Source organism: Eschrichtius robustus, chromosome 14, assembly GCF_028021215.1.
Source record: "Eschrichtius robustus isolate mEscRob2 chromosome 14, mEscRob2.pri, whole genome shotgun sequence".
In the NCBI taxonomy this organism is placed as follows: domain Eukaryota; kingdom Metazoa; phylum Chordata; class Mammalia; order Artiodactyla; family Eschrichtiidae; genus Eschrichtius; species Eschrichtius robustus.
Genome location: NC_090837.1, coordinates 90,235,920 through 90,308,008, shown reverse-complemented (window position 1 = coordinate 90,308,008; position 72,089 = coordinate 90,235,920).

Sequence of the window (72,089 nt, the reverse complement as noted above, 5' to 3'; positions counted from 1 at the left end):
AGAAGATGTTATATATATATATATAAATGAAGATGTTTATATATATATACATAAACAATGAAAAATAAATATATACTTAGCCTTAAAAAAAGAAGGAAATTCTGCCATTTTCGATAATGCGGCTAGACTTTGAGGGCATTATGCTAAGTGAAATAAGTCAGACAGAGAAAGACAAATACTAATCTCACTTAGTGGAATCTAAAGAAAACCAAAACCCAGAGAAACATAGAGTAGCTTGGTGGTTACCAGAGGCTAGGGTCGGGGAAATGAGGAAATGTCAGTCAAAGGGTATAAACTTCCAGTTATAAAATGAATAAATTCTTGGGATCTAATATTCAGCATGGTGATGATAGTAAACAATACTGTATCATATACTTGAAAGTTCCTAAGAGATGAATCTTAAATGTTCTCACCACAAAAAGAATTATAATTATGTGATTATGTAACTATGCACGTGTTAACTAATCTTATTGTGATAGTCATTTCACAATATATACATGTATCAAATCATCATGTTGTATACCTTAGACTTACAAAGTGTTATACATCAGTTATATCCTCAATAAAGCTGGAAAAAAAAACAATGAATATATTTCTGCTTGTAGTTAATCCATAGTGCCTCCAAGCAGATGAAATGACTGCAACACAAATCTGTGGCCACTTTGTTCGTACTTTGTTGTTTTACTTCTCACAGCGTGTTGCTTTGTCGGCTTGCATACTTGTCCCCTCTAGGAGTTTGTCTCTTTTCTGAGGCTGCGTGTTCTCAGCTTCACATCTTTGATTCTTGCGTGCCTAGCATGGTATCTAGCTCATAACAAGGATTCAGTTAAGTATTTGCAGATAGCACTGAATGATTCTGTAGCTAAACTCCCAGATTGCATTGAATGATTCTGTAACTAAGCTCCCAGCATAAGAGACAGAGTCTGTTGTGATTAAATGATTGATAAGCCGAGCAGATGTAGGGAAAGAAAAGGGGATTCCAGAATCACCACCATGTGTACTACGCTATGTGTACTATGCCACATTATTTCCTCTCACTGGGTTGCCTGGAAGGTTGTTTTAGTTAGTGATAGAGTTTGATTCTTTATCCAACTTAGATCTTCTAAATATACACGTTGTGATTATCTTTGAGGTATTAAAAAAACAAAATAATCCAAAATAAATAAAGCTTAACTTGGGAGTGCTAAGTTAATTCAAATTAGTATTGCATCTGCAGACAGGGAGTGATGAAGTAAATTCTGAGTACTAACAGAATGTTCTCTATTTTGTGTCTTTCAACTTTATGTATCCTCTGTTCATCCACTGTGATTTCAAGTGTCCTGTCTCTTCAAACAAATCTCCAGTTTTTCCACTCTGATGTTAAATTCAGTTCTGGATTTTTGCGTATGTGCTCCATGTTTGAATTTAGCTAAAAAGGGAACTATTATTTTTGCTTTTTTTTTCTATTTTGATATGTAAAACTCACCTGACAGGGCTATACCCATTAATTGCAAAACCAAAGCATCCACTCCACCCCATAAATATTTGGGCGGATTTCTTAAATATGTTATCTTATCTTTACATTTGGAGGCTTTATTTAATCTCTTAATTGGAAAAGTAAATGAAAATGTCATTTTGTAATGCTGATCAGTATAACACTGATTTTTTAAAGCTAATTTTACAAGTTGTATTTTCTTTTATCCTCTGCTCCTTGGTGACTGAGAATTGAGATATATTGAAGTGTACGAGACAGGAAAACAAAGGTGTAAATCTAAGTGCAGTTTTGAAGCAGCAATAGAGATAATTCTGCAAGTGTGATATGCATAGAAATAGTAAAGGCCTCAATATGTTCAGAGCTACTTCATCAAGCAAATACATTTACAAAGCATTGGAGCCAGCGGGTTGGCTCCTTCTATATGAGATGTCTGAATTATGTTGACAATCTAATAATGCGGCTGAGTAGCTAAAGGCTGATGCAGGCCTTCAGAAGTTAGTAATGTCGCTGCAACATTTTACAACATTAATGGCATCATGGAGATAAATGAGACTAATATAGTTTGAAAATCATCATCTCTCTTGTTTTGAAGAAAGATTTAAAATGTATAAATATTATATAGTTATACGTCTATGACTCATCATTCACATTATGTGTCCTAGCAAACTGAGCATTGCATATAAAGTAGAAGGAACCAACTGTGGTAGAAAGTCTTTGTGAAATTCAAACCAACTGTGGTAGAAAGTCTTTGTGAAATTCAACTCTTGAAAAGGCTAATTAATGTATAATAAATAATAAAGATTGATTTCGAATTTGAAGATGGTTTTTAAGAGAGAAGAGCATGCACATTTCTTCATTTTCCCCAAACATTGGCTATATCCTTATAAAAAACCCATAAAATGATACATGAAAAAGTAATGAAGTGTGGGTGAACACATCAACAGAGACGATGTACACGATAAGATGTTTATAACTATATGTGATGGCGATTTAAATACAGTCAAAATACTGCTCACACAGTACTTCAAACAAATGGCTGGTGATTTTATTTCATTCAATTTTAAACACTAACATATTAAACCAAAGGAGACTTGGTATAACAGAAGTTAAAGACTATTTATTCTGAAGTGCTTTGTATTCAATATTATTTTCTTAACATAATGTTAATACCTATTAGGAAAAAATTCAGTTAGAAAGTAATATGATAAATATTATATTTGTCACTTAATCCATTTTAACTAATTACTTATATATTCATTTGCAGAAATAGGCATTTGTTCTGAATAATTACTTTAACAATGCATTGGCTGCAAGTGAAAGATTCTAAGAAAACAAATACAGAAAAACATTGTCCAGGCATGAGATAAAGTGACATTTTTGCCTTTCAGCTGATACTAAAGAAAGGGTTAATGTGACCATTCATTTTCAGGATCTCATGTTTCTTTGTTTCAGAGGCTGGAAAAAATATATGTCCAAGGGAAAATAAAAAAGTGAAAGTAATAAGCCCCAATAGACATCATCAAGGAGATTTGATACCAGGGAAGGAAGTCTGCAGAGAAAGGGAGGGATTCATAGGATAGCTTGAGCTCTGAAAACCTGCACACGGCAAGAGTCGGGAAGCAGTTTGTAGCACCTAGAACGCCTTGGGCATTTTGTGAAAACTTGCCAAAACGGCAAGAGCATTAGGATTTATTCTGGGACAAACAGAAGGCCACTCACAGTTACCTGGTTCAGAGAGCTCTGTCTTATGATCCACGTGTTCATCCATTCAACAACAGTTATTGTGCACCTTTTATTTGGAAAGCATTTTGATCAGATACAGTGACGAATACAGAGGTGAATAATACAAAGTCTACGTTTGAGAGGACCAGATGAACACCAGTCAGTTCTTTAAGTCCAGCCAAACCACCAAGTCTTTGTCATTTCATGAAAACAAACTAAAATCAAATTAGTGATTTTTATTTTTTTCACACCAATCCCTCCACCCTTTGCTTCTGATTCACATCTTCTTGTCCTCATTTCCTTGGCATAGGACTTCTAATTTCCATGCTCTTTTTAAATCTACCGACAATGTGGTTTACCCACCTTCCTTTGGAAGACTCGGCCTACTTGCATGCTTTCTGACTTCGTGTGAACCTTTGTTTTTGGTGTCCTCTGCTATTTCAGTTGACAATATCAACAATACTCTGTTTGGACTCTTTTCAGCACCTGTAACTAGCCTGTCCCCAGCAAGTTAAAATATACCCTATCAACTACTCGTATCTTAATAGAGGGAATTTGGATATTTTATTTCAGATAGAAGGAAAGTGGATTAAAATACAATATAATTTGAGGACACAGATGAAAGAAAAACACAAATGCATACGCACTAAAAGAAAATAAAATGAAGCCACCAAAGCATAAACTATGTTTATTTATTTAAATTGGAATTACATGTATTTGCTATGCCATGAATTTTTTATTCTTTACATTTTCTTAACACTGGTTCCTCTACATTAATTTGGTCATATGGGGAAACTTAATATTTCATATGGAATATAAAAGCAACATGAGGAGTAACTGCTGATTAAAACAGAGTTGAATGTGTTTTGGGGAAACATATTTGAGGATTGACATTAAATATTCCAGAAATTTTGGGCAGTTTCCAATAATCATAGACAAAATATTTGGTTTTAGCATGCAAAACTGGAAGACCAAATCCAGCAAAATACATATTTGGATCTTCCTAATTCTTTGGGGGATGAAGTTGTTTTTGAAATCTATAAAACCTTAAATAAACCCATGGTTACAGAATTTCCACATTTATTTTTAATTTCTAGCTCTTAATTTTTTCCCCCTGAATGTTAACCATTTCCTGGGTACCTTGATTCCTGGTATTATTGTTAACGTGCCTTTGTGTTAGTGACAGATTTTTATGGTGATAACTTGACGCCATCGAAAAAGCCCATCTCTATTTCCTGTGAAATTTTAATCAGCATTTTAAATTTTACGCTGATATAGAGAAAAGCGGGCACAGTATATGAGTCATATAATAATCAACATTTAATTAGTTATTGTATAAATGACTCATCTGGAGAAATATGATATTAATGTTTATATATATGCTTTTTATTTATGAGAGCATCTTGGCTGGTCTTATTTTTTCTTGGTAGAAAAATATGACTTGGAACAGTCATTTAACTCAGTAACAAGACCCACACTTTCTATCTGTACCCGATCTTTCTGTTACGGGTAATGAAAACTGGCCTTAAGCAAAATAGGTAAAGAAGAGTAAGTGAAAGCAACAAAGGAAGCAAACTGTCCATTTCCCTCTTAGTCCCAGGCCCCAAGTGGCCTCCAGAGGCACAGTAGCTGTCCCACGGTGGTACCTCTCTCAAAGTTGACAGACTGTCCTCCTCCCACATGAATGTACATTAAAGTATTTTAGTGTTGCACCCACAAGTAAAAGTGTAGTTGCCTCAATTTTTACTTCCCATGTATTGATGTCATGGCTTTAGGTACAAAGAAACAGAAGGAGAAGGAGAAGAAAATACAATTAATACAGGAAGGATTTAATCTCTCTGGAGTCCAGGAATGTCTACGTTTCATTTCTTCCTTTTACTTCCCGATTCACATTTGAATTTTTTTGTTATCAGTAAGTCTGCTGATACAGTAAATATAAAGTCTATTAAGAAATATCTATGTACAAAATCTAGGAAGAATTTCTTCCCCGGTTTTTCTTGTTGGATGTAAAGAATGTTCTAAGATATGAAAGTTATGCTTTTATGATGCCATTGTGCTAAACTTCAGCCTGGGCATCAAGTTTCTTACGGTGTGAAATGTATCAATCCCATCTATTTTCAACAGGAGAATAAGAAGTATCTAGCATTTGTAGAGATGTGGATGGACTTAGAGACTGTCATACAGAGTGAAGTAAGTCAGAAAGAGAAAAACAAATATTGTATATTAATGCATATATGTAGGGTCTAGAAAAATGGTATAGAGGATCTTATTTGCAAAGCAGATGTAGAGACAGACATAGAGAACAAATGTATAGATACCAAGGGGGAAAGGGTGGGGTGGGAGGAATTGGGAGATTGGGATTGACATATATACACTACTGATACTATGTATAAAATAGATAACTAATGAGAACCTACTGTATAGCACAGGGAACTCTACTCAATACACTGTAATGGCCTATATGGGAAAAGAATCTAAAAAAAGAGTGGATATATGTATAGGTATAACTGGTTCACTTTGCTGTACAGTAGAAACTAACACAACGTTGTAAAGCAACTATACTCCAATAAAAATTAATTAAAACAATGATATATTGTTATATATTGCTGTAGGAAAATGTTTACAGAGGTTTTGCAGTATTAAAATTTCATCAAATTTCTTTGAACTTAACTGTAAGGAGAATGTAGCGAATGACGATCAATGACTGACTAATGTCAGAAGGTTCTATATTTGTAAACATATGACACACTGATAAGCCTGTGATGTCATTAATCTACTTGATTCATGTGTAAGTATTAACTTTCTATGTTTCTGATGATACATAAAGGAAATTATTATAATAGTAGGGAAGGTTTGTTGACATCAATCCTAATGCTCAAACAATAGTGAGCTCCCTGGGACGGGGAAAACTGTTACTGAAACATCATAGATCAATATTAAATATGAAAACAATAAAGAAACATTACCTTGCTTTTTCTTTGTAATCAAAAAAAAGAAATATCTAGCAATTTTAGGAAGATGAGCAAAAAATCATTTACTATTTGCTATACATGCAAAGGGTACAAGTATAAATTTGAATAGTTACATAAGCTAGTTTTTAACTTTGATTACTTTAATGATCAGTGATGCTCAGTTTGGAAATTTGAATTTCATAAAAACACATCCTAGACATACTATATATTCTATTTGCTACCTATTCTTTTAAATTTTAATAAAAACGGAAGGAAGGAAGGAAGGGAGGGAGGCAGGGAAGGAAAAGATAGTTTTGGCACTTCTTTTTTAAAAATCCTAACTCTATTTCTACTTATAACTCAATAGGATTTACAACATCCAAAAAGACTTTTGCCTTTTTCTGCAATAATGCTATACAGAAAGCAACAATAAATCTCATTGTCTTTTAATAACAAATATTGTATTGATTGACTGATTGATCTTCATGGGGGCAAATGGAGTGGCTAGGCTTTATGAGCCATGGCTGGTTAGGTTCAGGTCTACTCCATAATTCTTTGTGATCTGGGATCACAGGCCCCCACTCATCTACAGGATGCCAGAGAGTGAGCAAAAACATGTGCTGTCTCCTAAGACCTATGCTGAGAACGGATATAGTTCTGCCCTTATTGTCTGGGCAAAACACAGTCATCAGGCAGCCCAACATCAAAGGGATGAGAGATAACATTCCATCTATTGTGGGAGGAAATAAAAAGCCAAATGTCAAAGAGCACAGATGGATAATTCCAAAACAGTGAAGGTATGAAAATTTGAGAACAAGCATCCAATTCACCGCTGATTTCTAGGGATATCAGAAAGGCCATCATCACAGTGAGGTAAATCCAAGCTGAAGTTATTCAACAAATATCAATCAACAAACTTTTCTTAAACACCTGTCTGAGTTAAGTGTTTTGTAATGTGTAGATGTTAGAGTTAGGAAGAGGTATACACCTAAGTTTATATTTGAAAGGCTTATTTTTGGTTGTTTTTGAAAGTTAATATTTAGCTCCTTCCTAGGATTATCTGAAAGGCTTATGGGCTCATCATTCAAACCAAATTCTTGGATTGAGCAGACAAGAACTAAGTTGTTTTCTGTATGTTGAAAGGAGTTTGTTGTCATTAATCAATATGCTTAAATGTTCCAGATAGATGAACACTTAATCTTTCAATCAAAAGAATTATCTTTTAGTTCTTTTTGTATGTGTAACATTTATAATGAAATGCCCTATACATAGCGGTTGCTTAATAAGTGTTTATTAAATCCATAACTATCTTCTTGCAGCAGATCAATACATATTAGTTTATACTGCAATGTATACTATAGTATATTTGAATTTAAATAGATGACATTTTATCGTGCAAAAAAGCTTATGTATATTTTCTTTTCAAATTATTTTAAAGCACAAAATTATATTTGTGGGTCATTACATTACATACTATATAACTAAATATTATATATGTATATATATTTGCTGTGAAGAAATAATATATATCGTATGTACAATATGTATAAGTACTTGTGCTTTTTATATATACATATATAGTTTTTATGTGAAGGAAAGAAAAAACTTGACTTGATTTCTAACACTAATTATTTCAATTGCAAAGTAATATAGAATGGTAATTAAAAGAGAAAAATATTTGTCTTTGTGTTTCCATTTTTGAATATCATGACTAAAACTACTAAAGTTTATTAAATCATGTATTTTACTATTATCATCAGTGTTTTACAATTATGTGTAATTTTATATATTTAAACCTTATATTATTAGCATATTTTTGGTTTGATGTCTAACTTAACAGGCTAAGAAAATTTAGTCATATTACTGTATTGTAATTGAAATACTCTCTTATGCATCAATAAAACTATTATTTAGCTTTTACCTACACTATGCTCCACGACTGCAAAAGATTTCAGAGTAAATAAAACAGTGAAAATTGTCTCTTTTTTTTTGTACACAATGTTAATTTATTTACCACTAGGCAAACATGAATATTCCACAAAGAGCTTTATACGGCAAAACATTTAGCTACTTGTTAGGGTAATATACTATAATCAAATTTAGAATGAAATATTTGTATATATCTTTTATGAAATGGTAATGTTCTACTAGCCAAGAAAACACACATGGTCAACCTAGATTTAAGAGTTAAATAATAGATCCACTTTTGATGAAAAGAGAAGAATTTAAAATTAATTTGAAATCTACCCTAGTCTTTGTTGCATTCCTCATGTGTAAAATATCACTTCCATCCAAAGACTTCCAAAATTATCATCCAATTATGATATCAAAATCCCAGATTATGATTTACATTACACCCATTATATATATGAAGTTCAGGTGGAAAGGAGATGCTCCCAGTGCAGTTTTTCAAGTGTGGTACCTCTTAATCTCCAGTCCTATAAACTAAGAAACAAATGATCTTTTCACACTTGTAAATATCATGGTGAGACAGTTGGTGGATAACTGTAATAAACCCTCATGTTTTAAGACATGAAGAATGAGATGTACATGGAGTCACTGGTCCACAAAAAACATGAAATTCCAGTGGGCACCTGGTGCCAGGCCCACCTGCTGAAGCAGCAGTGTATGTCACTTCGCCTAGTTCTAATCTGTGGGAATCCATCCCTAGTTCATTGTTCTACATGTCTTTTGACTCCATCATGTTGGATCTTTACTCTGCCTCCTGAGACATCCCACTTTTTCCTTAAGAAATTGCCAACATTTGTAGTTTAATAGCTTTCTCAACAAACTTCCTGCTCGTAGAAAGTTGGCAATCCCGAGGGCCTTTTGAGATTTTATCAATTTCAATTCCTTTTGGTCACAGCCACCACGTTTCCCTTAAAAACTTTTGTGAGGATATTATCTTTAAGTTTATAATCCATTTATGGCAAAAAAGAAAACAAAAAAACTACAGTTCTTTTTGAGACCTCTCTCTACTTTGCATGTTTCAACTTTGTGTAATGCCTCTTATTGTAGCTGAGAGAGTGTATTAGGTATTGCATTAAATCTTTTGAAGATATGAATACAGATAGCCATATCTTTGATATTAACTATGCTGTTAGTCCTTCTTTTACTTTAAGAATCTTTTACTGACTTGGAGACTAGAGGTGAGTGAGAGTTTATTTTCCAGCCCAAAAATGTATGCCTCTTCTGTAACCGTTTTAAATTTTTCTTGCAATCTTAACAGTTTCTTCCCTCTCTCCTAAAGCTCTTTATCATACGTAGTTAGGAACATCCAGCTGACACTTTCAGTATTCTGTCTGGAGGTTTCTTTGGAAAAATTCATGTTTATGAGGTAGATTTTCTATCTGCCAAGTTATTGCAGGGTACAGTTCTGCCAATTGTCTCATGATGACATAAATAAGTTGTCAATTTTTTCCACCCTTCAGTAATAATCTCTGCACCATTTCTCCAGCCTTCTTCAACAGTGTGCTTGGCGATTTTTCATTTTCTGACTATCACCCAGCTCCAAAGCCAATGCCATATGCTTTAGGATTTACAAAGACAACACCCATTTCTAGATAACAATTTCTGTTCCATGTAGGTTTTCTCTTTGTAAAAAAACTCTCAAAGTTTAGTTACAACAGCAATGTTATATCACAATTTATTTATGTAAAACAACCTGTGACTGCTCTGGCTCATCTGCTTTGTTGCTCTGTGCTGGGATTGCTCATGCCTCCAAGGTGAGAGAGTGAGCTGGAAGCTGCTGTCTGGTGTTCGACAGACTTTGGTTTAACTGGGACAGCTCGTTATCTGTTCCACGTGGTCTCTCAGTATCTAAAAGTCTAGTCTGGACTTATTAATGTGTTTGTCTTAGGGTTTGACAGAGCAGCAACTGAGTGAGCTGTCATGTCCAAACACTTGTCAAGCCTCTGTGTGATCGCAGTTGGAAAAGTTCTAACTGGCCTTTGAAAGTCATTGCATGCAAGTCATTCCATCACCAACCTAGACTCAAAGAGTGGAGACGTAGGTTACATATTTTGATGGGAGGGGAAGAATTCATGATAATTTTTAACACTGCCAGTGCATACTTCTGCTACTCTTTTGTTCTTCTGCCCTCAGGAGGAGAAAAGCTTCTCCCAGATACTGGCTGGCCTAACGGGGCAGTGGCAGTGTGCCATTTCCCCAGCTCACCTTAAAAGGGATTGTGTGCTTCCATTTGACTTCCTGCACTTCTTCTATCATGAAGAAAAGCTTTCTTCAGGTAGTGTCTGCCCCCTTAGCTTGGATTCCACAATTTAAAATACGGGAGTGCCAACTACAATGGGCACCTGCCATCAGCCTCTATAAGGATTAACTCATGGCCAGCTGCAGCTGCTGACCTTCAACACCCAATGCAAGGAGTTCAGGGTGGAGACCAGGAACGAGGCACTCTGTGCTCTGGGACAAACTGGAAGAACAGGTCTTTAGATAGATAATTTCAGAAGAAGATTTTTATGAGCCCAACTCTTGCATTTCCTCATATCTATAAAAGCACTAAAATCATTAATGGTGACATCTGCTCCTCATGACTGGCAGCAAGCCTCTGCCAAAATGTGTGCTTGAGTGTATGTCCCCCCTTCACTAACATCATATATAACACTGACCTTCACCCCTACCTCTTTGGAGCAGTTCCTCAGAGCCATATGAAATGCTGTCTCCCAGGCTATAGTTCTCATCTTGCCCCAAATAAATCTTAACTCACGACTCTCATGTTGTGCTCTTTTTTTTAGCCGACAAGAGTTACGATTTATCCAACATGCAGTGGGAATTGGTCCAGCTAGTTCTGCAACTATCTGAAGTAGATATACCCATTGTACCTCAGCCAACCACAGCACATATGTTGGCTGAGGTACAATGGGTATATCTCACATATGTGTGAGTGAAAATAAATGTAATGTTGTTCTATGCCACTGAGTTTGGGGTGTTTTCTAATGAATCAATAGATGACTAATACATGCACTTTCACTTTGATGACCAGGAAGATACACTGAAGATTTGACCTGTACTAGTGGGTTATTTCTTCAGATAAGCTGAGAATGTTCATGATGTTTACCTAATTATTTATCTACATGAAACAATACATTTTCTTTTTCATGTTTCATTGATAAGAACTATGTGTTATGTTATTGACAAATGCAGTCAATCTGTTTTCATTGCCATAACTCCTCATAATCATCATGGAACCTGTGGCCAAATCAGTGTTTTTTTGTTTTTTTTTTTTTCTTTTACTGATGAGAAGAATATCTCCAATGAATTCTAAAAATATTAGCTTAATATGTCTACACTCAGACACCTGTTAATGAAGGCAAGGTCACTTCTAAATAACAAAAGGGCATATTTGGGCCCAATTTTAAAAAGCTTTTATTTCTTATGCAATGTGTGCTTGACGCTTTCGCCTAAATAGTTGCTTCAGTCTTCCAGTTTGGGTATCTGTTAACACTAGTTTATAGCAATCTTTGAAATCAGGACTTTTTTGATACAATGAAAGTTTTGTTGAGAAAAATTTAATGGAGACTATAGAATGAATAATGATGGCTTCAAGAATTACCTTCAGCACATGCTAAACAATCCCCCACCCCCACCCACACACCCCATGCACTCACACACCAAGACATTCTCACTGGGGCAATGTTTAACCCCCAGGAATTAGAAAAGGGATAAGCGTCTGCATCAGTTCTTATATTATTAGCTTTACAATCTGCTGATTCGTGTCTACAGTACATGATTTTTCAATTAAATTTTCCTATATCAAGACACACAAAAAAACTGATTACTTCCTTGATTCAGTTGTTATACTTATTCAGAGCTCTCTATCTTTATATCTATATTTTCTCCAGATATGATCATTAAAACTTAGGGAATCTATTATTTGAAATAATTACCTCCCTATTTTGTAAGGGCTAGTATGACATGAAGGCCCTGGGGTGAAACCATTTTCCAGTTTAAATGAACTCCACTAACAAATTCTACAAAAGTTGTTATACAAATTATACTAGACCACATTTTTTGTTTTTGGAGTGATGAGACAGAGTTTATAGAAGTTGATGGTGTCGGAACAGAAATGATTCTTTTGGGGTTTGAATATTGCTTGAGGAATTCCCCACTCTCTCAGAATCAGGCTCTTCAGCTGTTATTTACAGCAAAGATTATGGATTATCTGGCTACCTCAGCCAAATGGATGGTGACCTTTTAAATATTTCATGGACATATCACGGTTATGAGAATCCTGAAAAATTATCCTAGGTTCTGTCATTTGCTTTGGTAGGAAATCCAGAGATTGATAGGGCACTGGGTAAATTTTATTTTCTTTGGGTGTTTTATTTCTATTTCTTATTTTATTCTGTAGGTCTTACTCAAGCATTTATTTATGAAACAAGGGAGTCAAATTTTAAAAAGGTAGGAGGCAAGGCTAGAAGGTCAAGTCTCTGAAGTTTTCTAGGCAGTCCAGCATCCCTGCTGCATCTTGTTATTCTTGCCTTTGTGTAACTGCAGGTGCAAGTTGCCTTTGATAAAGTAATTGGATTCAGGAAACTCTCAGGCATGAACATATAATTATTGCTCCTGTTTTCTTTTTTCTCCTCGGACCCACAAAAAGACATCTGGCTCAACTGTACCATTAGGAATAAAGGAAAAAATGATAGAACAATTGATTCAAATTGTAGTTTTTAAATTCCTTATGAATCTTCTTTTCAACCAAGAAGAAACATAGGAATCTGCTCTTGACAGCCCTTAAGAAACATAACAGGAAACCTAAAATGGAGAATGTAACAATTCAAAACAACAATTTTAATTTTCGAAGTAAAACCATTACACACTTTCATAAGAAATAAAATGGCACTTCAGTTTTTGTGATCAACATGGAATAGAGGGAAATATCTAAAAATGAAATGAAATACTGAAGAATAATCATAGAGCTGTCAATGCTTTTTTTCTTTCTTCTCCAAAATTGTTGTTAGAACTGTTATATCAGCAATTTTCAATTTTAAAAAGAAAAATGCATTCTTAAAATGACACTACTGGGCTTCCCTGGTGGTGCAGCGGTTGAGAATCTGCCTGCCAATGCAGGGGACACGGGTTCAAGCCCTGGTCTGGGAGGATCCCACATGCCGCGGAGCAACTAAGCCCGTGAGCCACAACTACTGAGCCTGCGCGTCTGGAGCCTGTGCTCCGCAACAAGAGAGGCCGCGATAGTGAGAGGCCCGCGCACCGCGATGAAGAGTGGCCCCCGCTTGCCGCAACTAGAGAAAGCCCTCACACAGAAACGAAGACCCAACACAGCCATAAATAAATAAATATTTAAAAAAATTAAAAAAAAAAAAAAAAAAAAATGACACTACTTTGAGGTTTGTTGAGTTGTTCATTCTGTCTTCATGCCAGTGGTAAAACATAGCTAACTGAGGAGGCAGGTGATATTTTCTGATGTTTTCACATGTTCCATTTTTATTATTAAAATGGCACTTTTTAATGTGATAACTAACAGTTAATATAAGCAGATGGAAAATCATGTTTATTTTTCAACTGGTTACTAGGAAGGATTTTAATCACAGATCTAGCATCCAGCAATTCAGATATTGAATATCATTTCCATGCTTTAAAAATGTGCATCAATATATGTTTACATGACTGGATGTCATGTGGCAGGTTACACACACAGCTTATTGCTTGCTACTGACATGACTTCAATGATCTATTTGTTTTGAAGTTTTTTAAACATTGCAATGCCTTCCCCACTTTACTCCACTCTTATTATATAACATATCCATTTAAACAATGTTATTTTGGACTTTTAGAGACTATTTTAGAATATTAGGACAAAAGTAATAAGATAATGAAGGAATGAGAAGCAGTAATTTGATATCCTACACTCTGTAACTCATTTTTCCATCTAACCTCAGGTAGAATATAATGGTTATTTCTGGAGGACTGTCAAGGGTTAAGAAGCAAATTACAAATGATAACTTGATTACAAAGTTTTTTAGAGCAAGAACGTTATTGCTATGAAGTCTTAGTGAAAAATTTAGTTTTACTTATAATTTTGTAAAGAAAAAAATACACACACACAAACCCAAATGACTTTATTTCTACATGTGAATGGAACTATTTATCAAGGCAAGAATTCAGTAGGCTTCTGCCATTGTGGTAAGATGAATGATGAATCAGATGCAAGGCAGGATTCCTTAATAATTTATCGGGTCATGAGTTATGGTTTTGTTCAATTGAAAATTATTAGATGGGTTTGCCTCAGGCGAAGAGCATAGTGTATGGAAAAGGAAAATTGATTAAGCAAACATTCCATGAGTTTAAGCATTTCAAACAGTGTACTGGATAAAGGCCCTGATGCATTTGTCATTAATTCAGGGGACACTTTTACCTCCACACAACATAATCACAAGATGGGAATTGTCAGCACAGTTCTGTAAATGAGATGTTCATAATGAATAGTCAGTATAAGTCATTACTTTCATCCAATGTTCTTCCTCGTGAATGAGGATAAGGAACAGTGCAGAAGTCAAAGCTTGACTTTTTAATTGAAAGGGTTTTTTTAAAAAATCTCTAATCACTCATTAAACATTGACTCTCTCATACATCTAACATATATTTACTGAGCACCAACTTTGTGCAAGAGACACTGTTCAGAGCTCATTACAAGAACCACTTTTAAATAAAAGCTTGGTGTCCAGCCCTTCTGAAGTGTAAATACCTTTGCCTGGGCTTTCTTAGACTAGGACATTTGTAAAGTTGCCCAGATTTGGCCAAAATAATGAAACTAATGTAAAGGTAAAGTTACAACCTCAATCTTTATTTAACTAATACCTTTTTACATTTTTTGAGGAGTTAGGATATGTCTGCTCTTATATACAATAAAGCAATGCTCTGCTAAACAACTTAGTATAAATAATATTTAGTTAAATGGTAAAAGTTAATGTTAAATCAACCTCTAACCAATAGGTATTTGGTTTCAGGATTTTGGGTTTCATTTTGGGAGGTTTTTCATGATGCCCTGAATTGTTGTTCTTTATTGGTAACTCCTCATACAATGTATTAGTTCTGGCAAAAAACAAACAGCAATAATAAAATCATAGTAGTCACTTTAGTTTTATGTCTCTCCTTGATAACTCTCCATCCTAGGCCCCCATATACTGGGATGTAGGAATCTCAAAGGAGGAACAGTTTGGTCATATATTTTTATTGTAATGTTTCTCTGGCAGTGAGTTGTCCAAGAAATGTATCTCTTGAGGAATGAAAGTCAAGTTACTACTGGCTTAGAGAGAGACACAACAAATATTTCAGCCACCTGTCACCATTAGGCTTTAAGATAAACTAGTGAGTGACTATCCCATATTGGTCATATGCAGGTGCCTCTTGTCTGAGGCTGTGAGTGGAATCTGGGTTCATTTATTGTCCCAGCCAGAGGGTATAGGTTCCTTTCTGCAGAGCTCTGCAGAGGAAACCTACAAAAGTTCTTACATAGTTACATACATTTAAAAAAATTAATTTGATTACTTTAAATATTTTGAAAGATCATATGATCCCTCTTCTTCTTTCAGGTATTTATTACATATTTTGTGCAAGAGATTATGAGTTGCTGGTGTATCATAACTGAACATACACCCATCAGGACACTTGTATAGCCTCCTACTATAAACATCCCCCACTAGAGTGGTACCTTTGCTACAATTGATGATCCTAGATTGACACAGCATAATCACCCAAAGACCATACAGTTCACTGTTGGTGTTGTACATTCTGTGGGTTTGGACAAATGTATAAAGACATGTATCCATCATTGTGGTATCATACAGAGTATTTTCAAGGTGTGTGTGCACACATACACGCGTCTATTACCTGAAGAAGGTGCAGTGCATTTATCCTCATCATTAGTTGTTATTAAACTCCAGTGTACACAGGAATGTCCTGAGAAGCTTGCCAATACATGCTCAGCCCCATCCCAGAGTCATTGATCCACTAGTTCTGTGAGGTACAGGAATCTGTATCATGTATAAGTACCCCATTTGATAACAATTCAGGTGATCTGATGACATATACTAAGCTACACTTCTCTAGATGCTATAAACTTTAACTTTAAAATAAGATGCTTTTCTTTGCCTGGATTTCTAGAAAACCTAGAGTCAGATTTATAGTTTAGTCAGGTCTTATAAAATGACGATAATACATATACTTACTCATATACATACATGTAATGGATAAATATAAATTGATATATAATTCATGTCCTTTTTTTCTGGAGAAGGCAATGCATAGAAAATAATTGGATATATATGTATATATAGGTATATATATAAATATTATATATATATTTATATAGTAAAAGGACAGCTGATTGGACTATATCATATGGCTGTAATGTTCAAGAATTGCATTTTTAATTATATTTATCAGGGGAAATTTGCAAGGGGATTTACATTTGAAAATTTTAGACACATTTGGTAAATTGTTTGTTAACATTGCACTAAGTTAATTTAGAAAGGTTTCCACAGATATCTTCCCCAAAATAAGTTCATAGGAGGAGAATAGAAAAGTAAAGGTGTTTAGCTCCTCCAAGTTCCTGAACCCTGTATATGTTTAACAAATAACCTAGCCAGAGAACAGCTCCATGTGTGTCATAATGCATTATGACAGATTTTAGGGATTGCTACATTAACATTCCATTTTTGGGTCCCTCAGTAACTGTGCTGAAAAATTAGAAGGAAAAGTGGAAAAAACACCTCTTCAGGTTAAAAACCAAAACCCAAAACGGATTTTTAGCATCACATTAACAACATATTCTTCTTGATTTCAATAAAGTTTAAGAAAGGAATATTTCTCTAAGGATTCAGAAACTTCTCATTCATATATATTTTTAGTTACTTTTAATAATATGCCTGATAATAATTTTGCAACATATACATATATAAAATCATGATCTTGTACACCTTAAACTTACACAATGTTATATGTCAATTATATCTCAGTAAAACTGAAAAAAAATATTACGCTTGAATCCAATCTAAACGCCTTCTGAAGGTACGGGCGTGTGCTTGCCCATTACAAAGAATATAATGGAGTACAGAAAATGACTGTGAATCTCAAGAAGATTTGGTGTAAAGATGGGGATGTAATTTATTTGAGTAGATGTTATCTCTATTTTATATTTAAAACTTAAGCATGGAAATATAATATTCACATAGTACTTTTTTTAACAAAGCCCGAGGCATTTATTTTGTTTGCTGCGGAGAAAGATGTACTTCTCAAGGAACATGAATGTATGATTTTATCCAAAATTATGCATTTTCATTTCAGATAGATCAACAATTGTTTATGTCTTCGTGGCCCAACAACCTTGTCCTAAAATAGTCATCATGACATATCTTCCTTCTATGTATTTGTTTTCAGCTCTATGATATTTACATAAAGGAAAAACTGCAGAGGAAAGCTGTCCATTTTAAGATGGGCATATAATGTGTTAGTCTGCATATGATTCTGTGACTGAGGGCATTATTGTTATGCTGAAAGGAGAAACAAAATTCAAGGAGAGGAATCACGCAAACATACCGAGTTATAATATAGAATTAAAAACCTCTCAAAAATGTACCAAGTAAAACTGTCAAATCTTTCAATTTTTAAACTTTTTTTAAGAGCCAGAAGAAATTTCATGAGACTATGACAATCTAACTGCAATCTTGTTTTAATCCCCTTTATTTTTCTATATTTTTAAGGAGTATAAATTAGTTCTATGAATTATATAACTTATGCATTTCTAGATTATAACCAAAGCTGAAATTGTTTTATTTGAAAATATTATATTGGTGTGCCCTTTACCATATATGTATGACAGAGTCCTTATTACTTTTAGCCATTAAATGTTGACTGTATATAGCATTTTTGATCCTAGTATATATCATGCAGGCTCATTAATAATTCAGTAAAATGTTGCTAAAATGTTAGACTGCTTTATCCAGAACTGAGATTGTGGTATATTTGTGAGAGTCAGACTCTATTTGCTATGAAATATTCGTATCATTGGTTTGCCTTGTTTTGTCACACACTAGAAAGAAAGAGTTCAAAAATAAAAAAACAACAAAGGAAAAATAATTTTTGTTCCATTGATCATAGAAGCACCTTCCCTGGATTCTGAGGTACTGGTAGAGCTGCTGCTGGCTATGAATGCTGCACACTGCACAATCCAGAAGGCACTGTTTGTGTAAGTGTGTGACACAATATCTCTAAGCCTAGGTCTAGTGGTGAGAACCTTATCTGTGTCTTAGTGCTACATAACTTTTTATCCTGGACTGTAGTATTTGATTCTGAGAACCATGATAATGTGGATTGCATTTTAGAGAAAAGTTAAATAAAAATGTTAGGTAAGCTTTTAAAGTAGTCACTAGTACTAAGGGACAAAATATATAGTCCCGACTTACAATGGTCTGATTTATAGTTTTTTGACTTTATCATTGTACGAAAGTGATACGCATTCAGTAGTGACCATACTTTGAATTTTGAATTTTGCTCCTTTCCTCAGCTCTAATCCTCTCAGTGAGCGCTGCTCCCAGTCTGTCACGTGACCACGAAGGTAAACAACTGATACACTGACAGCCATTCTGTACCCAGACAACCATTCTGTTTTTCACTTTCAGTACAATACTCAGTAAACTACATGAGATATCCAACACTTTATTATAAAATAGGTTTTGTGTTAGTTTTGCCCAACTGTAGGCTCATGTTGTAAGTTAAGTAAGTAAGGTGTCCTGAGCACATTTAAGGCAGGCTAGGCTAAGCTATGACGGTGGGTAGGTTAGGTGTACAGTCATCCTTGCGTATCCAAGAGAGATTGGTTCCAGAGCCACCCTGGATACCAAAATCTACAGATGCTCAAGTCCCTTATATAAAATGGTGTAGTATTTGCATATAACCTATGCACATCCTTCAGTGTACTTTAAATCATCTCTAGATTACTTCTAACACCTAATACAATGTAAATACTGTGTAAGTAGTAGTAAAATACAAATGTAAATTATGTAAATAGTTGCCAAAAGCATGCTGGAAATTCAAGTTTTGCTTTTTAAAACTTCCTGGAGTTGTTTTTCTGAAATATTTTTGATTCACTGTTGGTTGAATCTGCAGATGTATACCCATGGATACAGAGGGCCAAGTGTATTAAGTTTGTTTTCAATTTACAATATTTTCAATTTATGATGGATTTAACAGTAGGTATCTGGGGAGTTAATGAAGAAATTCAAGAAGGAAAAACCTAAGAACAGTAAAGATGCGAAGTTGTCCTTAGAACGTTGAGTTGGGGAAACAGTCTGTTCTCCAGAAGTTTCTTATTTTAAAGTTACCTGTATCTGTGGATACGGGAAAGGAAAAGCCAAAAAAATTGCAAACTCAAGAGTTGACATTTTCCTCAGAAAGTAAACATAGGAAAAGCAGGGCAGATTTTAAATTAACATTTAATGTAATATAGGTAATCAGTAGTAGATACAGCCAATATTGATGTGGGGAAAAATACACTAAAGGGCCAGATACATGCAGGTCATCACTCTTTTTTTTTTTTTTTTTTGACGTAAAAATCTTTAATCCAAGAAACGATATTGTGGAAAATGCCTTAGAGAGTCTTAATTAGAGACAATAGCGAACGGAGCACAGTGGCTAAAATAGGGAAGAGCAGAGTATAAAAAAACAACCAAAATATTCCCAGGAACTAATTTTATTCTTAAACTATTGTAGCTCTAAAGCCTCTTCAGTGTCTAGAACATAGTTGCTGTGAATTGCTGAATGAATGAGTAAATATCCACTGACAGACGTGGGGAAAGTGCCTGGCAAGCCAGTGGCATATGCATGTAAGAGAGTGTGGAAAGGAGTTAGGCAACGTGAGCTGGGTGATTAACTGCAACAGTTTGTAACTCAGGAACAAGAACAACAAAAAAAGCAGAGAAAATTGAGCATTATTGTAGAGTTAGGATATTCTAGTTGGCTAAGGTTTCACAGAAAATACTATGCAAGAGAAACTTAATTAAATATTTTCTTTATAGGATGACATTAAAAAAAAGTTTGCTTCAAATCTGCCGAATCAGAGGTATTAAAAAAGCTTGGAAAATGTTTTTTAAAATAAATCTTTTGCAGAAAATGGACAAAACCAGAAGCTGCTCTGTTGAAGTGGAGGTGTGGGCTCCAGAGCCCTGGTGGGGTTCCTGTTCCTTTCTCACAAGTAGTGGCGATTAATCAGACTCTCATTTAGAATGTTCTAGAGCCCTCTTGATCACAGCTGGCATCTTTGCAATCTCATATGAACAAATTTAATCCTCCATCAAGAGTCCCCTTAACCTCTTACCAAACAACAAAAGCCACAGATGTTGAAAGTATGTTTGAAATGCTGAGCTCTTTAGAACTCTCTATACCTACAGACAGAGCAGACCTTGTGCACCAGTTTACCTGTATTTGTTTCATGGCCAACATATAGACCTAAAAACCAAGTGTGAATCACAATCAGCAAGATGAGTAAGTCACCATAAACAAGACAACACTGTCCCCAGTCTAAAGGGTTTAACATCTGTGCATGCTTTGTAGAAATTAGGCATTTCATAGAAACTTGGAGTTCAGTGAAACAATTCTCTGCTATGTGAGAATCCAGACAGTGTGAATTCTAGATTAGGTTTTTATATTTTCATGACTGATGCAAAGTGAACTACATATATAGATTATAGAAACATTTCTTCCAGTTCTGAGACCATAATTCAGAGACTTAATAGCCTACTGCTATATATTACAATTATACATATAGCATTAATATAATATTAGCTAAAAGGATTGCCATATAGCCATGAAGTTAAGGGAAATTTTTCATCTGTATTTTAATTTTAGCTTTAAACAGACAACTCTGGGAATATTATTCAATCTATATTAACTAAGACTAATAATCAAGGCCTTCATTTAAACAAATACTAATGCATGCAGCAGAATTAAATCCAATGACTTTGATTTTTTTCCCTGGAGCTATTGTGAAATTATTTGATCCATCTTTCTTAACATTTTGAATCTGGTCCATTAAGACTTTGAAAAGGCAGAGAAATGCTGCATTAAGATTAAAGCTCATATATTGAGAAGCAGCTAGCTAAACTTTGAGACATTAATGCCTAGATGTAATATTTTTATTGTACATGAAGAGAAATAAGCTTCTGTTGTTTCTGACCTTCAGAAGTTGTGCTTTATGTGTAGTTAAAATTAATAAAGTCCTGTTTGCTGATCAACAAAGGAGGCTGTTTATGGGAGTCAGCAGAAATAATTATGTGTATACATGAAATTTTAGGAAGGTCTAAACTTTGTACCCTACAGCTATTCAGCTCTATCCATTATTATTCTACCTTATTCAATTACAGTCAATTATTTATACACTTTTATCCATCTAAACTAATTAATTTCTGCCTTGTTTTTTTAGCTTACAAGTTTGCTTGACCAGTAGAAAAAAAATCTGTTGCTTTAGGCACTGGTGAATTATATTCTTTATTAAAATAAAATTATTTGATGCAGATATTTCTCTCACTCTTCTCAGGTTGTGTCATATTTTAATGATTATCCTTACATACTTTAACATATCATGTCTATGGTCCTTCCAGAGGTGTCATTCTCAGTCTAGATTTTTAGGATATGATGATGCTTGATTGCATTTACTTATAATGAGCATCTAGAAATAGATTTCCACTTCAGTCCTGTAGACCTTGCCAACCAATTAGAATGAAAAGCCAGAAACCCTGTTACAATTAGTGAACTTACACTTTGGCTAAGCCACTCCTACACACTTTTTATATAATTATCATTATTTTTAGTCTGTCCTTTTCATTCCTTAAGGTGGGGTATCTCAATTTACAATGTAGAAAGTTCAGTGTTTTTTTAAACAATACTGAAAACCATCAAAAATTAACTCAACGGTTTAATAAACAAATACACCCTACCATGTCATTCCATTTGAAAATATTTCTTTCCTAAGCAATTCTACATTTATTCTTATAGTTTGAGGATAATATACTGGTAAGATAATGTTTCGAATGTAAGCATAATTTAACTCATATTTTTAGAAGTTTTAATTGGTTTTGACAGTTCTCTGAAGATTCACAGAGATTTCTTAGATATTAAATATCATGTAAATATTAAGTAATGATTATGGCTAATGTATTTTCTAAATGAGGAATATCAAGGTATCTTAGTAATTGATAGTCACTCTGGAAACATGGGCAAAAGCTAAAGGACAGGATACACAATATCATTTTAGCCCTATACATAATTAAAAAAGAATAAAACTGAATATAAAATGTTTCACTCCACCACTCTTTCAGAGAAGGAATTTGTACTCAGGTTTTTAATGTTTGTTTTAAGAATCAAATGTCTATTACAATCAGTAATGAGTTTTTATGAGAATGAACAGACACATTTTTTTCATAGGTCTATGTTTAGCTATGAACTTATTTGAGACCCAACAATTCCAAGACTAGATTCTTCACATCTTATGAAGGATAAACTGCTGTCTTGGCATCCTTCAAACTATAGTTCAAGCTGGAGTGGCCTGCCATTTCTTTCTTCTCTTACAATTAATTCATCCCCAAAATGAAGCTAGAGTCATCACAATGATTTGCCACAATCTATATGGAAAGGGATATAAGAAAGTGGCCTCTGGGATCACATTGCTAAAATTTGAATCCCGGATTTGTGACCTCAGGCATTTAGCCTCTATGATCTGTTTCTTCATGTTAGAAATGGGAAAACAGATATTATACCTATTTTATAGTGTTGCTGTGAATTCTAAATGAGTTTCAATGGGATAACTCTTAGAACTCTATTTCACACATAAATATGACCTCTTTATAATATAATCCAAACTCAGTAATATATTTACATAGAATTTCACATTAAAACTATTCCAGAGGCTCTGGTCAGAAGTTAATATGAAAATTATATACCAGTCCTGTATAGATTTTATATACAATTCACACACTCTACATTCCACAGTAATAAACACTGTTCTGTCTATTTTTTAAAAGATCTTCTGACAAGTGTTTTGCAGAAAATATTGTAGATTGGGAAGAAAATTTTCTTGAATCCTACAAGTCCCTTCAATGTTGATAACATCCTTGTTTCTAGTCAAATAATTCCAAAGAGATCCACATTTAACTTACTTTCTTCTCACACAATTGTGCTATATTGTCTTATATTTATATATGGTCACTGATTGCAAATCGATACCAAAAATACCAAATAATTTTACACTATATATTTTTATGGAATTTTTGTTTCCTTCATCAGAAGAGACTGTTTTATTTCTCCCTAAACTTTCCATGCTGCCTACAGATTCTCAGCTGATGACCTTCCCTTATGCTTCACTTAGAAAATAAAGGCAATTAGTGAGGAACTAATTCATCTTTCCACTGCCAAACAGACACATCTGCAAACACTTCTGCCCAGACACTTTGACTTTTATGCAGTTCCAATTAAAAGACTTCTGTTCTACATTTATTCCATTTTCTGGTATTATGGATCCCAAATTCTATCAACTTTTCATAGAAGCCGCTCCAGAAATTATACTCTAACTCTGCATTATTGATTTCACACTCACAACTAATTCTTCAGGGAAGTGAAATGTTGCTCAAAATACTTCCTGCTTCTCTTTATGATCCCTCTAAAAATTCTCGTTCTACAAGAGGATTATGTTGTTTTGACACACTCATGTATTAGGATTTGCCACGTTACTTTCTTTGGCAAGTGGTATGACAGTGAGAATGATACATGCTGCCTCTTAGCAACAGCTTAAGAGCTATCATATGGTTTGCTTATTGTTGTTTTCCTTCATTATAGGGGGAGTGATGACCCAAAAGGGGATACTATTTCATCCAGGCTACATACAACCAGGACCATATATCAAGTATTCAAATTAACACCAATGAGGCAAATTATATATATATATATATATATGTATATATATATATATATAGGCTTGAATCTGGAGCCCATGTTCTTAACTTCTGTTCTGAAATATATTCACCATTTTCCTAAAGGATAGAAACTCAAAAGTCACATTAACCTAACATATTCAAAAGTAATATCTAGAGATCACTTCAAAAATTGCTTTTCAGATTGAAAACTAATAATTTCAATCCTCCTAGTTCTTTTGTAATACTAACCAGACTATCTACTTACTGACCTTCTATCATTGAAATCACATTATGAAGATGAACCTATGCTCGTACTGTCCATAATGTCTTTACAGCTCAATATTGAAAGATAAACATTCTATATAATTGTTTGAAAATGTTCCCTAAACTCGCATGAAATATGATACTTTTCAGACCCTGATACTTTCAGGAGATCGGTTAATAAAAACATGAATCCTTTATTCATTCACTCATTCATTCATGCGTTCAACACTTACTAACCTTCTACTGAGTGATATATGCCCTGAGACATATGATAGGAATAAGGATACATAGAAGACACAGTTCTTGCCATTAATTGGCTTTCAGTTACAGGGAGATAAACAGAACTGAAAATAAATTAGTACAATAAAGTGTTACAGGTGTCCTTATAGATTCATACACAGGATGGGACATTAAAGAGTGCATCATCAATTCTCCTAGGAGGAAACAGGACATATAAACAGAGTGCTGTTTTTAAAACTGACAGACCAGAAAGGTGGAGTGGTCCAAGAGCCAAGGAAAAGCGGTACCATAAGCAAAGACAGGAAATAAATATGAAGCATCCCGGAATGTTCTGGGAATCACAAGCATTTCAAATTATCTAGAGTTTAAATGGGTGTGAAAGGAGTGGTGAGCAGGGGAGACTTTAATTAGAACTTGTGGTATAGATTCCTCTCCATTCTAGGAGATAAATAGATCAAAACTGCACAATAAGTGTACAGTTTTAATTGTCTGTATCTGAGAGAAATATATTAATTATACCATGAATCCATGTAAAATAAGCTACTGTCTTCAGAAGCAGCTTTCATGGAATCATCTCAGTGCCTACAAGACAAGTGACTTTATAGTGTTAATACTGTAAACTTAAGTCGATAAGATGAGGGTAAAAGTTTTAATTACACTCTAAAATTGATTTAATCATAGTACTAGGAAAAAATGACACATGACACTTGTGAAGTTCCAGGATTGGGAGAACAGTATAGGAATAAAGCTATAGCAAAAGAGATTTGGGACATGCTAGGAAGGCCATTTGACACCATATTAGAAAATATCCCCACTCACCCTTGAATAACTTTTTAATTGACTATTAGCTTATTAATTAGGCTGAAGAGTAAGATAATAGACTCAGCTCCTTACTGTGAAGATAAAACAAAATGAGTTTTTGAAGTTATGCAAGATATTAAGATGGACTATTTTGCCAAGAGTAGTATTCATTTTTGTTTTGTTACTTGCTTTTGTTTTTAAAGTATTTACTACGCAAAATTTAAAACAAATACAAATACAAAAGAGTACTATACTAAAGCCCCTTTTACTCATCAACCAGCTTCAACTTTTTTTTTTAACATCTTTATTGGAGTATAATTGCTTTACAATGGCGTATTAGTTTCTGCTGTAAAACACAGTGAATCAGCTATACATATACATATATCTGCATATCTCCTCTCTCTTGCATCTCTCTCCCACCCCCCCATCCCGTCCTTCAAGGTGGACAAAAAGCACAGAGCTGATCTCCTTGTGCTATGCGCCCACTTCCCACTAGCTATTTTACATTTGGTAGTGTATACACGTCCATGCTACTCTCTCACTTCGTCCCAGCTTACCCTTCCCCCTCCCCATGTCCTCAATTCCATTCTCTATGTCTGCGTCTTTATTCCTGTCCTGCCCTTAGGTTCTTCAGAACCTTTTTTTTTTTTTTAGATTCCACATATATGTGTTAGCATATGGTATGTGTTTTTCTCTTTTTGACTTACTTCATTCGGTATGACAGTCTCTAGGTCCATCTGCCTCACTACAAATAACTCAATTTCATTTCTTTTTATGGCTGAGTAATATTCCATTGTATATATGTGCCACATCTTCTTTACACATTCATCTGTCAATGGACACTTCGGTTGCTTCCATGTCCTGGCTATTGTAAATAGAGCTGCAATGAACATTGTGGTATATGACCCTTTTTGAATTATGGTTTTCTCAGGGTATATGCCCAGTAGTGGGATTGCTGGGTCATATGGTAGATCTATTTTAATTTTGTAAGGAACCTCCATACTGTTCTCCATAGTGGCTGTATCAATTTACATTCCCACCAACAGTGCAAGAGGGTTCCCTTTTCTCCACACCCTCTCCAGCATTTATTGTTTGTAGATTTTTTGATGATGGGCATTCTGACAAGTGTAAGGTGATACCTCATTATAGTTTCCATTTGCATTTCTCTAATGATTAGTGATGTTGAGCATCCTTTCATGTGTTTGTTGGCAATCAGTATATATTCCTTGGAGAAATGTCTGTTTAGGTCTTCTGCCCATTTTTGGATTGGGTTGTTTGTTTTTTTGACATTAAGCTGCATGAGCTGCTTGTATATTTTGGAGATTAATCCTTTGTCACTTGCTTCGTTTGCAAATATTTTCTGCCATTCTGAGGGTTGTCTTTTTGCCTTGTTTATGGTTTCTTTGCTGTGCAAAAGCTTTGAAGTTTCATTAGGTCCCAATTGCATATTTTTGTTTTTATTTCCATTTCTCTAGGAGGTGGGTCAAAAAGGATCTTGCTGTGATTTATGTCATAGAGTGTTCTGCCTGTGTTTTCCTCTAAGAGTTTGATAGTGTCTGGCCTTACATTCAGGTCTTTAATCCATTTTGAGTTTATTTTTGTGTATGGTGTTAGGGAGTGTTCTAATTCCATTCTTTTAAAAGTAGCTGCCCAGTTTGCCCAGCACCACTTATTGAAGAGGCTGTCTTTTCTCCATTGTATATTCTTGCCTCCTTTATCAAAGATAAGGTTACTGTATGTGCATGGGTTTATCTCTGGGCTTTCTATCCTGTTCCATTGATCTATATTTCTGTGTTTGTGACAGTACCATATGGTCTTGATTACTGTAGCTTTGTAGTATAGTCTGAAGTCAGGGAACCTTATTCTTCCACCTCCGTTTTTCTTTCTCAAGATTGCTTTGGCTATTTGGGGTCTTTTGTGTTTCCATACAAAATGTGAAAGTTTTTGTTCTAGTTCTGTGAAAAATGCCATTGGTAGGTTGATAGGGATTGCATTGAATCTGTAGATTGCTTTGGGTAGTATAGTCATTTTCACAATGTTGATTCTTCCAATCCAGGAACATGTTATATCTCTCCATCTGTTTGTATCATCTTTAATTTCTTTCATCAGTGTCTTACAGTTTTCTGCGTACAGGTCTTTTGTCTCCTTTGGTAGGTTTATTCCTCAGTATGTTATTCTCTTTGTTCAATGGTAAAAGGGAGTGTTTCCTTAATTTCTCTTTCAGATTTTTCATCATTAGTGTATAGGAATGCAAGAGATTTCTGTGCATTAATTTTGTATCCTGCTACTTTACCAAACTCATTGATTAGCTCTAGTAGTTTTCTGGTAGCATCTTTAGGATTCTCTATGTATAGTATCATGTCATCTGCAAACAGTGACAGCTTTACTTATTCTTTTCCGATTTGGATTCCTTTTATTTCTTTTTCTTCTCTGATTGCTGTGGCTAACACTTCCAAAACAATGTTGAATAATAGTGGTGAGAGTGGGCAACCTTGTCTTGTTCCTGATCTTAGTGGAAATGGTTTCAGTTTTTACCACTGAGAACAATGTTGGCTGTGTTTATCATATATGGCCTTTAATACATTCAGGTACATTCCCTGTATGCCTACTATCTGGAGAGCTTTTATCATAAATGGGTGTTGAATTTTGTCAAAAGCTTTTTCTGCATCTCTTGAGATGGCCATATGGTTTTTCTCCTTCAATTTGTTAATATGGTTTATCACATAGATTGATTTGTGTATATTGAAGAATCCTTGCATTCCTGGGATAAACCTCACTTGATCATGGTATATGATCCTTTTAATGTGCTGTTGGATTCTGTTTGCTAGTATTTTGTTGAGGATTTTTGCATCTATGTTAATCAGTGATATTGGCCTGTAGTTTTCCTTTTTTGTGACATCTTTGTCTGGTTTTGGTATCAGGGTGATGGTGGCCTTGTAAAATGAGTTAGGGTGTGTTCCTCCCTCTGCTATATTTTGGAAGAGTTAGCTCTTCTCTAAATGTTTGATAGAATTTGCCTGTGAAGCCATCTGGTCCTGGGCTTTTGTTTGCTGGAAGATTATAATCACAGTTTCAATTTCAGTGTTTGTGATTGGTCTGTTTATATTTTCTATTTCTTCCTGGTTCAGTCTTGGAAGGTTGTGCTTTTCTAAGAATTTGTCCATTTCTTCCACGTTGTCCATTTTACTGGCATATAGTTGCTTGTAGTAATCTCTCATGATCCTTTGTATTTCTGCAGTTTCAGTTGTTACTTCTCCTTTTTCATATCTAATTATATTGATTTGCGTCTTCTCCCTTTTTTCTTGATGAGTCTGGCTAATGGTTTATCAATTTTATTTAACTTCTCAAAGAACCAGCTTTTAGTATTACTGATCTTTGCTATCGTTTCCTTCATTTCTTTTTCATTTATTTCTGATCTGATCTTTATGATTTCTTTCCTTCTGCTGACTTTGGGCTATTTTTGTTCTTCTTTCTCTAATTGCTTTAGGTGTATGGTTAGGTTGTTTATGTGAGAAGTTTCTTGTTTTCTGAGGTAGGATTGTATTGCCATAAACTTCCCTCTTAGAACTGCTTTTGCTGCATCCCAGAGGTTTTGGGTCATTGCGTTTTCATTGTCATTTGTTTCTAGGTATTTTTTGATTTCCTCTTTGATTTCATCAGTGATCTCTTGGTTATTTAGTCGTGTATTGTTTAGCCTTCATGTGTTTGTATTTTACAGATTTTTTCCTGCAATTGATATCTAGTCTCATAGCATTGTGGTCAGAAAAGATATTTGATATGATTTCAATTTCCTTAAATTTAGCAAGGCTTGATTTGTGAACCAGGATATAATCTATCCTGGAGAATGTTCCATGAACACTTAAGAAGGAAGTGTATTCTGTTGTTTTTGGATGGAATGTCCTACAAATATCAATTAAGTCCATCTTGTTTAATGCATCATAAATAGCTTGTGTTTCCTTGTTTATTTTCATTTAGGATGATCTTTACATTGGTGAAAGTGGGGTCTTAAAGTCTCCTACTATGATTGTGTTACTGTCGATTTCCCTTTTTATGGCTGTTAGCATTTGCCTTATGTATTCAGGTGCTCCTATATTGGGTGCACAAATATTTACAATTGTTATATCTTCTTTTTGGATTGATCCCTGGATCATTATGTAGTGTCCTTCTTTGTCTCTTGTAATAGTCTTTAATTTAAAGTCTATTTTGTCTGATATGAGAATTGTTACTCCAGCTTTATTTTGATTTCCATTTGCATGGAATATCTTTTTTCATCCCCTCGCTTTCAGTCTGTATGTGTCCCTAGGTCTGAAGTGGGTCTCTTGTACACAGTACATATATGGGTCTTATTTTTGTAGCCATTCAGCCAGTCTATGTCATTTGGTTGAGCATTTAATCCATTTACATTTAAGTTTATTATTGATATATATGTTCCTATTACCATTTTCTTAATTGTTTTGGGTTTGTTATTGTAGGTCTTTTCCTTCTCTTGTGTTTCCTGCCTAGAGAAGTTCCTTTAGCTTTTTTTGTAAAGCTGGTTTGGTGGTGCTGAATCTCTTAGCTTTTGCTTGTCTGTAAGGTTTTAATTTCTCTGTCGAATCTGAATGAGATCCTTGCTGGGTAGAGTAATCTTGGTTGTAGGTTTTTCCCTTTCATCACTTTAAATATGTCCTACCACTCCCTTCTGGTTTGCAGAGTTTCTGCTGAGAAATCAGCTGTTAACCTTATGGGGTTTCCTTTCTATGTTATTTGTTGCTTTTCCCTTGCTGCTTTTAATATTTTTTCTTTGTATTTAAATGTTGATAGTTTGAGTATTATGTATATTGGCATGTTTCTCCTTGGATTTATCCTCTATGGGACTCTCTGCACTTCCTGGACTTGACTGACTATTTCCTTTCCCATATTAGGGAAGTTTCAACTGTAATCTCTTCAAATATTTTTTCAGTCCCTTTCTTTTTCTCTTCTTCTTCTATGACCCTTATAATTTGAATGTTGGTGTGTTTAATGTTGTCCCAGAAGTCACTGAGAATGTCCTCAATTCTTTTCATTCTTTTTTCTTTATCCTGCTCTGTGGTAGTTATTTCCACTATTTTATCTTCCAGGTCACTTATCCATTCTTCTGCCTCAGTTATTCTGTTATTGATTACTTCTAGAGAATTTTTAATTTCATTTATTGTATTGTTCATCATTGTTTCTTTGCTCTTTAGTTCTTCTAGGTCCTTATTAAATGTTTCTTGTATTTTCTCCATTCTATTTCCAAGATTTTGGATCATCTTTAGTATCATTACTCTGAATTCTTTTTCAGGTAGACTGCCTATTTCCTCTTCATTTGTTTGGCCTGGTGGGTTTTTACCTTTTTCCTTCATCTGCTGTGTATTTCTTTGTCTTCCCATTTTGCTTAACTTACCTTGTTTAGGGTCTCATTTTCACAGGCTGCAGGCTCGTAGTTCCAGTCGTTTTTGGTGCCTGCCCCCAGCGGGTAAGTTTGGTTTAGTGGGTTGTGTAGGTTTCCTGATGGAGGGGAATGGTGCCTTGTTTCTGGTGGATGAGCCTGGATCTTGTCTTTCTGAAGGGCAGGACCTTGTCAGGTGGTGTGTTTTTGGGTGTCTGTGAAATTATGATTTTAGGCAGCCTCTCAGCTAATGGGTGGGGTTGTGTTCCTGTCTTGCTAATTGCTTGGCATGGGCTGTCCAGCACTGTAGCTTGCTGGTCATTGAGTGGATCTGGGTCTTAGCATTGAGACGGAGATCTCTTGCAGAGCTTTCGCATTTTGATGTCATGTGGGGTCAGGAGGTCTCTGGTGGACCAATGTCCTGAACTCAGCTCTTCCACCTCAGAGGCTCAGGCCTGACACCCAGCTGGAGCACCAAGACCCTGTCAGCCACATGGCTCAGAAGAAAAGGAGGAAAAAAATAAAAGAAGAAAGAAGAATAAAATAAAAATAAAATCAAGTTATTAAAATAAAAAATATATTATTAAAAATAAAAAAATAATAAAGTAATACAGAATAAAGAAAGAAAAGAGCAACCAAACCACACAACAAATCCACCAATGATAACAAGCACTAAAAACTATACTAAAAAAAAAAAAAAAAACTATACTAAAAATAAAAAAAATATGGACAGAGAGAACCCTAGGACAAATGGTAAAAGCAAAGCTATACAGACAAAATGACACAAAGAAGCATACACATACACACTCACAAAAAGAGAAAAAGGAAAAAATATATATATATAAAAAAGGAAGAGAGCAACAAAATCAATAAACAAATCTACCAAAGATAATAGGCTCTAAATACTAAACTAAGATAAACATAAAAACAGAAATAAATTAGATACAGAAAGCAAACCCCAAGTCTACCGTTGCTCCCAAAGTCCACCGCCTCAATTTTGGGATGATTCGTTGTCTATTCAGGTATTCCACAGATGCAGGTACATCAAGATGATTATGGAGATTTAATCCACTGCTACTGAGGCTGCTGGGAGAGATTTCCCTTTCTCTTCTTTTTTCTCACAGCTCCCGGGGTTCAGCTTTGTATTTGGCCCCGCCTCTGCATGTAGGTCACTTGTGGGTGTGTGTTCCTGCCCAGACAGGACGGAGTTAAAGTATCAGTTGATTAGGTGGCTCTGGCTCACTCAGGCGAGGGGGAGGGAAGGGTACGGATGTGGGGCGAGCCTGCGGCAGCAGACGCCAGCATGACGTTGCACCAGCCTGAGGTGCACCGTGCGTTCTCCCGGGGAAGTTGTCCTTGGATTACGGGACCCTGGCATTGGCAGGCTGCACAGGCTCCCGGGAGGGGAGGTGTGGAGAGTGACGTGTGCTCGCACACAGGCTTCTTGGTGGCAGCAGCAGCAGCTTCAGCGTCCCATGCCCGTCTCTGGGGTCCACGCTGATAGCCGCGGCTTGTGCCCGTCTCTGGAGCTCCTTTAAGCGGCGCTCTGAAACCCCTCTCCTCGCGCACCCTGAAAGAATGGTCTCTCGCCTCTTCAGCAGCTCTAGACTTTTTCCTGGACTCCCTCCCGGCTAGCTGTGGCGCATTAACCCCCTTCAGGCTGTGTTCACGCCGCCAACCCCAGTCCTCTCCCTGCGATCCGACCAAAGCCCGAGTCTCAGCTCCCAGCCCCGCCCACCCCGGCGGGGGAGCAGACAAGCCTCTCGGGCTGGTGAGTGCTGGTCGGCACCACTCCTCCATGCGGGAATCTCTCCGCTTTGCCCTCCGCACCCCTGTTGCTGCGCTCTCCTCCGTGGCTCCGAAGCTTCCCCCCCACCCAGCCCCCTCTCCACCAGTGAAAGGGCTCCTAGTGTGTGGAAACCTTTCCTCCTCCACAGCTCCCTCCCAGAGGTGTAGGTCTCGTCTTTATTCTTTTGTCTCTGTTTTTTCTTTTTTCTTTTGCCCTACCCAGGTACATGGGGAGTTTCTTCCCTTTTGGGAGGTCTGAGGTCTTCTGCCAGCGTTCAGTAAGTGTTCTGTAGGAGTTATTCCACATGTAGATGTATTTCTAATGTATTTGTGGGGAGGAAGGTGATCTCCACGTCTTACTCTGCCACCATCTTGTAGGTCTCCGCAATTCATTTGTTTTTGACATTGTTAATAGAAGAGTATAATTGCAAATTAAGTTTATTATCATTTTTATGTCAGCATTTTTTTTTTCTCACTGGGAAAATTGATGAATAAAGAATTACAAATGTGTGTTTCACTTCAGAAATACATCAAACATTAATGCACTATAGAAAGCTCTTCTGTAAAGTAATATTGGCATCTGTGTTTTGGGAAATCTTTTCAACTACTACCAATTTTATTCTGCCTGATTTATTTTTCTTTTCTTTTGTCCTGATTCCATTTTAAAGAAACAATATGGAGACACTCTGAAATCTGTAAGAAGCTGTTTTTAATAAGAAAATTTGACTTTATACTGATGTGTCCAGTCCAGTGGCCTTTTTCATGTTTTTATTCTCCTATATTTTTCTGCAAAATTCAACATCCATCTCTCTCTCTCTCTACTTTTTGTTTTACTCATTCATCAAATATTTATTGAGTACCTAGAGTGTGTGAAGAACTGTTCTGAGATATGGATTTACAGTGGTAAACCAGGACCTAATGGTTTCTGCTCTCACACATGTTACCTCACTTAAATCTTTAAATTTCACAAGACCTATTGGGAGGCTTCAACTAATGGCTTCAACTCCCATTTTCTAGATGTCTATAATCAGAATGGTGTAAACCTGTCCAAGTTTACAGAGCTGACAGTCTTTTTGCTTTGCTCTCTCATTGATACAATGATTTTCTAACTCACCCATTTCAAAATTTTAATATGTTCTTTTAACTTATCCTTCTTGTTTAATGTCTAGATCAGTCCAGTGTTTAATATCATATGAGTTAATTCTTATAAACCAATTCTTTAAAAAATCGATTCATTTTTATTACCATGGTGATCACACTGGTCCAGAATTTTATGATTCCATGGTTGGAGTGATACAGAAACTTCCTCTTTAAACTCCCTGAACTCGCTTTTATAAAACTTTCCATTTCACCCTGAGCCACAAGACAACAATAGGTAAGAACAAAATGATGGCCTCCCTTTTTGTTTATGGATAAATCTTAAGGTGGTTTCCTCTTCCTGTGTTATATTTATGTATAGCATTTATGTTATATGTTTTGTTTAGCTTCTGACCTTATTCCTGTCTATAATACCATATTTTCAATGGGTCTTTATTCTGTTTCTTGGTTAAAATTTCATATGTTTATTTCTGGTCACTCAGTGTAACCCAACGTATTCTTGCCTGGTAGCCTTTATCCCAATCCTGTGTTGGCATTCAGAGGTGGTACAACCATATATTTTCCCCAGATAACCCAAAAAATTTTTCTTTCATACATTAAGCCTATTGAATCCTTAAATATTCCTGTGCTCCTCATTTGACTATCTATCAGAAAATTCAAGTTTCATGTGTAAAACTGAATTTGTTGCATTACTCTCCAAATCTTGTATCTCTTCCAGTATTCTCTCAGTACATGACACACCCATTTGCACAAATTAGTAATTCAGGAACTATTGTTGACTGCTCCTTTTGCCCCAATCCAAAACTGATGTAAACATTAGTCCTGTCTTATTTTGTTCCCTAATATCTCTTTAAATTGTCCATTTATCTTTATCCCTATTGCTACCACACTTATCTGGATCATAGCTATTTCTCATGTGGCCAATTAACACAGACTTCTAACAGGTCATCCTTCCCTTATTGTGTTGAAAGAAGACAGCCAAGCAGAAGTAATGCTACTCATATGCATAATAATTGTTATATTGTATCTAGTTATATTATGAGGCGTGTTTTACTAAAATGTAAGTTCTTCAAAGAATGGAATCATAGTTTCAATGGAGTTTTACAGTATAGCCAGTGTTATCTTTCAAAATACATAAACATGATTATGGCACCCCTTTACTTATGAGATTACTCATTTTACATTTGCCATATTATTAAACTTTTCAGAGGTTTTTCACAAAGCCCAAATTTTTGATATGACTTATAAACCCCCATATATTCTGATCTTCATCTATCTCCTCTGTTTATTTGCATTTTACTCTTACACACAATGTTCCAGTCCTAATACCCTTCCAGTAGCTTTTATGAAGTGGCAGACCACACCCCTTTAATCTACCACATATATAGATTGTTTTTCTATTGGTTCTGTTGCTCTGGAGAACCCTAACTAACACATTGACTACTGAAAGAGAAGTGCTGTTTTTTTTTAGAATAAGCAATGCTGAGAATTGAAATTTTAAGTTAGTACTTTAAAATATTCTGTACCTGCGCTTGTTCTGTTATTTGAGGTCAAACATAAATATAACACTATTTGTAAAATACATTACTCCTCACAATTTAAAAATGTCAATTTCTCCACAGTATTTATACATTAATATTTAAGATAACCTAAAATTAATTTTTTTACTTTATCTATAAATATGCCTGCATTCTTATCAAGGTATTGCTTTACCTCAAATTAACAAGTTGAATGGTGAAAATACACACCTTTTGGCAAGTGCATATGCTCCCTATAAATACTGACTGATCCTGATATTTTCGGTGAACTACATATAACTTTTTTTCCAGAATTTTAATGTCAATATTTTTTTCAGTATTAAAACATAGCATTGAAATGAGCACATTTGCCCCTAAAATTTTGGGTGCATAATTCTAGGCAAATTTATGTTGATTGTCCATGCAATCTCCTTAAGCTGAGTTTATTGACTTTTTTCTACAGTGGTCCACAAATTTTATCCATGTTATCCAAACTCTTCTATGATAATTGTCCAAATTTTGTCATTCACTGAAAATGATCCTCCTTATGAAATTAAGTCAAATATACAAGTTTTTCTTCTGGTTCATTTAGGGGTTATTCAATGAATGTTCTTGAGCCTCAGACAGACCCCTCTCTCTTGAGCCCTCATTTTCTCCCTGTTATATCAAATGCATGCTCTGTGAACGTCTCCTTTTTAATTAAACTCAGCAATTATGCTCTGTTGCCTTATGCTAGGAACACCTTTACCCTAGATCAATCCATCCAGGTAGCTTCTCTATAGCAAATCCACGACTGATGAAGTCTACTGGAAATAACTACAACGTCTCAGATTTGATCTCTTTAATCAGTTTCCTAACTCAACTTCAACTGAGCCCTAATTAGTGTCTAGAAAACCTTTTGTTTTAATTGGTTTTTCTTTTTTTTCCCATCCTCTCCATAGTGGATGTTTCAAATGTTTTTCTTTTCTTTTTCTTTTTTTTTTGAACCTATAGCACTGCTACTCATGCATAATTTTAATGAACTCAATCTCTACTTCAGTAACAAAAATATAAACCATCAAAAAGGATTTCCCTCAACATTATGCCAACAACCCTAAAAAATGATCTTAACCTATGCCTTTGCTGTTCTCCGAGTGTCAGACTCTAGTTCACAAGGAAAACTTCCTATAAAATAGGGGTTATTCTTCCCCTAGTGCCAGGTGTTACATCCACCTTCCCTCCTCAATCCGTGGAACTCACGTATATTGTAGAGTAGGGAAGGAGGAGGGAGTGACAATATTTACATACATCCTCCATTTTTATGAAACAATAGGTGATCCAGAGAGTGTCTTGTGAGAAAAAAGCATAGAGAATGCCCTTAAAATTATCGAAGGCAGAAGCATCCTATTTCATCCAGGTAAAAGATTATGATGATGTTTTATGCCTTATCTCCTTCAAAGAGAAGATAGTTAACACTTTTTTGAAAGTGTGTTGGAACACCCCATCTCTCTATTTTCATCATTCTCAATAATGAGAATGCTTAGGGCACATTCTCAGTCATCCTTGTCTCATCTGGGTTTTAGCTGCATGCTTGCATTTTTTTCAAGAAGGCATATGGGAGCTTCCCTGGTGGCGCAGTGGTTAAGAATCCACCTGCCAATGCAGGGGACACGGGTTCGAGTCCTGGTCCGGGAAGATCCCACATGCTGCGGAGAAACTAAGCCCATGCACCACAACTACTGAGCCTGTGCTCTAGAGCCAGCGAGCCACAACTACTGAGTCCGCACGCCACACCTACTGAAGCCCACGTGCCTAGAGCCCGTGCTCTGCAACAAGAGAAGTCCCCGCAATGAGAAGCCCATGCACCACAATGAAGAGTAGCCCCCTCTCGCCGCAACTAAAGAAAGCCTGCGTGGCAACAAAGACCCAACACAGTCAAAAAAAAAAAAAAAAAAAAAAAAAGGAGGTATATGGATAATTCTCCGCTTTTAATTCCAACAGATAAATTATGAATCTTCAAATAAAATATCTGATAGAGTTAAGGTGATGCTTTATAATAATTTAACATCTTTTCAGACTTTAAGGAGACTAATTATTCATTGATTTTGCCAAAAGATTATTGGAAACTGAAGATTCCTATTTTCCACTTACATAGTCTTACAGCACACTCTTCTGTTAAACTGTTTATTCCTATCATATACTTATTATATTTAAATTAACATAATAGGAGTACATGTATATATTATGTGAAGGAAATTAAATAGAAATATGTGCTGTAGGTGTAGAAAGAACAAATTAAAACAGCTGATTTTTAATAGTTGGTAGATGATATTAAATTTCTTTTGGGCACATTTAAAAATTTAAACAGTTTCATTGGCTGATATCAATATGATCAAATAAGTAACTATGTTGAAAATAATAGGAGACATGCTTCTGTAAAAGTAATGATATATATGAAAATTGTTGAGAGTAAATCCTGAGTTCTCATCACAAGAAAACTTTTTTTTCTTTTCTTTTTCTGCTTTGTCTTTTTATTGTTTCTATATGTGATGATGGATGTTAACTAAAGTCTGGTAATCATTTCACAATATACATAAGTCAAACCATTATGCTGTACACCTTAAATTTGTACAATGATACATGCCAGTCGTATCTCAATAAAGCTGGGAAAAGTTTAAAAATATAGTACAAGAGTGGGCAAAGATTTCTGTGTAGCACAAGATAGTAAATATTTCAATTTTTCAGCTGCATAGAATTCTTTTGCAAATTCTCTTTTTATTTGTTATTGTTGTGTGTTTTGTTTTATACAACCTTTAAAAGTGTAAGAACATTCTTAATGTATGGGACAAAGAAAAACATGCTGTGGGCCAGATATAACCATAAGTTTCTATTCTTAATATAGAGTCCAGAAACAGGCTCAGGCATGTATGATCATTTGATTTTGAGAAAGGTTTAAAATAGTTCATTAAAAAAATTTTACAAATCCTTCTTTATTCTCTGATAAAGAAGAAAATTCCTTCTACATTAAGCTTGGAATATATCTAACAGTATCAATGTTTTTGTTTTTTCATTTTTTTTTAATTGAATGGACTATCTATTTGATTTCATTTAGCGTTTCACTGCATTTGTTTTAAATTACATAGGTTCATTTATTGTTACAATCAGATAGTGTTTTTCTTATACTGTAGAAAATAAGTTTTTACTCACATAAAGCATAAATAAAATAACATATTGACTGATCCTTGAAAACAGTTTGAATGCATTTTCAAGCTATAATGTTTAGAAATTTGAGGAAAAAGATGTGTGATAGCACACATTTGTTATGATCATCATAATCATATTGAACTTTTATCTACTATGAAATAATTGTAGATTTAAGCAGCCTACATCATTATTACCTATAGACCTCGCAATTAAAGCTATTAAACATATGCTATACGATATAAAATGTTACAGATATTTACCCATTCTAAGACTTGCATCACATTTAAGGGAGGAGCAAAAAAAAAAACAGATAAATAATGCTGACTTCCACTCAAATACTATACTCACTGGGAAAAACAAACAAATATAATCAAACTTTGTTTAAATCACAAATATCTTGTGGCCTTTCTCTCTATGAATTGTAAATTGTAAAAGGTAGACATAATTTTTTTGAAAGTCTATGTAAAATTGGAATGAAAATATTTTTCATGAGACCCATTTTGTATTTGGGAAATTCACTAACTTTTGCACTATTCTAATTTATTTTTATATGTAATTATTTTAAGATAAAATGCTATATCATGATTACTGTAAATTTCCTTTGTTCTTATGTGTGTCAAAGAAAACTTGTAAAAGGCACATTGCTTAAAGTATTTTAATTAAATAGCAAACACATATAGCATGTTTGGTAGATAGTACTATAATTGGATGGAAAAACATCAATATTTTGCAGTTCCGATAACATGTCTTTTTAGACAACTGTATTTAAAGCAGTATGACAGCCCTGTCTTTCTTAAAATTTTCATTAATAAAAAATAAAGCTCACTTTGCTGTACAGCAGAGATTGGCACAACATTGTAAATCAACCATACGTCAATAAAAAATAAAATAAAATTAAAAAAAAAAAAGGTTAAATTCATATAAGAATGTTTGTATCATGCCTGGGCCTTGCTGAAAACTTGAAAATAGAAATGACTGAAATACAATTAATCAGAATGAATCTCCAGCTTTCCCAAACTTAGACTCTAACAATTAATAGGGAAAGAGAGGGAAACTGTCCCAGCAGGCAGGTGACACTTAGCTGATTGCTACTTTGATGGCTACATATGGGGTGGGCGTTCCTGAGACACCAACAATAACTAATAACTAATTCTCATTATAAGCTAACCAAGAAATATTCCAAAGCAAGAAGTTATGAAAATACCAAAAAATAAAGATTTTTAGAAACCTTACTTCTGTTTGCTAACATTTCCTAAACTGCCTTTTACTCACACTTTCTTCTGTTTGCCATTGTTCCTAAAATTAGATTGAAATATCTTTACGATTATAGGCTGTTGTTTATTTTTCTATGAGGTAAATATTTTAGTAAAAAAAAGGCAATAGAATCATTGTAGGAGAAATATCCTATAATTTCATGAAGTGTGTTGATAGGAATCAAGAGAAAGTGAGGGTTAAGAAAACAGCACTGCCCACCTGTGTAGAAGTGAATTCACCCTCCCCCCAATTCACTATGTGTGTAAACCTGTATAATAGATTTCCCTGGGCATTTTCTCATCTAGAAAATCAAAATGATAACTGCATACAATTCATAGGTTTGTGTGAGAATTAAGAGTGTAGAAGCATGAGAAAATTCTTAATAGAGTCATCACTGAGCAAATATATCCTTTTTTGATTCAGATTTATATTACCATAAAGAACATATTAATTCAGGTTGTTATTATTCTTTTCCTTTTGAAATAGAGTATCAAGTAAGACCTAAATGACAGGTGAAATAAGATCTAAATAAGATCATTCAAATTATTTTAGTAAACCTCCTTAGCAAATTCTATGGTCATGAAATTTATGGTTTTCACTGCACCTGGGCTATTCCAAAGTATTTATTACAAGAAATACTATCTGAAGTGCTTGAATCAATCACAGAAAGTTTGTAATGGGCTCATTCAGACAGAAGGATGCAGGGGGAGATTTGTCTCCTAGCAGTATGTTGGATATTTAGGACTTTAAGGTCAACAGTTCGTCAAAAGAAGTTTGGGAGAAAATAATACAAGAAAAGCAGTATTCTGGAAAGTTATCTTTGGGATAATATCACCTGGAGATTATGCTGCTGAAAATGACATTTTCCTCACACTTCTTTATCGTCTCTCTGTTTCTGGGATAAATAGAAATGATATTTTGACATCAGCAGTTAACATCATAATAATATTGCCAAAAAGAAAAACTGAATGAAGATATGCAATCTCCACAGGAAGAAACTGATGCCAGCAACATGCATGCTGAGAAGGTACAGACTGTATGGAAAGTAACAGTTATGAAGAAATCAAATAGTAATACCTAACATATGGGGAAAGATTATGTAACTCCTGTCATATTTCCTGTTTCTCTCTAGAAGTATCCAATGTCCTATTTGTTTATTTCAATTGATAAATTGGGCTTGATTGGAATAAAAATAAGTTTAACTTGGAAAAGGTGGGTGTTTGTATATTACAATATAAGAAAATGTAGTTGTCAAAATAAAAATGCTGAACAACAGCATTAGTCAAGCTACAGTTAACATGGATTTATCTTCCACATTATGATTCTGCATATTTTCTATTGATTTATTTAGTATTCATGCAGAGACCTTGAAAAAAGATTCATTTTGCTGATGGATGTCGGGGGTGGAACTGCATCATTGCACAGAAAATACATTTACTGATATGATATTATAGTCATAAATGTAATAGGATTCATTACTACCAAGAAATAGTGCTATGATGCCTACGAACTTTTTCTCTAGTTTTCAAAATGTGTATTAAATAGAAAGTTCACCAAGATTTTAAACCTATAGGGATTTACATTATAGTTAATAAATAAACTGAAATTAATCATCTCAAAAGGCAAAGAATTATTTCTGTTCTGCTCTACATGATATCCTTTTTTTTTTTATATGATTAAGATGTAAAATAAAATAAAGTGTGTGTGTACAAACACGTACCTCTATGCCTACCTATAGTCAAACATCTATACAGTATTTTCCTTGGCACACAGTTGGAAACATTCCATTGGAAAACTCTCACCTACATTAAGAAACTATGATCCAGCTGTTTTAGTCAGGGTTTTCCAGAGAAACAGATTAGATAGATAGATAGATAGATAGATAGATAGATAGATAGATAGATAGATAGATAGATTCAGACAGATAGATACAGACAGACAGATACAGACAGATAGATAGGTAGATAGATTTATTATGAGGAATTGTCTCATGTGATTACTGAGGCTGAGAAGTCCCACAATCTGCTGTTCGTAAACTGAAGATCCAGAAAAACCAGTGGTATAATTTGGTCCAAGTAGGAAGGCCTGAGATCCAGGGGAGCCGATGGTGTAAATCCTGGTTTACAAAAGATGAGATGAGATTCCCCAGCTCAACAGTGAGGCAGTAAAAAGGGGTTGCTTTCTCCTTCCTCCATCTTGTGCTCTAATTGGAGCCTCAAAAATTTGGGTGAGGCCCACCTACTCTGGGGAGGGCAATGTACTTGACTAAGTCCATTGATTCAAATCCTAATCCCATCCAGAAAAACTCTCCTAGACACACCCAGAAATAAAATAATGTTTAATCTGGGCACCCGAAGGCCAGTCCAATTAACACATAAAATCAACCATCATACCAGCTATACTAAATATTTGACATTTCAAGAATGAGTAGATTTTCCTTCTATGATCATTTCCCCATTTTTTTTTTTTTTTTGCATTATATTTCTTATTGCTTTAGCATGAGTATTGGGGTTAAACTCAGTTTTTGTTTATATGTATATTTTCACCTTTGACTTTGAAAGACAGTCTTTCTGCGCATGCAATTCAGAGAAGACATTGAATTTATCTCAGTACTTTGAACATATTGTATTACCATCTTCTGGCTTTAATGTTTCTTGTTGAGAAAATTATTATTCTAATTGTCTTGACTTTGTAATTGTTCTCTTTTTTCTCTGGTGGCTTTAGGTTTTAAAACGTTGCCTTCAGTGTTTGCAGTGTAAATAAAATGTGTCTAGATGTATATTTTATCTACCTTAATTCAAACAACTTATGCCTTCTGGATCTGTAGAATCGTGTCTTCTTCAATTCTGAAAATGCTTGTCCATTTCTTTCTCCCACACTGTCTGTCTCCAATTTCCTCTACTCCCTCTCCTTAAATCCATTTTTCAGTTGCATGTTAGACTTTCATTTCTTTCCCTACCTTTTGATTCTGGGAGTTTCTTTATGGAAGTTATTTGTGTATGAAGTGTCTCAGGATCAGTTCCTTTACTCTGCAGGCCTCTTGGGCTGGTCTTTGATATTTTGTCCATGATAATTCCCAAAATTGATTGCTTCCTTTTGTCAATAGCCGTAAGTTTTCCTTTCACTCGCTATTTGGTTAAAATTCACATGTGTGTGTGTGCGCACGTATGTGTGTGTAAGCAGTTCCTTTGCAGATTTTTCTTTCTTTCCTTTGAACTTCAAACTCATAGAAAATAATCTTTAGTGTAATTTATCCCCTAGCGCATTTTTTTCTTTTTTGAGCCTGGAGAAAATTTCAGGAATTTTCATTTTCCATCCTGTCGGAATCAGTATTCCTCTACAAAAATTTGGCTTTGTTGTTATGGTTGTGATTCTGCTTTTTCAACTGTTTTAACCTCAGTGACAAGTACAGTTCCTGCTACATGTAGGCAATCAATATATTGTATCAGATTAATGAATAAATTAATGAATAAGGGGACACATCTCTTTCTGATAATATTGTAGTATATATACTTTGTGGAGGCTGTTGTTTACATAAGGAAGAAAAGTGATTCATTAATTTTACATAAGACATGGTAAATATACTGGCAATAACTTCTGGTAGTTTTACTTGATTAGTGGTGATTATTCATATTTTCCTTGATACACCAACTTACAACCCACCAAAAATATTCTAATTGTTGCCATTTAAATGAATAATATGAGCGACATTACTTTTGGAAAACTACAAATTTATCTTATTTATCTATGCTTAGATTAAAAGAAACCTGATCAAAAATAATGAAGAAAATACTAAGGTGATATTTCACTACCCTCTGAAACTTATTTTTTATAGTGTCTATTAATTGCTGCCATAGTATTTATTTTTAATTGAAGTATAGGTGACTTACAATAATATATTATAATAGTTTCAGCTGTACAAGCTAGTGATTCAACATTTTTATAGATTACAATATTATTGACAATATTCTCTCTGCTGTACATTACAACTCTGTGATTTATTTATTTTATAAATGGTAGTTTGTACCTCTTAATTCCCTTCACCTATTTTGCCCATCTCCCAGCCCCCCTACCCTCTGGCAACCTCTAGTTTGTTCTCTATATCCCTAAGTCTATTTGTTTTGTTATGTTTGTTTGTTTTGTTTTTTAGATTCCACATATAAGTTAAAACATACAGTATTTGTCTTTCTCTGCCTAACTTATTTCGCTTAGCACAATACCCTCCAAATCCAGCCATGTTGTTGTAAATGGCAATATTTCATTCTTTTTTATGGTTGAGTAATATTCCATTGTTTATATATAGGACATCTTTTTATTCATTTATCTGTTGATGGACACTTAGGTTGCTTCCATATCTTAGCTATTGTAAGTAGTGCTGCAATGAACATTGGGGTGCATATATCTTTTCAAATTAGTGTTTTCATTTTCTTCCGAGAAATACCCAGGAGTAGAGTTGCTGGATCTTATAATAAATAGTTCTATGTGTAATGTTTTGAGGAACCTCCTACTGTTTTCCATAGGGGCTGCACTGATTTACATTCCCACCAACAGTACACGAGGGTATCTTTTATTCCACAGTCTCATCAACTCTTGTTATTTGTTGTCTTTTTTCTGTTGGTTTTTTCTTGGGTTTTATCTTATTCTTTTGTTTGGAATATATTCCTCTGTCTTCTCGTTTTGTTTGATTTTCTATGTTTGTCTCTATAAATGAAGCAAAACACTTATTTCTCCCAGTCTTGAAGGTGTGCCCTTGTGTAGAAGTGTCTCCTACAGACTACATATGATGCATGGCTTTGGAGCCAGCCAGAGCCTGGTGCCAGCAGGGGCTTCTCCCACGGTGTTTTGGAGCTGGAGCTGGGGGTGGGCTGGAGGATGTGCTGGGGCAGCCGCACTTTTCAAAGTAAGTTTGTAGGCAAGTCCTTTAAGACTGACTCTTGGTTTCCTACAGCTCTCCAGATCTCCTGGTCATAAGCCTTGCTGATTTTCAAAATCATTTAAGGGGGCTCATCTTCCTGGTGCCGGACGCCAAGGCTGAGGTGTCCAATGTGGGGCTCAAATCCCTTGCTCCTTAGAAAGGACCTGTGAGTCTGTGATATCCCCTTCCTCTTTTCAATCATCCCCCAGGAATGTGGGTCCTGAATAGGCTGTTTGTCTCCCCCTCCTACCTGTCTTGATGTGTTTTTTTCTTTATATCCTTAATTATAAAATAGCTGTTCTGCTAGTCTTCAGGTCATTCCAGGCTTGTTCTATATGTATTCGTAGTTTTGGTGTGTCCCTGGGAGGAGGTGAGCTCAGGGTCTTCCTACTCTGTCATCTTGATCCCACCTTCTGCCATAGGTAGTCTTAAAATATCTCTTTATGAGAAACATGTGGGACTTTTCCTATAGTTACTCACAGTAAATAATTTTTAAATATTTTAGGTTGTTTGGGCATTATTGCATTCTCTATTTGTGTGCAGCTCATGTGCTCCTATACTTTGTAATCATTTTTTATTAAAATAATATCTGGCTTTTATCTTTTACTGGGAGATATTGATGTTATTGTCAGTTTGTCTCCATGTATTTCAGACAAAGCTTCTGGTTAAGAAGTAATATTCCTTTATTAGTCTCTGCTAGGATATCTGAACATAGATGGACACCTGATGTGACACAATAGACACTTTTATTTAAGTCAAAGTGGAAAAAACTCTTCTGGCTGAGAAAAAAAAAATATTTTCCTCACTTTCTTTCAAAGCAACAATAAAAAAGGAAATGAATTTAATGTGTAACTTTCTTTGTGAAATTTATTTCAAATTACTCATCCTTAGTCATAAATTGAGCTTATTTTTGTGGCTCTCTTGTTTTATTCAATGGAAAAATATATAAACATATCAGTATAAGGAAATTCACAATTTTTCTTTTGGCAGATATTTCCATGTACTACTTCAAAAATTCTTATGAGTAAGGTCTGCTTGCTTATGAATCAGATGATAAATGTATTTTGCCTAATGTCCACCCTGTACAATCATGAAATCTTCAATTTAGAAATGGATTAGTAGTTATCTCATTTTATCTTCCGTTAGTTAAAATAGTTGCTCCTTTAAGAATCTTTTCAAGCTATTATTCAACCAACACTTCAAGTTAAGTGGAAATTTTTCTTTTATATGGCAAAATGATAAATATCCAATAAATGCTCTGACAAAATATTTGCCTCATATTTTCTGTTGGTTCTTAACCAAATTAAGCAGTAAGTGGTCACATTTTGTCAGTGAATGATTTCAGTCATAGCGCATAAATTCCTCTCCATCTTTAAGTGTTTAATAGACACAAAATCAGAACGTTGCAAATTACTATCAAGGAAAAAATATCATTACAAATTTATTATGAAAGCACACACTATCTTCTCCTTACTCCTTTCCCCGATATTTTGAAAGAAATAGATATTCATCATTTGTTTAATATTAAAATACCCATCAAATTTACAGCAAAATTGATCTAGTCATATTAAGCCATCTAAATTATATAGCTACATTTATTTATTTTTCCTCCTGGTGATCCATCGTTCCCACCTTGCAAAAGCATGTGCATTTATGTTTCACCCAAATGTATTCTGCAACATAATGGGGAAAAAATATTTCTCTACCAATTTACATCATTAATAAATGTTTTTAGTGTGTCTTTCTAGGAATTCCATTTTCATTGTTTTGACCTATATATAAATTACATGCAGCTATTAATTAATGATCATGTTACAGAAGGTGCATTAGAGTTGCTGAATCCTCTATTTTTAATTAGAGAAATTAGGTATCTTAACAACAAACTTATTAATACTTACCCAGAAATATTCCCTCTCCACTCTATTTGAAACTTTAAAGTAGACACTATTTGAATGAATCAAAGAGAAATGTATGCAATGCAAAATAGAATTTTTTTTACTATTGTAGATGGTAACTAAACATTACAGGTCTAGGATTAGTAGTACATTTAATAACTTATACTAGTATTATTTTTCTTTAAAAATATTTACAGACATTCTATCTATTGATAGTAAAAGAAAAGGTTCACAGCCATCAAACTATTTTTAAGTTCATGTATAAAATGAGCCTTGATACTGTATTTGAGATTTCAACTGCTACTTTCTCAAAGTTTCACATTATAAAGTTGTATACCATTGACATATTTATTTCCTAAAATATATTTGTTGATGCCAAATGGGAAGTTAGCATTGTTGAAATGTCAAATATTTTTTGACTCTAATATTAACTTGTGAAATTCATTTCAGAAAAACTCCATAGAATTCCTTTTTTTAAAAACTTTTCATTAACGGCAGGAGTCGCCTATGCAATATTTTCTTCTAACTTTTCAAAAGAAAGAAAGAAATGTATTAATTATTGGAAGAAAGGTAAAACAACAAATGAATGCATTTTGGTATTGAAAAGTCATGACTAGAATCATGGACAGACCCAGATTGCAATGAGTATGTATAATACGTAAAGCAGGATGGGTGAGATTGACAGTATAACTAGATGAGTTGAGGAATATTCCATTCTGGAAAATCAATAAAAGATTATCATCAACAAGGTAAATTTTCCAAAAAAAATTAATTACAACCTGAAGTGATCTGTAACTTGAGGACAAGAGCTTCAAAGCAGAACACTCTGAGATATTTAACTAGATAATTTATTTATGAAAACAAAGCAACAAGATAATGTCTCCACATGTTACCTTATTCACAGCAACTGGCTTCTGTAGTTTGTCCCTAGGTAATTTAAATACTGCTCTCTAACGTAGAAAATCTTAAAAGTCAGAATTCAGTGTAAACACTGGATATGGAAAAATGGAGTTTGTCACAGGTAACCCAGCTTTCTGGGGAAATACAGGAATCATTACAGGATAGAAAAATTACTGACACACATTGAAGTTAAACCATCCATCACCAACTTCCTCCCTTCCTCCCACAACATCACCAGGATCAGGGCTTGGTCATCAGAATCCCGCATTTAGTGCTGACTCAGGGGTAGAAGTAAAATTTTTACATGGGGTGAGCAAATTAACTCAAATTACCAAATCTTATTAATCTAGCCATTTATCCTTAAGTTTGACTAGTACATTTAAAATTTTACCAAATATCAGAGCATAGCAAAGAATGAATTTAGGAAACAAAACCACAAAACCTAACCACTCATATTAAAAAAAAAAAAGTTGATACAAAAATAGAAGGAATATTTTAAATATAATTAGTCACATCTGAGACATCTGAGATACATCTAATTGGAGAAGAGTAGGCAGCTATGAAAAAACAACATTTATATCTTTGAAAACTAAGAATATAAAGTAATAAAAATGGAAAAATCATTATCATAATGTCCAGAGAAAATTCTTTTGTCTGGGGGTTTGCTTCAACTTCTAATTTCAAATAAGTCTCATTATTTTTCCAATGAAATTTTTACATACTGCAACTGCTAGGCTAGTACTACAGAGCCACTGGTTTTGGAAGCACATATTTTGCAAGCAGGTAATTGGGTATAATTATCTGAAGTGCAATACCTTATGTTAGTTGCAGAAACCATGTTCATTGACTTTGGGGGAAATGTCAAAGATGAGTGGCTAGATCAATTTAGGCACAGCAGCTTGTAAATCAGCATACTCTTAGACTATAATTGAGACTTCCATAGTTGATTTCTCCTTCTACAAGGTGGGCTGGTTTTATATTGCAGAAGGCATATTAAGAGGACAGTCCACTGCCTAATAATTTGTCTGTGAAGTAAGTTCTTAGATTTTGCATGAACAGCCATGAGGGTGGAGAAAGCCATCAGTGAGTTTGTGGTGGGTGGAATTGACTGAGGCAGTGAAATCATATCCAAATGTAGAATAAACAACTATCCTGGTGATGATGAAAAATAAATATTGAATTTACTATACAAGTAATAGGCAATCATAGGACTCTGTTGTTTGAAGCCCAGTAGGTGAAACCACTTCTTGTTTTCAGGGACTATTCCAGAGCAGTGCTGTCCAAGAGAACTTTGTGTGATGACAGATGTGTTTACACTGCATAGTCCTATACAGTAGCCAGGGGCCAGCTGTGACTTTTGAGCATTTGAAATACGGCTAGTGCGATGGAGGGACTGAACTTATAACAGTTTTTCATTTTAAATTATTTAAAATTAAATAGCCAGGCATAGCTCCAAGAAACACCTGGGCTAGCAGAGGATGGAAGAGGCAAGGAAGGATTCTCCATTAGAATATTCTGTGGGAAATGAAGCCCTGCCAGTGCCTTGATTTTGGACTTCTGGCTTCTAGAATTGTGGGAGAATAAATTGTTCTTCTTTGAGCCATCAACCTTGTGGTCATGTGTTACTGCAGCCCTAGAACACTAATACAGATGGCTTCAGTGTGGAATTTGAAACTGGAGCAAGGGGTAAAAAGGGTCAGAAACAATGAAGCATTCATTCATGACAGAGGTCCAGTGGTACCATCTAACTTCCAGGTCTGAGTGGGTGGCAGCCGCATTACCCTCGTCAGGCTGTCCTTGTCCTGCAATTTCACTGATGTTCTGAGACCTAGTCTCTATGGTTGCCACCCTCATTATAAAACCGTGTTCCTTCAATCTTCCCATTAATTGTGTGAGTTACCCAATATGATCTATCATCTGGTTTAGGTTAACCAGAATCTATTTCAGTCATCTACAACCAAGATCTAATACCTCAGTGGCTTTGAACACTTTTCCAAAGCTCATTAAGTAAAACTGTATACATTTTATATTCAAATAAATAAATAAATTTATGTGCTTTTTATCTCTCAAAACTTGAGGTCATACAAATAATATGTATCTCAGAAATATGATGCCCTTTTCAAAATAAAGCATATGATGAGTTGTCCTTTTGTCTAGGGAAAAGCAGAGAAGTGCCTTTTTTCATACTGAGAATTATGATTGCCGTTAGAAAGCCAGGAGTGAGAACATAAAAGCTGCCACAATAGAAATGTAAATTGAACTGAAATACTTCTTTTGTCAGCAATTCAATTTTAAAATTATAAACAAAGTAATCTGTGAAAATGTCATATATATTAGGATTCTTATTTAACAATGACTGTGATTTAAAAAGCTTATTGCATTAGAGAGAAAAAAAGCATGCTTCACACTGTAAAAATTTAACATTCCAGTAAGCTGTAAGAGGTATTATTTCACATTATTGTGGATAATTCATATATTTTAAAAGTATTTCTGTCTTATCAGCTAGAATTCAGAAACTGATCGGGCTAAGTGCACATTTTTATTAATTTCCTAGTCTAACATTTTAAAATCCATTTTGATGTAAATGATTTGATGAACTAAATTGCCCTGAAATATCCAAGAAAGTTATGTATCTCATTCAGTTTATAGAATATAAATGAATGTATAGCTATCTTTTCATTTATTGTACTATTTCTGCTTTTTTTGGTATAGAATTTTCTTTTTTCCCCTATATTTCATATAATTATAGCTCTGTAATATATTAAAACATCTTTCAATATATTTCAGTCACACCACATTTTCATTCCCAAAATTACAGAACTGAGATTAGCACTTTCCTTTCTCCTTTGTGTTTTTTGCATGGTATATGTTCTCTATTGTTCTATAATTATCTGCATCTATCTTCATCTGTGCGATGATCTATATTAAGCCTTGATATGAAATAATGGAGCATGTTAAATTCAGTATTTGATAACTGTAAGATATGAATCTCTCTTTCTTGTTTTTTTCTAAGTGTATGGTTGTCTCATGGTGAAATGGTCTTGTTTTTATCTCACTCTGGTGTGGTCACAGAATGGTCTCATCTGAGGTTGGTGTTTTGTGAAATTATCTGTTTTACATGTAAAACACCTTGGTCCAGCTGTGAGTATCCACACAACCACAAGCTGAGAGCTGCCAGGGTTTATTTTTCTATTTCCTTATCTTCCGCTAGCTACATCCTTTGCAAGGGGAGAAATGCTCATATGTGAAGGTTGCCATGGAAATGTCCATCTGATTTTTATACTCATTGCATATAGATAATATCTTCCATGAAATGTATATGACCAACTGCTACAGTTGTGGCCATTCTCCATCTCTCAGGGTGAGAGGCTCTAGCACACAACACCATGCAACAACACGTAAGGAGATGTATTGCTTTGAGGTATGTTCTGGGTATATGGAAGGTACTGTGGGACAAGAAGCACTCTTTGTAATATAGGACATTTTGGATATTTATCCATGCATTGTATTCATGTATTTATTTATTTTCTCATTCACACACTGCTTTATTATTAGGTATTAGTTTTGAATCATATTACTTTGGATATTTTCTGATAGTATTGGTAGTTTCTTTTAGGACATTCAAGTCATGGTACCTCGGGATATGAGATCCCCAACCCAATTAGGATACTTCATTAGGACATTTCTGTAGTAGAAGATAGTGCTATTACAGCCCTCCCAAAGACATAAGGAAAGAGACCCATTTCACCTCTCTGCCTTTATACGTCTGTCCCCCATTAGATAAAAAGTCCACTTCACCCAAGGGACAGCATCCAGGGGAAGTGACAATGGGCATATCAATGTCATCCTTGCAGTGATACAAGGAAGTTATATATAGTCCCATACTTCATCTGCTTGATGCAGATAATAATGATTCTGCTGATGCATTAAAAAAAGAAAAGCAGCAACAAAAAAGGGAAAGGCATATAGAATATTCAGTATAAAGAAAGAAAGTAAGATGTACAAGTGAGTGCAATTATATATTCAGGCACTTAGATAATCCACACTTAGTTAAGAAGAATAATTCTTCTAACCGGACATTTAAACTTCATCAAACAGTTTATCACTGAGTTGTACTAAGGGCAAAAGTTTGAGATTTTTTCCTGACAACTAGACAGATTATCTATAAATTACCTGAGAGAAAATTCATTTCAAGTGGGAGCACAAAGAATCTAAGAGCATTAAGGCTTCTGTTATGACAAAATAAACTGGATGTTGAAGTTTACAAAGTTGGAGATATTGCTGTTGGAGCTGAGAATGAAAAAAGTTAAGCTGAACAATTAAAGGAAAATCATGGTAATAACACTCTACTTAACAGACATTGTTATTATTGTTGGATTTAGGAGGGGGCTAAGTATAATCATTGTGTTTGCCTGTCTAACTTTAAAAGGATTTAAAGCATTTAAGAGAATCCAGTATTTGTGACTATATAAAGAGCTAGACCTGTGGAAAACTTAATTTATTAAGTTTACAATCAGTTTTAAATGCTTTGGAAAATCTAATTCATCATATACATACATTTTTAAAATTTATTAGTTTGTGTAAATAATATTTGAGTATTAATAGGTCAGGTCTAAATAGCAATGACTTTAACATTAGGCAAATTATTAAAAAGGGCAAATATTTCTATTCCTGAAATGTTTTCAGAAGATGTATTTTTCACATTAGTGCTACTTATTCTTGACCTTGATTTTGATTCCATTGATTATTGCACCCCTTTTACATTAGAGAACCAGCAAGAATATTCTCTCAGGCACAACATGATGAATTCCAGGCCTTTTAAAACTTCTCCCAATTGTTGTCTTTATCATTCTTTGTCACTCTATTATCATAAACTCCACTCCCTCAAGTGGGCACTTTTTTTTTTTTTTTTTTTTTTTTTTTACCATGGCTGGGACTCCTTCAAAAGGGAAAAGGGGAATTGTTTGAAAATAATTTTTAAAATTAATCTTTCAAAGAATAAAAGCTTAAAAAGCTCATTTTTTTTTTTTTTTTAAAGAGAAGAAATTCATTGGGTAATTACTAAGGGGAAGACTTAGGACTTTTTAAGTGCCAGAAAGGGGAAATTCAGGATGACTAAGCTAATTAAGCATTCAAAAATAGCAGTTGGAATAAGATAGAATTAGTCCTGTGTATACACAGCTGGTTAAAACAAGTCCCTTTGTTCACTGGACAGAAAAGTGTTTTCATTAAGTGCAGTAAGAATCTGACTTCCTGAGGTTACCAAAAGTCCGTGGTCCTTATCCGCTTCACTTTATTAGAACCTGTTGTGAAGAAACATGACGTCAGTTTTGATATCTCCTGGGCAAGAGCTGCTGTAATTGGAAATGTTTACTTTATGATCCCCAGCCTTTGAAAAGCAGTAAAAGAAAAATAAAGCTATGTTTCATCAGTTACTTGGGTCCTTTATATATTAATTTCACAAAGGAAAAAAATACCTGAGCTATGATTTGGACTCAGAAAGATATTATGTGCTTGGAGTGTGGAAAAAAATCAACTGATTAGAAGCATATGGACATTGATGATGATGATGATGATAATGATGATGATGAAGATGGTGGTGGTGGTCTCTTTAGCATGTGCTTAGTGATAAGCCCTGTTCTGAGATCTTTGCATATGTTGACTCATATTTTGTCCTTGGAGCAACCTTGTGAATTGAGTGCCGTTATTTTCTCCATTTTGTGGATCATTAAACAAAACATAACAATACTGGGTGGCTGCCCTAGGTTGGTACAGCTGGTAAATGGCAAAGGCTATTCATTAAATCTAATTATATCAAAACAAGAGGACAGAATCTGTATCCAGGGCCGGCAGCTTATTAAGAAAAGAGATCACCCAAGTTTTCATAATAATAAAGACAATCAGTAGTTTATCTATATGTAGCATTAATACTGAAAACATATTTTAAACTATTTTAAAACATAATAACTATGCTAGCTTCTACACTATCACTTTTTTACTTTAATTTTATTTGTTTATTTATGTTTATTTTTGGCTGTGTTGGGTCTTCGTTTCTGTGTGAGGGCTTTCTCTAGTTGCGGCAAGTGGGGGCCGCTCTTCATCACTGTACACTATCACTTTTAACTGAGTATATTTTCTTTAAACTACGCCTACTAAATATTTGTTTTATAGGCAAATCTTGCATAGAAATGCTATCATTTTTAAAATAAATAAAATTAAAATAATTTAAAAAAATATTTAGAGTTCCAGAAATGTTTCCCTCCTTAAGATAATACCCCTTTAAGCAGAAAATCAAAGGTACTAAATTGATATCTGAACTTTCCATTGATAAAGAGTAGGGAAAATAATTTCTTGAGAAAAACCCCTAGAAAACCCCCCATAAATTTATGTGTTAACTGGACTGTTTAAAGCAGGTCACTGAATTAAATATGCATGAGAAATTAACACTAAATATGTCATTATTTTCAGAATGATCTCTGATCCTTAACATAGCAATTTAAAATTTGCTTGTGGTAATTTAACAAATGGGTTGACTTTTCTATTTCAGGTAGGTATTGTTCAAGTAAAAACGATCTTAAGTAAAAAAAAAAAAAAAAAAAAAAAAGCAAATCCAGCCTCACTCTCAGAGTCATCACGTTTCAGGACTTAAGTTTAGATCAGTTTGGTATTTTGCTGGTGGCCATGTGTCCTGTGGTTTCTGAACTGAGATAGGAAGCAGGTGTGGAGGGCAGTATACTGCTCCGTCCAGCTTTTAGTTGGCAAGAATAACCAGAAAAATAATATTAACAGATTTATCCAAAAGATACCAGGAATCTTGGTGAGATGAAGGGAACCATGAGGTTGAAGCCGACACAGCAGAAAAAGTGAGGGACCTGAATTTCACCAGATGGCACCTGTCTACTGTTTCTGCTCAGGTGTAGCCCAAACCCAGGTAGCTGTGAAGGGTATCAGAAATGGGAGAAGATCTGGTGAATACCCAGGTGGAAGAGACAATTATAGAAATAGAGAAAGACTCAGAGAGAGTCTGGTGAAATAAAAGTTGTGCCCTTGAAAGGGAAGGGGCACACAGTTAGGCTCAAGAAAAAAATAAAAAAAGACTTAAAATAAGAGCCCATAGAGGCACAGTTAATCTGTGCCCCATAATTTTAAGGATAAGATGAAGGTATTTTTGCCTTTTCACTAAGGAAGAATAGCAATGCTTCCTGGAATTAAAAATGATAATACCTCCCTAGAAACCAAGTGATCTCTCTTGAGATCACATAAAGTATGCAGATGGTGTTTTCTTTAGTTAAAACAGTTGCTAATTCCACAAGTAATGTGAAAACACAGGATTACCATGTCCAAAGAAATTGTTAACCTAAAATAACTAAAAATTGCTTGGATGAAATGCCATTTAGTTAAAAATACATGAATGGCCCCTTTCGGGTATTTTTTTAAATTTGGATTTTATAAAATTATATACCATATTATTGGATCCTATCAGCAGTGTAGCAAAGTGATTGTGTTCACCTTCTGGGTTAATTGGGCAGATACAACAAAATGGGAATTGGGGACCATGATGAGTTTTAATTGATGCAAACAATGACTATTTCCAATAAACTTTCTATGCCAATAATTGCTAAATTCTGCATTATTTTATGTACAAGTTAAAATGTCCATGCAGGGGCTAAATATCTGAAAGCCATTCATTACATTAAAAGACATTTAAACACAATTCAAACTGAAATTGAAACACAATGTGTTAGTTAAAATATCTTTTAGGAGTTTGTCATTTTAGAGTTGAAAGAATAGTCTATAAATATTGAACTTCAGTACTCTCCCCACTAAACTCTTTCTAGTTTAGTAATGGGCTTCTTTCAACATCCAATACCAATGAGCATGAATATTGTAGGACAATTTTTTTTCAAGTTATGTAAAACCTATCTCCTCATTCAAAATATTTAAATTGAACTTAATGGGACAATTTTAAATGGCTTGATTCTGTTACAAGTTGTGTGTTCCTACTGTCATTGTCTAAAGAAAATATTTCACTGTTTAGGTAGTAAAACAAATTTGTAAAATGTATCGTATGACAGACAATTCCTTTGTTTTTCACATCCTTAACCATGCTGGAGCAGTTGAGGAAACAAATAGGATTTTAAAGAATAGACTGACTAGACTTTGTGTATTAGTCAGTGTTCTCCAGGGAAGTAGAACCAATAAGCTGTATATATATATAAATATATATATATATATATATATATATATATATATATATATATATGAATGTATTTTTATATATTGGAAAGTATTTACTATAAGGAAACTGTTCACACAATTACGGAGGCTAAGAAGTCCTACGATGTGCCATCTGCAAGCCAGGAGAGCCAGTGGTATAATTTAGTCCAAGTCTAAAGAGCTTCAGACCAGGAGCACCAAGGCAGAAGAAGATAAATGTCTCAGTTCAAGTAATCAGGCAGGAAGAAAAATGGGCAAATTTCCCCTTCCTCTGCATTTTGTTCTATTCAGGCTCTCAGCTGATTAGATGGCCCCCACACTAGGGAAGGTAGTCTACTCTACTGAGTTCACTGATGCAAATGCGAATCTCCTCCAAAACACCCTCAGAGACACACCAGAAATATTGTTTAACCTGACTATCCAAAGGCCAGTCAAGTTGACACATAAAATTAGCCATCACTCTCTGTGACAAGACGAATTCAAATTTGGGTAAGCCACACCATTTATCCTAATGTTGTGGGGAGAGAGCGCACCACAGGGGGCAGCGCTGGGTGGAATTCTGATTAGTCTTCATTTACCCTTCCAGCCTTAATTGCCAGCCTTGCAACTTTTGTTCACCTGTAAACAGTTTCCAAAAGTTGATATGTCCTTGTTTGCTTTTACTGTAGTCAAATAAAGTTTGGGGGACAATTCCCTTCTGCCTGAAATGTGCTTTATTATTATCTCCTGGGTTAAATACTAGACATTTCACTACTTAGCATAGGCTCCCTTGTCTTACTGAAGCTCTTTCTGAATCCTTCAGGTAGAACTAAATGCTCCATCCTTCATGGTCCTGTAATACCTATAGGTACTGGTAATGAAACATTAGTTACATCTTAGCTTTTAATCTCATTTTTATTCCTATCTCCTCCCTGAGGAATATATGTATATATATGTGTATGTGTGTGTGTGTGTGTGTGTGTATATATAGAGAGAGAGAGAGAGAGTTCAATTTTGGATATTCAGCACTTAAGAAGAATTAATTAATATTTAGTGAATAAATAAAGAAATGAATAAAGAAGCAAAGGAAATTAATCACTAAGCTAGCACAAATGAAATCAAAAAAAATCAATCAAATAACAAAGGACAATAAAGATAAACTCGGAGGTACAGGAATTTCTTTACCAACATGAAATACCTGGAAATTCCCACTCAAGAAAAAGAAAAGAGTAAAAGATGGCACAGAAGGGAGAATCAGAAATAGAAATCACAAAACATTTATGAACAAGTATAAATAATGCTAAATGAAGAAGAGCAGAGTGGGCATCTGAGAATACATCAGCCTTTGTATTGATAACGTAGGCTGTAAGTGAGCCCGTGTGATAGACTGAATGGATGCTACTATCTATATAAGTTGGATGAGGAAACTTTTGTAAAAAGAACTCAACTCCTTCTTAATTGCTAATTAAAACTCAGAAGGGTAGTTTGAGATAAACTTTATCTTAGCAGGATAGTGTTACAGGCTATGCAAATTGTAAAGGGTTACCTTCTGCTACACGAGATCAATGAAAGGTGTAACTGCTGATGGTGAACCAGATCCATCCAGTTAATAATGCTTCCCAGGAGACACCTGAGCTGCATTACACTGAATAAACTGCTTTGGGCCAGGGGAACAAGTGGGACAACAAAGGGAATTCTTAAGGTTAAAAAATAACTAATAATAGAACACTTTCAATATATGAAAAAAAAAACAACTTGCATTTGAGGAAAATTGTCCATAACAGTAGACGGGTCCTCTGGGAAGAAAATAAGTGACAAATTCCTTTACACTAACATGTAGCCTCTTTGCTCATGTATGAGATCCTTCAGGTACACACAATATAGAAATATAGAGCCACATAGACCTAAGTTGAATTCTGATACTTAGTACCTGAGCAAAAGACATAATATTCTTCATTTTGTTGTCACATCAGTAAAAATGCAACATTAGGAAATATCTTGCATGGTTGTGTTGAAAATTAAGTGAAATGCTGTATGAAAAATGCTTACTAAGCGTGATGAAATAATGAGTGAAATTTATAGTAGGAGCCTAGCAAATATTAAAGTGTATTAAATGAATTCTCCTTCTGCTGCCATTTTTATTGACCTGTGAGAGAGGTTTACTTGTCTCACTCTTTAGTGCCTCTCCTCACTTAGGAACCTGAATTCTGAGAAAGAAAAAAATACAAACTTCATAGCAATGGCAGACTGTAAAATTTTAAATTCAGTTTATGATGAAGAAATGTTGGCACATTGTAAATATATATAAAAAGCAGTCATAATCAACATGTAAATTGCTTTCTATGAGTCCACAAATCTCCAATTCTTAATTATTTCATGGACATTTTGTGACAAGTAGAACATAAAAAAAGAATTTATGGAAATTAAAAAAGTCTTGCATTATTATTATTACAATAAAAGACTCTTGATCAGTGAAGTTATTTAGTTTCTGAGAGTATACAGATGAGAGAAATTTAAAGAACCTGTAAAACATGGTTAGACCTCTGAACCTTTTAGTGCTGAGCTATTATTTTCACTTATACTAACAGACAACAGAGGAAATTTAGATATGATATACATAGACTTCAATATTATAATGAACCTGAAATTATTCTCATTGTTTCAATGTCATCTGTCAGACTGGCTGCAGTAAAATGGAAGAATCAATTACTGAGTTCTGTCACAGCAAATCTTTGTGCTTCAAATAAAACAACAAACAGAAGCAGAAATAACAGTGCATTATTAATACAAGAGGTTTTTAATCAGCTAAATTTAATTAGACAGCTTATTATATGTCAGTATCCTAAAAGACCAGGAGAGCCTTTGGAACCAGATAGTTGACTCAATTTCTTTGTATGGGTAACTCTTCCTGTTGTATCTGCCCTTATTTGCTGGTTTGGGTTTTGGGTCCTGATATTGTTTCTCACCAGCTAACTTTGTTGTACACTCATACCCTCACTTTTTCCTAAATCTCCCAAGATTTAATTGTGTAGAATATCTTTATTGAAATTTATGAGTATAACTGGAATGTAATCTTATTCCATTCAATAAACAACTTCAAATTCAGTGTAACCTCTAAATTTAGTTGCCATTTTTGGATGCACAGTATTTCTCTCTCTTGTTTGTTCTTCAGTATTTCTTAAAATCTTGGCATGCTTCTCGGTGCTTAGCATCTTTCTTCTTCCTTTTTTTACTGGGTTCCTCATACTCTCTTTCTCCTTTGCTTCTCCCAGAATTCAGGATTATTCTTATATTAATTTACTCCCTAATCATTTCTCCATACACATAATCCAAACAGAATGAAAATGCTAATCCCCACTATATACTGTCTACCTGAGAAATGCTTTAAATACAAAGATATACATGGGCTGAAGGTAAAGAGATGGAACAAGATATACCATGCAAACAGGAATCTTAGAGCTGAAAGGCCTAAATTAACATCAGGCAAAATAGACTGTAGGACAAGAAATATGACTAGAGACAAAGATATGTTTCACGGTGTTGAAAGAGCCTAGGTGCTAGACAAATGCATCAATTATGAATGTATATGTATCTTGTAACAGGGTTTCAAAATATATGAAGTTAAATCTGATAAAATTAAAAGATACTTAAACAATTTCTCAGTTATACTCAGATATTGCAATATGCCAATCTGAATAATTGAAAAAAAAAGATGAAAAAATCAGCAATGTTATAGAAGACTTGAGCACACTATCATCTTATAAAACATGTATAAAGTGATCCATCCAACCACAGTCACTGAATGCATATCCTTTTCGCATAGAATTGTCCAAGGAGAGAACATATGCTAGGCCATAAAACAAATCCCAATGAATGTTAAAAGGATTGAAATATTACAAAATGTATTACCTAATCACAAAGGAATTTAACTAGGAATCAATAACAGAAAACATTTTAGGAAATCTCCAAGTATTAGGAAAGTAAATATAAAATACATATTCAAATAACCTATGTGTCAAAGATAAAAATTACAAGGATATTAGAAAATATCATGATTAATGTCAACATATTTGAATTTCTGTGATGCAGCTAAAACATTTGAGGAAGATTTATAGTTTGCAATGCTAATATTAGAAAGAATGTAAGATTTCAAATTTCTAATTTAAATCCAGAGACATTTATTAAAGCTGCAAGATGTTAAATATAAGGCAAAATCCTTAAGGCAGCTAGGCAAAAGATCAAATAACATGAATACAAAAGGAACTAGACTAGATCAGACTTTTGAAAACCAACATACCAAGCAAGGCAACAACAGAACAATATTTTAAAATATGAGTCAAAGAAGGTGTGAACCAAGCATTTTATGTCAAGTCAATCTTTCCTTCAAATATCAAAGTTATGGAAGACAGGATTTAATATGTAAGTTCCTAGGGAATTCTGCATCTATCAGTTAGATTCATGCAACCAGATGATAATTGGGAAAAACTAAGCAAAACAATGATGGTTACCATTTCTAACCTTTTTGTGTCTTATGTGTCTATAAATGGACACATATAACTAAAGAATATGTGAAGATGAAGGTGCATGACTAATTTACAAATGTTATATATTGAAATAAAGTACAAAAAATGCAACTAAAATGGAAGGAGAAATAGTTAAAGAGAAAATTAGAAAAAATTCATTTTTGTATGGGTAATAGATGGGTTAAAGGATATCATATAAAATGTATAAACCATTTAGCAGTGCTCAGTGAGTAAACAGGGAACTAATGGCATTAAAAAGTTATAAATATAAAGGTAACTCCAGAACACCAATACAAACTACCTAAATTAAAAATAAATAAATAAATAAAAGAGAATGCACATCTAATAGAGAAAGAATCATAGAAAATATCACAAATGAATCATGAAAAATGTTATAAAATACACATAGGTATAAAATATTATAATTATCATATAGGATATATTATATATAATATATAACATGTACAATCTATTATGTAATATAGTATTATGATATGTTAAATACTATAATCATATAACACTATGACAATGTTGAGAACAAACATGTGAGTTAGAAGAATAATTGTTAATGGGCTTAACCCACACATTAAAAGACAAAAATTTTCAATGTGGCTTAGAAAACAAAATCTACAACAAAGTGATTCAGAAAGGCTGAAACATAAGAGGAACAAATTCTACCAGGCATATGGAAACAAAGAACAAATTCTACCAGGCATATGGAAACAAAGAGAGAACAGAGGTTCTGGTATCAGTAAAAGTGAAAGTCAAGCTTTAAACGATCAAGCATGAAAAGAAGAGCACTTGTTAAGGTGGAAAGCCCAGAATCCATAATGACAATATAATATGTATCAATGTTCATGTATCAGTTAATAAAGCAACCACCTTTTTATATAAAAGCTACAGAAAATGCAAGAAAAATAGATAAGAACCCCCAGTAACAAAATACTTTAATACAGCATTCTCAGTAAAAGACAGATCAAGTGGACAAACAATAAATAAGGAGATGAAGGATCTAAAAACAAAAAAATAAGGTTGATCTTATTGATTTATTGTAAATGAAACTCTACCCATGATAATAGAGAATGCACATCCTTATAGAGGGCCTGTAAAATATTCAAAGAATAGAGATATGTGTCCCACATGAGATCCAACATCAGGAAGCCTGCCAAATGAAGTCCATGTACAGCCAAGATGCTACATCTGTAATACCTTCTCCCTCTACTCCAACCAAAAGCAGCTGAGTGGAGAATGAAGGACAAGTGAACGAGTAATCCATGCTTTCTACTCCCTAATGGCAAGTCTTTCCAGTTACAGATTAAGCCTTAACCTGAGGGAGGTTAAGAGGGTTGACTGAAATATTAAACTAGACTGATCTATCATTCTTTAATTATAATTTCTTAATTATAATTTAGTTATTGATATATTATTTTTTAAAAATTGGAAAATTATAGAATATGCATGAAGTAGAGTATAAATTTAAGACATAGGAAAGGGAAATATCTAGTCACTTGTTTGAAGATAGTTATTTGAGGAAAAAGAGAAACAATGTATATTTCTCTCTTGAGTTTAGAATGTTTCATATATTGGTTACACATTAAAGCATTTCAAGTAAGGAAGTAGGATAATAATTTTGATTTTTGTGAGAAAATTCCTGGTTGCAGCTTGACAAATGATGGAGGTGAAAGAGTTGATATGGAAAACAAACTAGGAATCTAGCACTATAGTACATATATAGTACATATATATGTATATATACATATAATATATACACATATAGTACATATATAGTATGTGTGTATTATATATATATATAACATATATATGGTTGGGTTGTAAACCAATTAATCACGTAAATGTGGTATAGAAAGAAGAGGACAGATATTAAGAAGTAAAGTTGACTGCAAATTGTGAAAATATTCACAGTAAGTGAGAAATTTTTTAAAAGTCCCTTCTGATTGAGGTGCATGGTGGTACACCTAGCTTTGTATGTGTTAGTTCAAGGTGACTGGGTCTCATCTAGGAGGAGATATTGAGGAGTTGAATACATGTGTCTGGATGTTAAGGAAAATGTAGGTTGAAAATAAAGGTAAAGGGCTTACGATTTCATAGGTCATAATTAAAGTGCAGGGGGTTGAGTAATTCATACAGGAAGAGTGTATGAAAGTAGAAGAGAGGAGAGTCAGGTAGAAAATCCCAACTGTACTCTTAGTAGTCAATGCTTAATAGTAGTTTATTTAATTTTAAATAAGATAAGCAAATGATCCTTTCTCTCCAAAGATATTCTCCATAATGTATCAGCATACAGTTCCACACATTAATAACTGTTTTGTTTTCTCCTTTTGATATTAATTTTGGCAGCATATAGTTCAGCTTCTATAGTTACCTTAAATAACTTTTGCACATTTCAAATGAAATTTTTTCCAAATAATATTTATTTGCTTTATTTTTTATTTTGAACTAGTTCATGTCTTACTTTTTGAAACTATAATTAAATTTTAATTTTTCTATTTTGTTTCCTTCCTCTGTTTGTAGAAAACATATCTACAGTTTATTTAGGGACCTAGTAAAATACACTCAAATATATTTTTCTGTCAGGACTTTGGTTTTTAAATTATAATTCTTATAATTGAGCATCTACTTAGGGTCATACACTAGGCTGGATGTTGGTACTTATACCTCAACTTGGAAGTAAGCAGAAAACGTATTTTTAAATGAGTCAAGAGAGTTCTAAACCATTTTCAATATATTGTTACTCACGGTTTCCTTCGAAGTCAATAAATTATATTAAGGTTCTGTAAACAATATAGGCTCTAGGGATAAAATGATGGTTTAACTCCTATCTTCAAGATACTCACATTTTGCAAAGCAAAGAGACAGAAACGATGTAACAACTAATCTACTTTTCACTGAATAATTTTATGCTGTGAAAATCCAAATTTAAGAATGTCTAGATAGCTAGGTGAGTCTTTTGTCTTATGTTGTTCAGACAAGTTCAGTAACAAATGTTATATATCACAGAGAAAACACAAAGTTTTTAATGCTCAGATTTTTTTTTTTCCTGGAACAGAGAATGATGAGGTGGTGATATAGGAGTGACAGGGGTGTAAAAATTTTAGGGAAGATTTCCCAACAGAGATAAAATTTGTGCTGGTTTTTCATGTGTACAGTTTTCCCTGCAGATGTTGAATATGGCTGGGAGTTGGACAGTAAAAGTGTTCTGGAAAGAAATAACTCTTGTTGCAGGACTTACTACAATTCAGAGGTGAAGATCTCTTGGGTATTTGAGACTGGGAAATCTTTGGTTAACTTGTGATTAATATACTTATCCCGGGAAAGCTAAAGGGGAAATCCTGGTAAGGCACTCTGAGTTGTCTACACTTTGTGGTACCTACATTTATTTATAACATTAACAATTTCCATGATGTCCCAAAGTTGCAGACTATCAGAATTTAGAAGGCAGATCACTACTCTCTAGTTCTGTTTATAAGCCTCCATTAATTGTCTCCCCCAACAAATAGGGAGAAATGCAGATGCAAGGCTCAAGCATACTTTGCCTTGGTTTCCTTTGTTTCTTCAAGACCAAATAGTATATAAATAAGTAGATAGATTATATATATATTTTATATATGTATATGTACACACATGGATATACATATACATATATAAAATGTATATACAGCAATTGACTTTAGTTTCTTTCTCTCCTCAATATCCTCTGTTTCTAATAATCACCAATAGGGACAGCAAACATATGAATAAACTAAAAGGGAATCAAATGGTTAAGCACAAAATCCAAGAGAATTGGGAAATGGTAGGAAACATTGGTAGGGAGTGAAGTTGAGTCATATCTGAAGAGTTGTTTGACAAGTATGGAGATTACACTCAATCTTACAAGTCATTGAAAAGTTCTAAGTAGATTTGCATGTCATTAATTTCACTTTGTGGGAAGTTTGAAGGGTATATTAGGAATTGGGGTGAAAAAGATTAACCTGTTTCTTGGTGCAGATTGATCTCTTAAGACTAGGGACTTCAAATATAAGAAAATCAAGATCTTACGTGATCAAGAGAAACTTGCATTATTTTTATAAACAGAATGAACTAACATTACTGTATAACTAGAAATAAAGAATAATTGCAGAATTTTTTGTTTTCTAATTTCCACATCACAAGTAAGTATTTAAGTCTAGGAAGATTTGTTAGTGTGTAAGATTTTAATTTAAAGACAAAGTTATTGCTCTTAATCAAAATAAATTTAAACCAGCCTCAGCAATCCAAGTGCTATACCTCACTTGGGCAAATTTTTGCCAAGTGGTCTAAATTGTCCTGGAATTCTAAGAAGGAAAAACAGCATACCTCATGATTTATTACTATTAAGCACAGGAATTTACATGGTGCACACACACTCACACACACACACAAACTAATAAAAAGATGATGGGAGTTGGGCTTCCCTGGTGGCGCAGTGGTTGAGAATCTGCCTGCTAATGCAGGGGACACGGGTTCGAGCCCTGGTCTGGGAAGATCCCACATGCCGCGGAGCAACTAGGCCCGTGAGCCACAGCTACTGAGCCTGCGCGTCTGGAGCCTGTGCTCCGCAACAAGAGAGGCCGCGATAATGAGAGGCCCGCGCACCGCGATGAAGAGTGGCCCCCACTTGCCGCAACTAGAGAAAGCCCTCGCACAGAAACGAAGACCCAACACAGCCAAAAATAAATAAATAAATAAAATTTAAAAAAAAAAAAAAAGATGATGGGAGTTAACTGTGAGCCCTAGTACCATCTACTTCAAGTATCTTTCCCTTCAGATAGGCAGTGGTATCACACTGTGTTTCTAACACAGCTGAAATATTCTGTCAGTTCTTCAGCTCTAAACCACCTACACCACTTTTACTTAGATTAATGAGGAAAGCTCACTTCAATGAGCTCTGCTTCGTATTTTGATCTGACAAGATGATTTCTATACAGTGGATATGGGATTAGCTGATTTACGGTCCTTAATTTTTCAGCTACATTATCTACAAAAGAAATAATTTCAGTTGAGTATTTCGAGTGAAGCCAGAAAATGCGTGTACTTTTATTACTGAATCTGCATGATTTTGATTCTCCTAAAACATCCTTCGAAGAGTTACCAAGTTGACACTATCTTGATCGTTTGCTAAATTTTACTTTTTTTTAGGAAGTAAGGGGGAGAATTTTTCCACAGTTGATTTACCCCTATAATGGAAATATATTTGTAAGTTAGTGAAGAGAGTTATGTATTATTAAAAATTCAGAATTGTTTCCATAATTGATTGATTCAAGGAAAAGTAGTTCCTAAGTCTTTCTCTTCAGCTCAGAAGAAACATTAAACTTGGGGGTGCTTTCCCCGAGTTGACTATCTAACAAGTCTACTACTTTGTAAATGTACCTATTACCTATATTTCATCACCTGAACAGCAGCAATAACATTATGCCTCAACCTAACAATGAAATGTACATATAACTAAAGACTTGCTCTTGTTCTCCTCCCAAACAAGAGACAAAATCACATTTAATTGTATAATTCTGTAGGTGTTACTCACATTTAAAAGCTCAATCACAACTCCCCTTTTATATCCTGAAATTATTGGTAAATACAAAATTTATATCATTTAATTTATATTTAATTATATTTATATTTAATTATAAATTGTATAACTTATTGCCTTTTTAATAATTAAAAAAAATAAATTTATTTATTTTTGGCTGTGTTGGGTCTTCGTTGTTGCGCGTGGGCTTTCTCTAGTTGTGGTGAGCAGGGGGCGCTACTCTTTGTTGCGGTGCACCGTGCTTCTCATTGTGGTGGCTTCTCTTGTTGCAGAGCATGGGCTCTATGCATGCGGGCTTCAGTAGTTGTGGCACACGGGCTCAGTAGTTGTGGCACACTGGCTTAGTTGCTCCGCGGCATGTGGGATCTTCCTGGACCACGGCTCGAACCTGTGTCCCCTGCATTGTCAGGCAGATTCCCAACCACTGCGTCACCAGGGAAATCCAATTTATTACCATTTTTAATACAACTTGCTTTAGATAAGCTAGTGTAGAAAACAGAAAAATACAGTTGATATATATTATTATATACATCTAAACATGGCATATATGCAAAACTTCTCATTTCTCATTTCTGTGGCTACGGTATTTGGTATTTATGACTTGCTTCTCCAAAAATCATGCCATGCTCTCTTTGCCCTTACCCACTATTACAACTTGTTTTGGTTATTTACCTGGACATATGACTCATTATTTTATTCATGAAGGATCTGTGCAGTTAGTGTGCCCTGTCTGAACTGAGTTGCTATAGACTTATATTTACTTTTACCATTGAACATGGTAGTACGTAGAGACACTCAGGTAATTCTCTGATTTCAGATGTATTCCTCCCTGCTCTTATGGTGTAGTAGTCCTCTATTTTCCCAAAATAAACTGGATTTATCAATCCAGTGAGTAAGACGTTCTCTACTGTCTCATTGGCACAAAGAGCCCACATTAACATGATGACTATCTCCACTTCCAACTCACTGGAAGTTCACTGTATACACCATATATATATATGGTGGTTCTTTGGCAGTAATATATTTGAGCCAGCAAAGCCACATTTTTATAAGTATATGAGAGGAAATAGCCAAAAAGAAACCCCACTCATGTCAATCAGTTGCTTCCCACACACATGGATTCTAGCCATATACAGATCACCTGTTCTGAGTATATATTGCAACACATAGAAAAGCACCCCAGCTCTACAAGGTGTTGTCACATAGCGAGTGCCATAATTGGATTTTGAATAAGCCATCCTGCCTTTTATCAGGACAGATACTGCAGGGTGATAGAATGCATAGTAAGATCAGTGAATCCCATGAGTGTAGGGTCATTCATTCCTCACCTCTTTTGCTGTGAAAATAGTTCTTAGTTAGAAGCAGTGGTGTGTGGAATATAGTAAAAGTGACTAATATATGTTTACAGGTGGCACTGGCAGAAGCAAATTAGTATAACGCTTAAGCACTTATTCCAGTGAAGAAGAAAATCACTGCTCCTGCCATCTGGAGAGCTCAGCATTTCTTATCACTGCTGTCAAGCTGGAGCTCAGCAGGTGTCATGGCCAGATCAGGCTCAAAAAGGTTCAAAGTCCATTTTCTTGAGCCCATGCAGAACTTCCATCCTGCAGCAAAAAAAGCTATTAGCTTTTTTCTCCATTAGCCATTGAACTTCACTCAATAGCCAGCAAAAGCTGACTGACATTCACAAACCAAATTGATCTACTTATTTAGATTGATCTATACTGTTGATGTCCTTTGTGAGCATTCTCATAACACACAGATTTATGACCATTCTTTGTTCATTGTCCTGGGATAATCCCACACGTTTTTATAACTCCTGATACATAATTCCTAAATATCTTTCAAGGCAACCTCCCTCACCCCCAGACCTCTAGCTATTTTCATTAGAAGAGTTTTAGCCCTCAATGGCTCTTTGTTATTGCACATAAAATTTTAAATAATTTTATCAAGTACCTTGGAAAAACTCAGGCTTTTAATCTCTTCTTCAAGAGCTATAATAGAAAATCTTTAGTTTTATTTATTTATATTTATTCTCAGATATTGATATGCTTTGATACAATTGTAAAGTGTATCCAGCTTTGTTAGCTCTGAGTTCCTATACTATCTTTTCTTATTTCCTTACAGCCTACTCACCTTTGTAGCTACTTCTTTTTATGTAAACTCTCTTCAACTTTTAGAAATTTGTATGTGATCTGTTTCCTGTTGGGTCCATGACAAACACATACAATTCCCTTTGGTAAGATTATTAATTGCATTTATTTATTTAAAATATTAATCAATTCTTATATCCTTGGCATAAATATTATTTTGATACATTACCTCTTATATACACTATTAGATTTGATTTGCTAATATTTTGTTTAGGATTTTGCATCTATACCCATGAATATAATAGCCCTAAAATTTCCCTTTTTGTTTTAAAAGTATAATTTCCTGCTTTTACTGCTATAATTATGCTGATCTGATAGAATGAAATATTTCTTCTTTATTGTCAAAAATAGTAGAAAACAGAGAGCAGTACGTCCCTTAAATTTTATAGAACTTGCCTGTAAAATTATGTGGGCTTTTTAAATTTGGAGATATGATATTTAACCACTACTTCAATTTCCTTAATAGTTACAGTACTATTGAATTTTAAAGTATTTTCTGGAGTCAGTTATTTTGAAAAAAATACATGTTCTTGTAGTGTTTTGTTGGTTAGGTTTCAGTTTTCGATTCATTGGTGTAGCTACTCATAGTATTGTCTTAACGTTGTATCCTCTGTTTTATGTCTTTATGTTCTCATTTTCATTCATACATTGCTTATTTGTTTCTTTTCTTGTCTCGTGATTCTTCATCAAAGAATCTTTCCAAATATTTACCTCTTTTGTTAATATTTTCAAAGAATCAATATTTGGTTTTGCTGATAGTCTCCACTATTTGATTTTTTAATCTCATTAACTTCTGCCTTCAAATTAATTATCTCTTTTCTTAGCTTATATGGGATTTCTCTATTGTACATTTTCTAACCTGAAAACAGGAGCACTTAATTCATTACTTGTAAGCATCTTTTTTCTAATATACTAATTTAAAGCTAGAATTGCTCTTGAAGTACTGATTTTGCTGTATTTCATAAGTTTTATATATAATGTTTTCATTATCATTCAGTTGCTTTTATAATGCAGTTTAAATTTTATTTTATACAAATGAGATTTTTTTAAATTTATATTTTATTTTTCAACTTTGTGTACTTTAAAAATGTGTATTCTCAATTTGATGAATGGAGATTTCTGGATAATTTCTTTAGGTTAATAGTTTTAACTATGTCTTTCATATCAATACATCATTTATCCTCCTTGATTCTCTGTATTTTTGATCACCAATAATCAAAAAAGTGTAAATTACACACAAATTATAAATTTTACTAATTCTATCAATAAATTGTCTACTAGTGGTACAGTTTCTAGTGACACTATCCTTAATGATATTTTATATCTTAAATCTATATTTCATTTGTTATCAATCTAGCTATTCCATAAATAATTTTTTTCTCTAGTGAAGGCATTTATTTTTTGCTTCAAAATCAAGGGGAAAATCATCATTTTAACTAAATTAGGAGTAGCTCTGATCAAGGCTGGATTGTAGGTTTAGTTTTAGTTCAACTCTGTTTTTTTATGTCTTGAGGATAAGATTTGTCCCAAATATTACTGATTCCTCCCATAAGCAGGATTTTGAACCAGAGGATTTAAAAAGAAGTTTCTGCACACCTAAGAAAAAACTGATTTTTCTGTAGTCTTGGTAACAATTAACCAAATACCAGTTTGAAATTCATTTAACTGATTAAACCAGCATCTCAATAGCACAGTTTTCTCACAAACACAGCTTAATTATGACAGCCCACCTACCAGTGACAGACCTGTCCGTCTGAAAGTCAGTCAGGCTTTTGTGAAGTCAGCAAAAGACTCACTTCAAGGTCTAAACTTTGAAATTCAGCCATTCAGCAACTTCCACAATCTAGTGATCTTTCACTGCCAATGTTCAATCAATCTGTAAAACATTCTATTCTCAAAAAAACCTCAAATCCTCAAACTCCATGCTTCCCCAAACCCCTGCTTCACTGTGCCTAATGTTCATAGCATACACTTGCTTAAGTAAGAAAAAATTCCATTTTTGTTTCATCTGTGTCTTCCTACAACACTTGTTAAAGTCTCTCCTTCCAATATTTCTACTAAGCACCATGAGAATACACAGATCTCTTTGCAGATCAGCCACCAGCCTTCTATGCTGCCTTACAATTTGCAAAAGCACTTTAAGGAACTTTTTTTTTAAATGGATCTTTATTGGAGTATAATTGCTTCACAATACTGTGTTAGTTTCTGTTGTACAACAAAGTGAATCAGTCATATGCATACATATGTTCCCATATCCCCTCCCTCTTGAGTCTCCCTCCCACCCTCCCTATCCCACGTCTCTAGGTCATCAAAAAGCATCAAGCTGATCTCCCTGTGCTATGCTGCTGCACCCCACTAGCTAACAGATGGGACTTCTACAGAAGTACAGAAGAACAAACAGTACAGTATTAAAAGTTCTCTGTTTTCTTGCAAATTCATCAGAAGCCTCTATGTGTGACAGACTTAATCATCTGTCCACCTGTGCCCAGATACGGCAATTGGGCTACAGGATGGAAAGCAAACATTTGTCTCTGGTCTCCTAAGAGAGTCTCTTATCTTTTGAAATTTAATTCTCTTACATTTCTTTGCATCCTCAGATACAAAGTGGTTTACTCATTTTGTCTAGTTATTCCTGCAGGAGCAGTGGACTGTGTCCTATTTGTAAGAGGTATCTTTGCCTTTTAACTGATAAGGCTAGAATTTTACTTAAATTTTCAAAACTATTGCTAGTTTGGACCTTTTTTTCACAACTAAACTTACTATTGCAGTTTGATTTATTTTTTAATGTCTTCTAAACTCTTTAAATTATATTTTTAAATGATATATCTCCGTCCTAATAAGAAAATAATTTTAGCATGTCCTCAGGTCTGTTGTTCCAACACTACAATTCCAGCATTATTTATATTCCATCCAAATGTTAAATGGACTTTAATTCTGGGTCATTATGGCTGTATTTCCCCTTTTCTTCTTCCATCTTAGGTATTCTTTTAAAGACAATAAGCCATTTACCAAGTTATTGTCATCTTTATTTGATACACGTCTTGCAGCATGCTCTGACTTTACTCTCTTCCTTAACTGTTTTCATCCAAAACTGTTTTCAATATAGTTGTCTTTGGGGTGCATTTCTGGAGACTTTTCTGCTAGACAATATTTCTAACATGCCTTTGCATTTGAATGACAATTTGGCTGAATATTCAACTCTACAGCCTAAGAGTTTTGTTTTTTTTCTTAACAATTTCTGACAGATTTTCTGTTCCTCTCTGGTATAGGACTTGCTCTTTCCTCATCACTCAGCATCAGAATGTATGTTTTACTAACAGAAAGAGTCCTGCACCACAGTGCTTTGGAAGAATTCTACAATATGGAAAAATAAGTTGGCAATATATAATTTTATTTTAATTATTTAATAATTCTATTTACAAAGCTAAAAATAGTGGTAATGAGTATTCTTTTCAACATTAGTTATAAAATGTCTAGATTTTTAGTGCAAAAATATACATTTACTAGAATGCAGATTTTGTACAAAATGCACAAATTTGAGATTCCGAAATGTCCTAGTAGAAGCACACTTTTATATTTACTGTGGCCAAATATTGATAGGACTGGACTAAATGAAATGCTTAGGGCATTACTTTTGTTTAATTTTGTTAGCCATGAGATATCCATTTTTGTTAGTCATAACATATTTCCAAAGCAGGGACAGAGATAAAAAGGGAATAGGAATACAAAACAAAACCAAAACTTCTATCATTCTAATGAAAGACAGGAAAGGAAGGCAAAATAGAAACATCAAAAAGTAGGAGGTAAAAAGAGTATACAGATATTGCAGAGATAAGTTAAAAATTAATTGGTTACTCTATTTATAAATAAATCCTTTTTCCAATGAAAGATGTAAATTATGAGATGCGGTATTTGACAGAGTCACACGTAAAACATAAGCATAAAAGAGGAATGAATCTTAAGTGATAGAATAAAAGTGATCAAGAAGAGGGAGACCTTCAAGATGGCAGAAGAGTAAGACGTGGAAATCACCTTACTCCCCACAAATACATCAGAAATACATCTACATGTGAAACAACTCCTGCAGAACACTTACTGAAAGCTGGCAGAAGACCTCAGACCTCCCAAAAGGCAAGAAACTCCCCATGTACCTGGGTAGGACAAAAGAAAAAAGAAAAAAGAGAGACAAAAGAATAGGGATGGGATCTGAATTTCTGGCAGGTAGCTGTGAAGGAGGAAAGGTTTCCACACACTAGGAAGGCCCTTCACTGGCAGAGATGGGGGGGTGGGCAGGAGGGAAGCTTCGTAGCCATGGAGG